General features: G+C 46.6%; 1 protein-coding gene across 4 annotated transcripts; it reads left to right on the top strand.

Moving 5' to 3' along the window:
• Nucleotides 1–12,666: 12,666 nt before the first annotated feature.
• TMEM260 (transmembrane protein 260) lies at nucleotides 12,667–41,863 on the top strand. Of its 4 annotated transcripts, XM_084521077.1 has the most exons (17): nucleotides 12,708–12,815; nucleotides 16,522–16,553; nucleotides 17,305–17,456; nucleotides 28,020–28,089; nucleotides 28,284–28,461; nucleotides 30,410–30,523; nucleotides 32,725–32,904; nucleotides 34,951–34,991; nucleotides 35,356–35,439; nucleotides 35,818–35,935; nucleotides 36,308–36,480; nucleotides 37,472–37,643; nucleotides 37,807–37,955; nucleotides 38,902–39,078; nucleotides 39,640–39,693; nucleotides 40,099–40,189; nucleotides 41,256–41,863. In XM_084521077.1, exons 2-17 carry the CDS (start codon nucleotides 16,543–16,545, stop codon nucleotides 41,526–41,528), a joined length of 2,037 nt encoding a protein of 678 aa, XP_084377203.1. In that variant the 5' UTR covers nucleotides 12,708–12,815; nucleotides 16,522–16,542; the 3' UTR covers nucleotides 41,529–41,863. The 4 variants fall into 4 exon arrangements, 3 of the variants coding, with proteins under 3 accessions (XP_084377202.1, XP_084377203.1, XP_084377204.1); XR_014693591.1 differs by lacking the exon at nucleotides 28,020–28,089 and having other exon boundaries at nucleotides 12,667–12,815; nucleotides 37,807–37,944; nucleotides 38,925–39,078; XM_084521076.1 differs by lacking the exon at nucleotides 28,020–28,089 and having other exon boundaries at nucleotides 12,667–12,815.
• Nucleotides 41,864–70,309: the final 28,446 nt, after the last annotated feature.

Below are 70,309 nucleotides of genomic sequence, written 5' to 3'. Positions count from 1 at the left end.
ATAAAAATTCAACACAAATAGTGCAGACTTGGTGACCAAAATGTTGTGGTGGGTCAGGTTTTGACTTTCTGTGCATGGGCTGAGAAGACTTAACTTTGAAAAAGGTGGGCAGTCTTGAGGGTCTTCTTTGCCACTCCAGCCTCCTTCAGGACAGACGGCTACGTCTGCCCCTCTCTCTGCCCATCCCGTAGAGAGGCTGGCATTTTACAAGGTTACTGGGGAAAGATTAGACTGATCTCAGGAGTTTAAACCTCAGCACAGAGGTTTGTGGTACTGACTTTATCCTTGTGACTACAAGCACCCTACTTCTGGAAACAGGCAGCAATACTTGCTTCCAATTCTTGGAGAATAAGTCTACCAGCAAAATCATTTTCTAGAATAAGATAAAGGCAAAACTGAGTTTTCTAAAGAAACCTGCCACGAGCACTGAGACACCAGGTCTCTATCATTACTTTAAAGATGATATAGGTAGATACAGAAGTATTCCTGAGTGGTCTTGCATTTGGTACGAGCTGAGCACCTTACAGAAAGCAACGCGTGTCTGTTGTAGTTCCCTGCCACAAGACACTTGATAAGATCTTAGGCGCTGTCAGTGTTATCTCAGTGGAAGGAACTTTTCATTGAGGATTTTGCTTCTTTCCTCGTGAGGAGTCACCAGGAACAGGCAGGGGAAGCCTGTAGAGCTGGAGGGATCCAAGCTTTATTGTGCCCATCCTTAATAACCAGCACGTTCTCCGGTGACAACCACAAAGCCTTGCCCCAAACTGGGTTTGCTACAGCGTGCTGGCTTATAAAACAAACCCAAAATGTCCAAAACCCTTTCCCAGGGAAGCACCTGTATTGTACAATAGGTTTCTTTCTCTGGTATAGGTATATTTAGGAATAACTAAGTCTGTGTAAGACTGCCTTGAGCTGTTCTTTAAGTTAATTATCACTTCTTTGGGTACTATGAATGGCTGTTCAATGACACTGTCAGCGAGTGGAATGAACCAAATTACTTTAATTATGGAGTAATTGCACAGAGTGATGGTAATTAAATCTTGATCAGTTTAAGTGAGTGAATTAATTGCTCCAACTTGGAATGCACACCGCAGCAAGAGGAGTTGTTTTGTAGTTTAATTAACACCAGCCACTAAATTCTTATCATATCTAAAATGCAGACAATTAATGAGTTTGATTCTGCTCTCACCTTAATGGGAACTAGGACAGAATGCATGCTGAGAAAGGTAGCCGTGGTAGCAAAATGACAGAAAACTTAATATTCCTGTCAGTTCTAGAGATGTATTAGTTGCACTCTCCTCTTTGCCTTCCAGTGAAATGTGCAAATGGAAATATTTCCATATAATTAGCTTCTGGCCCCATTTTGTTTCGATACTCACTGATCTGCTAAACAGGAGCCATTTCCAAATTTGTTAATGTTTGCAACTTCAGCTGCCTGTGCTTCCAGGTGATTTTCAGCCTCTTCCCCTCGTCTGGTCCAGCTTGCTGCTCCTGGTGGGACCCGTGCTTGGTGCACCAGCCCATGGCCACCTCCTTCCCTATGCCATGTGCCAACGAGCTGCAACCATTTTGTTGTGTGACGGGCACACAGGCTGCAAATTAATGACATGCCCACCTTCTGCCCCATCTGGCAGCTTCAGAAATTTCCTTATCTCATAGGTAATGTGGTCGCTTTGCTTCTTTTCTCTCCTACCGTGGTAGGGGTGGATGCAGAAGACCTTCCCAATGGGAAGCTGAGTTGGAGGAGGATCTGGGTGCCTCTTCCCTGGTGAGACAGGCAGGAGCAGGAGGACACCACGGTCACAGAAGGAGAGTGCCATGGTGGGGACACTTCTGGACCAGCCTCGGCCTTGTCAGCAGGTTCTTGTGGAGGGCGTTCAGCTCTCAGTCATGGTTTCCATCAGGTGACTCCAATTAAAGCTTTACCCAACGCTGTACAGGATTATATGTGTTCATTCATGTCACAGCCAGGAAGCCAAACCAAACCATGAGGAAGGCGAAACACAAGGCAGGTAAATGAGGAATTCAAGAGCTTGTCATTGAGCGTGAGGCTAATATTTCAGCACTCTTACCTACGTTGCACTGAAAACATATTTTAATCAGGCCATCTCTATGGCCTGTAAATTAAAATGCATGGTAATTTGATTGCATGGTTTCGTCTGACATTATTTAACCACCTGCTTTCCTTTCAGGTGGGCATCTTGGTTGCCTTGGGGCACCTCGCCACCAGCCTAGCCCCACTCTGCCTGCCTAGGGACGGGACATTGCACTGAGATGGAGAAGTCCTTCCACGACACCGCTTCATATGTCCACTGTGAGGCTCTTGATGAAATAAAAATGAGACTTGTTCGGACCTTGGTTGCATTCCCCACCCTTCCACCTCCCTGCTCAGCAGCATGCCTCGGAGACGGGCACAGCTACAAGAGCTAATTCCCTGCTGAGTGATGCCTCCCCTGATTTGAATTGCCATCAGCTCGTGGCAGGACATGGCCTGCTGGAAACAAACGAAAGGACCTGCCGAATTCGATGTATTTCTCCCTCCATTTGTAAGATTTCATGGAGTTAATTCAAATTCATGGCTCCTGTGGCTGCCGTGACAAAATCAGAGCCTTATAGATGGCCAGCGAATTCCCATTTGTAGGGATTTTTGGTCCCCCGAGGCATGATCAGCTTCTGCTAAGGACAGAAGCCACAGAAGGGGTTTAGATAGCAGCTCCTTCTTGCTCTGCACCACCACCAGATGCACGATCCAATCTCATTTATTTCGATCTGATGTCCTATTGTTTCCCCGAAATAACATGGCCAGGCTACGGGGGCTTAATATCTAGCACCAAAGCTTTTTATTCTACCTTTTTTCTTCCTTCTTCAGTGACTTTGTTCATGTGCTGTGGGGTCTCCTTGGCGCATGGTATTTGACCAGGTTAAATGTGTTGGGAAGTAGTTGCATCCTGAGGATATTTCAAGGGGAAAGGAACTCGCTGGGTTCTGTCGGAAACATTTCTTGTTTGCCCTGGGCTGAAAGGTGCCACGGTTTGATTTTGGTTGTCCTTGACTGGTTGCCAAAGGACTTGTGGCAGCCTTGGGGTGCAAGCAGCACTGGCCACTGATTTCCATACTGTCAGGTGTTGCTTGTTGTGTGGGAAATGCCAAATTACTTTGGTCCCCATTTCCCCAGAGCTGGATAAACCCCCAAATTCTGATTCTCATCTATTTGTCCATATCTCCCGAGCCCCAGCACAGCTTGCAGCCACACCAGCAAACACCGGGCAGCCAGACAAGGAGGAGAATTGCTTGTCTCTGTTACAGGGAGGGTCTGGGACTTATAGGACCCGATTTTCCTCCACATCCCCAGCGTTTTCCACTTGCCATCGAGATTAGCATGGCCCAAATGGTGTGAACATGACAGTGCCCAGCGATGCAGCCCTCCTCCAGGGGGGACTACAAGGAATTGTATGGGAATGGCGCTAATCCCATGCAGCCACGGAGAGCTTTTCCTTCATTTGCTGAATGTATGAAATCCATATGTCATCAATCCCTTTCTGGTGGCTGTAGCCTGTTTCCGAAGCTTAAATCCCTGGCATGTGGCTGGGAGCACAAGGGCCAAGCCCCGGAGCTTGCCAGCGCACGCTTCCACCTCCTGCTTCGCCCGCTGCAGTTGGGTCACCGCCTGGCCTCCGCCACCGTCAGGGAGCTGAGGCTGCTTAAAAATGGTGTTTCTGCCAAATTTCTGGGTCCTGGGCAACATCAGCTCTTTATGGAGAGCGCTTCTGTGTCAGCACCCAGTTTGGGGTTTCCAAATCACCCCGCAGATGTTGGGGAAAAGAAATGGGGAAATGGGGCTGGTTTTGGAAGCAACTCAGCCCGCTGCATTGGGAATGAGAAAAAAATAAAAAAATGGGGCCAAAGAAGGGAATGAAAGCCAGAAAGGGTTTGTGGTCATGGTCAGGGGAGAACTCCCCCAGGGTCAGAGCCCTTCTCCCTTTAGCTTTGGGAGATTTGGGTAGCTTTATTTTAGTCCCTTACGACACATTTGCATAAAGCTGCTTTCAGCTGAGTGCTTCTTAGCGCTGGTCCCTGCTCTATTTAAACATAAATGTTTTAAAGTGCACAGACAGGTCTTTAGCAGGAAAAAAAAAAACTGCCTGTGAATTACATTTATTTCTTGTTTACCCACACAGCTCCAGCCGACACTTATCAACAGATTAACTTTCACTAAAGTTTCTGTGTAATATGTTTTAAAAAACCCCTCGAAGTGCAGATTCTATTAGTGCCTGACCTTCTGTTTTAAGAGGGAGAAAGTGGCTTTACGCTCCATGAAATGTGTTAATGCATGGATGGAAGCCCTCTTATCCTCCTGCTTACATTAGGTCCAATCAGGGGAATGGATTACGTTTTTTTAATAATCTGACATTAGTATTAAAAAGTAATATTTAAGGCATTAGGCTCCATAACGAGCGCGGCGCGCTCAAAGCTTCCCCTTTGTGTGGGTGCGCGCGCGGGTGCGTTAAAACATATGTTTGTGGGACACTGCATTAGCCCAAACTGCCGAAACACGCGGGGATAAATTGGGGCAGCAGATTACTGCTGACATCACTTTTTCATTTAAAGGCGGGGGGAAGATTTGATGGCCCTTTTAAAACTGCTTACGGAGGGCAGGGATTAGGGGCTGTTAGGAAGGCGAGGCCTCGCTCTCCTCCCGGAGCTCCACGGAGTTGAGGAGGGGTGGAATAAGGCCAAGGCCAACGTGTGGTGGTGCTGGGCATACGTCCAGGTCATCTGTTGTTTGTGGGGCTGGGAGGTTTTCCCTGTCCTAGTCCCTCAGAAACATTGCTGTGGGACAGGAGAAGAAATGGGGAGTCTCCAACCCTAAAACCAAACGCTTTTAGGGAAGCCAAGTGGCTCCTGCTGGTCCTGGAATGGAGGGATCGTGGTGCTGATCCCCGCTGGCCTGGCCCTTCTATTTGTCATCTCAAGCCCTGCATCCCCTGGAAATGGCAAAAAGGAGCTAGAAGAGAAATAAGGGATGCCAGGAGGAGAAAAAGATGCGTGAGGCGTGAGCTGGGAGCTGCCACCCCAGGCAAATTCCTCCAGCGTTTCGCCACCTTTGAGCAGGACCCGCTCACCTTTCTTCCAGGTGTAGTGCATCTAATTGCAGCTTTTAGCACTTCGGGCTCACCTCGCCTTTGTCTGCTCAATTAATCACCGCTCCGCCGTTAGAAATCTTCTCCTCATGTGGTACTTACCGACCACGGTCAACTCACCGCCTACCCTTCTCTCTGCTAAGCCGCAGATTGCTAAATGTAATGGCAAAGGGGGGTGTTTTTTGCACCCCTACTGCTGCTTGCAGCAATTTTTAGACCTCTCCTGTGCTGTAACAAGTCCCCCTGGGAAGCCTGCCCTGCTCCTGGTTCTCCAGCAGTGCTCGGCACAAGGATGTGGCTCCGCACCCGATATACCCAGGGGGAGATGCACGCACTGGGTGCAGGCAGCTGAAGCCAAAATTCTTCATCTTCCATCCCTCGGAGCATCCTCTGCTCCCACACACCTCCTGCTCCTGAACCTCCCCAACAGCAATTCTCCAAACCGCAGCAAGCCCCTGCCTTTCGCTCTGCCATCGGCAAATAATGCTCCCGGTGCAACATATGTGCAGGAACCGGTGTTTGGTGGCAGAAGGGGAATCCACAAGCTATCCAGCCGCTGCACCTGCCCGCTTGGACCCAATTCCCCGAATCCTGTTTGCTTTCTGGCCTTCCACAGGTCCCGGGCTGGGAAACCAGCTGGGAAATCCACTCCTTGCAGGCTCCAGCATGGGAGCGAGGGGTGGAGATGGGCAGCGGCTTCTGTTTGACCGCAACCGGCGGGAATTTGGCTCTTGGTTTTAATTCCAGCCGGCCCGTGATGGGAGAAACTCAAGCGAGCCAAAGGAGGTGGGAGACAGGATATCGCCCACCAAGCTGGGCTTGTGGCACATCTTGTCTGGAGCACAGGGAGAAATGTGTCGGCTCGAGGCAGCCACCCTGTTGTCTGCAGGCTGCCTGCCTTCCCCCTGCCCTGCCGTGGTGTTAAAAACACGCCGGGGCTGTCTGATCGGCGTCTCCTTGTCCCCAGCCTCCAGGCAGGATGGATGTTTTTAGGGAGGGGTTTTAACTGGCAGAATCTCAGCGGTGGGATTTTGGCCAGGACAAGGGAAGAAACTGCCAGGTTATGCAAGGCTTGGGGTGTTTAGCGGGGAGCTGCCTTCCCCTAAAGTGCTGCGGAGCTGGAGGATGGAAGATGTGACCCGTAGGATGCCTCCATCCTGCCTGTGGTGCCATTGTCTTATACTTACAAGCGAAAAAAATCCACAAGGTTCCTAAAAATCAGAAGAAAAGTGATTAATTATCCCTTATATTGCAGAAGAATTGCCTGCGCTCATTAAGCTGTTGCTCATTAGCTCGTAATGATTATCAAGGCACCAACAATTGACGCCTTTGCCCCCGGCAGTAATGGCAGTGCAGGCTGTTTGGAGCATCTTGGATCATAATGCACCTATTTTGCACTTTTTCCTGCTAATATCATGCCCAAATATCTGCACAGCTGCCCCCGTTGGAGAGTCCCCTGTTCCCTGCAAGATCCTCCAGCTCCTTCCACAGCGCAGGTTGAGGCAGATTTGTGGAAGGCAGGAGATTTTGTTTGTGGCTAAATCTTTTGTAGGATTTTCTTTAAAGGCCTTAATGCCATCAGAAAACAGCGAGAGCCAAATTCCGCTTTCTGTCAGAGCGAATCTGGAGGAAATCAGCCGAAGGCAGTGAGGGGTTGCTGGATTTCTCCCCGTGTAAGCAGAAGCAGAGTTCAGTCCCCAGCACTTGGCTATTTTCTGCACCAGCAGTTCTGGCCTTGGAAAAAAAACGAGATGCGTTTTTCTCATTTTGGCTTGTGAGGAGCTTGAAAATACCGGGCCACAGAAAGAGGAAGAGAAGTCTGAGGCTTGTAAATTATAAACGGTGGCAACATCGGGTGTGTTCATGTAAAAACAGACGTTGTGGTGGCTGCTGACCTCGAGACGCTGCAGTCACCCTCTACTGGGCTCTTCGATGCAGGAGAGGAGGAGGAGGAGGCTGTAGAAATTGTTCCCTCACTTAATTTAACAAGGGTTCAAGGGTTTTGAAGGTCTCAGGAAACACCCTGCCTAGATATTGTTTCTTTTTATCCACCCCTGAAATAACAGTTCTGGGAGATATCAGTATATTCTGCTTCAGCCTCTTGTTTTATGTTAAATGTAGTTTTGATGTGATTGTCAACACCTGCCTGGTGTTAAAAGGGTGCTCAGGGTAAGATCATTTTACCTGAAACCCAGGATTAGGCAATGCTAAACTGGAAGTTTTTGGTCTCAATGGGACCAGTTCAAATTTCCCAGTTCCATTCCTAGAAAGCCACATCCATGGGAGAACTTACTGGGGCTCTGCCTTTGGTTTCCCTTTCATTTGCACAGTCTGCAGCCCCTCATCTCCGCCACCTGCGAGCCTCCAGCATGCTCATCAGCTCCTTCTGATTATGAAAACGTTTGGGGCTTCAAGGAGAGGAGACCTGGGTTCAGGCTGTGCTTTAACACATGCTCAGCGGTGGCTTTAGTTCTGATGTAGGCAGCTTGTGCAGAGTGTTCCTCCTCTGCTCTTCTGCTCTGTGGGCCGTGGATCCTCATGGTGATGTCCCACAGCCACAGTTCAGCAGATAAATTGAATCTGGGGTCCTTTCCACAGCGTCTTCCACAAGGCAGCTAGCTTGAGCACAAACTGCTCATGCAAAGCTTTGGCCACATGGACGTTGAGTAACTGGCGCCATGAATGGGCAAATCGGGTCTGGGTTCATGCCAGGATTTAGTCTGGATTTAAGGTAATCCATTTAATCTGTTTCCTAGCCTGGCCTTCTGCAGGAAATGGAGACAGAGCCAAAATATCTCGATTCTTTTTTTTTTTTTGTTGTTCTTCCTGACCTCGAAGGAGAACAACCACGGGACCCGTGCAGACCCGGGAATGAGTGGTCGGAGCATGTCCAGGAGCTCTGCTTGGAAAAACATCCACGGAGTGCATGAGAGATCTGCCTGAGCTGTGGGGATGCTGCCAGACTGAGAGCACAGGTGACAAAATGAGAGTTGGAAGCACTGGAGATCCGAAGCATCATCAGCTACTGCAGGTCTTTCTTCAGATACGTGCCATGCTTGGGGATTTCTCAGGCCAGGGTGCTGAGTTTGGCCGCCGAGGCACAAGACGACAGTTTATCCCTGGTACATGTAATGAAAAAGAAGGATGAGAACCATTTAAATGTGTTTTGTGGCGGTAAAAGGTGTTCCCAACACTGTGCCCTTTTTACAAACCTAATCACAGAGTAATCCAGGGGTTTGGGGATGAAGGGAACGGGGCCCTCATGTGGTGCACCAGGCGCAGCGGTGAGGTCTGTGCCTCCGGTGTGGGTTCGCTGTGCACGTCAGGCACCAGACCCGAGCCTACCACTAAGGCACGGGGATAAATAAAGAAGTTTAAGGAAATCAGGTGTGAAAACATAGAGCTGATTGTCGGAGTTCTGGGAGAACCAGCCGAGACAAATGGGATCTGTGACTGCTCAGTGTGTCAGAAAATCAGCTGGAAGGCCGCTACGAACGGCAGCAAGCAGGCACCGGAGGTCTTCTGCAAGACGAGAAAGTTGCAAAATCCTGAAAAACAAGATCTGCATGGGGATACTGGTTCAGTCTAATTTTATTATTATTTAAGGAAGAAAATGAAACTGATTTTTGAAATAGCGAGCGAGCTGTCCTGCAAGCAATTAATATAATAATATAATAACATCATTTTTATTTATATATTTTTTTAGTCTAAATTGGATGTGGATTCAAAAGGCCATCAGTGCCACCAGGGTGACTACAGCGAGCCACCTGTGTGCTGTATCCAGGAACACAGATCCACAATTGCTTGGGTGAGCGCAGATGTCCCAGCTTCTCCTCGGTAGCTCTCAGTCTTCGTGGTCAACCCTGGGCCAAACCCACCGCCAGATGAGATGCAGCTGCTCCCTTCAGTAACTCCAAACATCTGCACTTGTGGGACAGACACGGTGACAGCCCCGTGACGGGGCTCAGGGGCTGCTTTCTGGAGCACACGTGCTGCTTTGTCCCGCAGGGAAGCCCTCTGCACCACGTCCAGCCATCCCAGCCCTGCCGTGGTTAAATGTGGGCACAAACCTGATCTTCCCAACCCCCTGAAAGCAAGAAGTCATAAAACGCAGCTTATTCGAGCCACTCAAGAACAAATAAAAGTATCATAATCTCCCCCTTCGTGCTTTGCAGGAAGTATACTGGCAGTGGAAACACTGCCAAACTTCTTGTTTAAATACTTACTGGTATGGCTAATGTTCCCCGCGAGGACGAGCTTTTCTTCCAGAAGGACACTGTTTACGATTGAGACAAGGGCTGGCTACTTTGCCATTAAAATTCTGTGCCAGTCCAGCGCTGACAATATTGAGGCTTTGCTAAATGTGTATACACGCAAGTTCATTAAATGGATGCTGACTGTTGTTACACAAGTACAGCAGTTGAGTGCTTTCTGTATTAACCTTATCACCTGATGGGCAAAAGAAAAGGTTTAACTAAAGCTTAGGACTAATTGAACAGTATTTCAGTATTTTCTTATGTAAAACTGGTTCTGGTCTATTGTTTTTATTTATTTGCAATAACTGTGCTCATTCAAGTTTGTAATGACACTGCCATGGGTGAAGAGAATTTGCTTTAAGTATTATTCTCCCTTTTCCTATCTCCTGCTTCCTCTAAACTGCGTCTCTCAGGGGGAAATCTGCAACAGAGCCCAATACAAAGACAACTCTCTAAGTACACAGCCACTTGCGGAGATATGTTCTCCAGCTCTGTTGTTAAATTACTTTAGAAGTTCCTGTTTATTCTCTCTGCCTGCCTTGGGTATTTCCTGTCAGGCTGAGCGGAGCACAAACCAGGAGGAGATAGCAGAGACTAAGCCTCCCCCTGAAAGGCAGCAGGCGTCTCACCAGCTACACCCAGCTCTCCAAACCACCAGCACTTTCTTTGCTTACTTACCACTAGAGTATGCTCTCGTGCTGCAAGTTCCAGGTGATGGCTGGTTTATTTATTTATTTATTTATTTATTTCCAATAAATCAAAAAGCTTTCAAAAATTCAAGAGCTTTTCGCTTCCTTTAGCGCTTTTCCCCCCAGGAATACTTTTTTTTTCTTTTATAATTTATTATTATTATCGTTATTGTTGTTGTTGTTGTTGTTGTTGTTATTATTATTATTATTATTATTATTGATATTTATCGTTTTATTAATAATATATTGTTATTATTTATTATTGTGTTTATTATTGTTATTAATGCCTTTGAGCCTACCCTCAAGGCTTTGAGGAAGCCCAGAGAGTTGTTGTGCATTGCTCTGTGGTGGGGTGACTCTGACTTGGGTTTGGGCAACTCTCAACTTTTAAAGCATGAATGAAAATGGTTTAAAATACCTGCCTGGCTCACTCTACCCCTAAGAAAAAAAAAACAGAAAGAAAAAAAAAAGAGGGTTTGCATGTCCCTCATGCCTTGGACAGCCCTCTGGGTTACACCTGGAGAAGACGAAGAAGTCAAATCTCACGAATTGATAGATTTCTGCTTACAGAAGAAAAATGTAAATGCACTCTTCAAAGTGTTGGTGCCAACACGAAGTGTGTCTGTAATCCTGCCCTTTGAAACGGCGGTAGTTAGTTATTCAATAAGATAAAGGCTGTTGTGAGCCTGCCCTACCATATTAGAGCAAAGTACTTTGTCACTGGCACCCTAAAAGTTCCAGTTTCTGCATGACAAAGATATAAAACAACTTGTAGGACAATTAAAGAATAGTTTGTCCTCACCATATTATTACCAGACATTGTTCCACGTTTCAATATTCACGTTTAAATTGCTACCTCCCCCCCTCAATATAATTGCAATCAGTCACGGTTAACATTGTCTTTGGACGCCTTTTCCAAGTCAAATACAAAGAAGGAAAAACGCCGCAAAGAAAAAAGCCGCGCTCTGGATAAAGAGCCTCGCCACCAGCCTGCAGACTGCGCACTTTGCTGCTAAAATTACATTTTAGCAGCCCCAACGGGTGCGGGAACAATGACCCCTCTCATTACCACAGTGACAATGGCTGGCTGAGGATCGCAACGTATCTTTTTCTTCTCCCCGATGAACCTCAGCCAAGGAGGCGAGGAACCTGCCAACGAGCCCAGTGCTTTGAGGCTCGCTCGGTGCCGAGCAGCTTCCCTCACAGCCCCATTTGTGCCCCAAATACCCCGTGCCACCAGCTCCTCCAGACAGCCCCGTTAGCTTCTGAGCGGTTTCTTTTGCTGTCTCTGTATGTGCCAGCTGCGGGGTGTAAAGAGGCCTTCTCTAAATTCCCCTAATACCTTTCTTGGTTTCAGTTCATGCCTTTTTTTCTTGTGTGTGCGTGTGCTGGTTATGTTTCAAAAGGGCCCTCCAGCACCAGCTTTTCCATTCCTCGAAATCTGATGTGCTGTTTTTTCAGTCGTGTCGACCTTTAATCCTGCCTTTTTTTTTTTTTTTTCAATAAATGCAAACCTCATTTTCTAACGTCCCCACTTAGATCTAATCCATAAGGCCGTTTATTATCCTCGTTACCCTCTTCTATACCTTTTTCATTTGTATTCAAAAGCCTCCCTTTAATCTGTCTCAATTCTCCAGGTATGGCCTCGCTGCTCTTTTGTACAATCCCATAATGATTTCTATGGATGCGTTTTAGCCTTCCATCGATAGGTCTCAGGAAGCTATTTACCTTCTTTAACTACTCCCACGGCGCGAGAGCAGTTTTAATTCCCTTTTTTTTTTTTTTTTTTAACATCCCACACAGTCCCCTTCAATCCTTTCCGTCACCAGCACCTTGCGTAACCCCACTCGGGGCGTAAAGCTTTATTTATTTATTTGTTTATTTATTTATGTATTTATGTATTTGTTTGTTTATTTGTTTATTATTTACACAATACACATCTGTACTTCGAGCACTACATGTGGAAGGATGATTTAGGATTTACATGTTGTGGGGAGCCGTCGGGCATTGCGTGTGCCACTTTTCGCAGAGCCCGGCTGCTTTCGCTCTGGATTTACATCAGTTGCAAGAGGAAGCCCTCACTGGGCGGCATGTGAGGAATTAATATTTAAAATTTAGTGCGTGGAGGGGCTGTTGGGGCAGGGCAGCGCCGGCTCCGCCTCAGGACAACCCCGAGCCCTGTGGCTGCCGTCGCCTGAGGCGATGGCGGCGCGGGGGCACGGCGCCTGAGGCGGCCCCGCCCTTCCCGCCCACAGGTGCTCCCCCCCCCGCGCCGCTCCGCCGTGGTTTCACCCCGCACCCCCCCAAAGCCGCGCGGTGGTCGCGCCCCGCCGCACGGCTCTCCCCGCCTTCCCGACCGTACCAAGCCTCCCCAGAGGGGGGGAAAGAGTGACAGAGCAAAGCCTACAGGAGTCCTCCAAGACTCTAACCGCCGCTTATTTCCCACCGCCTCTCTGTTAAAAAGATCTTTTGGAGGGCAGGCGGAGGGAGCGAGGAGGAAAAGAAGGCGAAGTGGCGACTCACCCCCCCCCACGAGGGGTGCGGAGTGGTGCGGCCCGCCCGGCGCGGCCGAAGCCGGAAGTGGCGGGCGCGGGGGCGCCGCATGGGCGCGGGTGGTGGGGCCGGGTGTGGGGTCGGGGCCGCCGCTGCCGCCGCCGGGGCCCTGGGCGCTGCTGTGGCGGCCGTGTATGGGGCCACGCTGCCGGCAGGGCTGCCCGGAGGGGACGCGGGTAACGTACCCAGCGCCGCCTGCCCGCCCGGGGGGGGTTTGGGTCGTTTTGGGGTCGTTTCGGGTCGTTTGGGGTCGTTTTGGGGTCGGGGCGGCCCCGCGGGGAGGTGGGGCTGAGGGTTTGGGGTCGGTCAGCGTGAGGGGAGGGAGGGCAGTGCTGTCAGCCCATAGGGGTGGTCGTCGTATAGGGGCTGGTGCCTTCCTGTCACCCTGTAAGGGGGGTCACCCTCTTATAGGGGCTGGTGCATTGCTGCCACCCCGTAAGGGTGGTCACCCTATAGGGGCTGGTGCCTTGCTGTCAGCCCATAGGGATGCTCACCCCATTATAGGGTCTGGTGCACTGCTGTCATCGTATAGGGGTACTCAGCCTATAGGGTCTGGTTCATTGCTGTCACCCCATAGGGATTCTCACCCCATTATAGGGTCTGGTTCGTTGCTGTCACCCCATAAGGGTGGTCACCCTCTTATAAGGTCTGGTGCATTGCTGCCACTCCATAGGGATGCTCGCCCTGTTATAGGGTCTGGTGCATTGCATTTGCCCTGTAAGGGTGGTCACCCCATTTTAGGGTCTGGTTCATTGCTGTCACCCCGTATTGATGGTCACCCTCTTACAGGGTCTGGTGCATTGCTATCATCCTGTAGGGATGCTCACCCCATTATAGGGTTTGGTGCCTTGCTGTCATTCCATAAGGGTGGTCATCCTATAGGGCCTGGTTCATTCCTGTCACCCCATAAGGGTGGTCACCCTCTTATAGGGTCTGGTGCTTTGCAGTCACCCTATAGGGTTGTCAGTCAGACATGGTCTGGTGCCTTTCTGTCACCCCGTAGGGGTGGTCATCCTATAGGGTCTGGTGCATTGCTGCCACTCCATAGGGATGCTCACCTCATTATAGGGTCTGGGAGGTTGCTGTCATCCCATAGGGGTGATCACCCCATTATAAGGTCTGGTTCATTGCTGTCACCCCATAGGGATGCTTGCCCTATTATGGGGTCTGGTGCACTGCTGTCACCCCATTGACACTCACCATATGGGTTTGGTGCATTGCTGTCACCCCATTGAGATGCTCACCCTGTTATAGGGTCTGGTGCATTGGTTTTGCCCTGTAAGGGTGGTCATCCTCTTATAGGGTCTGGTGCTTTGCAGTCACCTATAGGGGTGCTCATCAGATAGGGTCTGGTACCCAGGCCTACTGTCCCTCTTTCATATCATAAAGAGTTGAATGGGTCCCTTAAACCCCATCCCAGATCCCTTAAACCCCTTCTTGCATCTCTTAAACCCTCTCCCAGCTCTGTCCGTGTCTCATTTTGGATCCAAGCTGTTCATAAAATTCCTTATAAATAAATCAGTGGGATTTTAATGTTTTTTAAGGGCTGATTTTGCTCCCTCTGGTCCCACCAGTTAGTGCCTGACGATCAATACCTTCACAGTTCCTACCCTTTTCTCTGTCCGTGTGCTCCCTGACGGGTAGCACGATCCCATTAAAGCGCGTGGTGCCCCTGCCCGGAGCTGTCAGCCCTGTGCTGAGCCAGAAACCTGGTTTGAGTTTGGGATTTTCCTCCGGGATGCCAAAAACCACCTCAAATGGGACGGAGCAGGGCGCAGCCTGTCCCGTTCCCTATTTTTTTTGCGCTTTTTTCCAAGCCTGCTGCCTGAATTTCGTCCATTCACTGGAGCTGAACAGAGGTGGGCTCATCCCAGCTTGGGCTTAATACGGCTTTTGGGGTTATTTCCCTCATTTCTCATGGTCTGAGCAGCCCCTGTGCAACACGGGGGGGACCCAGCCCTGGAGGAGCTCTGCCCGTGGGCACGGCTCTCGTGCTGGTGCCACCGAAATCACCGAAGCTGCTTGTGTGGGTAAAGAGGTGCTTCAGGATTTGCTGTGTCTGCTTTCAGGCAGGGAGCTCGTTATTTATTATTATTTTTTTAAGCTATCTGTATGTTTTTAATTGTTCGCGGTAATCCTAAAATGTGAAAGGCAAAAATTTCCATTGGCAGCTTCCTCCCGTTACTTTTACAATAAAGGAATGAGAGCGAGTTTTTGAGCTCGTTTGGGAACATCCACAGATGTTAAAACAGCTTCAAAAGGGATCAAATAAACTCAAGTTCAAAAAAAAAAAAAAAAAAAAAAAAAGGGGAAGGGAAAAAAAAAAAACTCTGATGTTTCAGACATCAGCTCCCAACCTCGCTGGGGATAAATCAGTTTTTGGGTGTTTTGGGGCCTGTTTGCAGAACGCCTGTACTGGGGCCTCGAGATGGACAGACAGAAATGTCAGCACGTGTCGGCTCCTGGGAAGCCGAATTTGGGGTTTTCTTCCTTAGCTTGGCCTTTTGGTGCGGGTTTGGGTAGGAAAAATTACGGTGTACTGGAAAGAGGGATGGGGCATGGCATGTCCTGGAGCTACTCTCGGGGATGGTACCCCCAAATGTCTCCAATTGGGGTCTGCCACCACAAGCCATGTCAGAGCCAGCTGAGCTCGGGGTGGCTTTCCCATTGTGTCTGCTTTTTGGGGGACTTTAGCAATGGGTTGAAACTTTTCCCTCAAATAGAGGAGCTATAAAAGTAGCCGGTGTTTGCAAGCCGGGTAAAATCCACCCTGGAGAGGTGTTCAGGCAGGAAGCCCTGGTGCTCCTTGCACGTTTGGGATGATAACTATGATTTTATGGCAGTCAGGAGCAGCAGCTGGGGATTCACTGGTGTCTTCCTTTCAAAACGCATCATTTTTTGTAAGTCAAGACTGAAAATTAACGTAACATACAGGAACTAAAATGCTGCTCATTCAGCATCAAAACCACCAACTTCTTTTTGCAGCTCTACCATCCCGTGATGGGACGGAGCTGCCCCAAGCACCTGGGCTCTTATGGGCTTCAAATGAGGCTTCACAATGGCAGAAATGGGTCGTGCAAATTTAGGGCAGCAGCAGGTGAAGGGGGGACCTCTCCTCCTGGCGTTTCTGTTCTGCACCAGCCCTAATTCTTATTTTTTTTTTGCCCCTTTTGTCGTGCCCATCTTTGAACGTGTTTGTGCGTGTCGAATATATTTCCTACGGCACCGCTGCAAAATGCTTCAGCGTGGAGCTCTCCGAAAACTCCAAGCATTCCCAGCTGCTGTCAAATGAAATAAAATGCAAAATCTGAGCGGTTTTGTGCAGCGGGGACCCTGACAGGTACAGAACTGCTCACAGAGCAGCTGCTGCAGGGATTTCTGGAGCGCCAAGGAACAGCAGCAGCCCCATGTACACATTTGCAGGCACAGTGCTTCGTTTTGCCCCTTGTAAAAACACAAATCTGCATTTTTTTTAATTATTTTAACGAGAAACAAGCCTGTTGTTAAGGAACAATGCTGTATGAGCGCTGCAAACAGCAGCGCTGGAGTTGTTGAATCAATTGGTTTTAAATCAAAACCACGCACACACACCCAGACGTCGGCGATTTGGGGATCTCCGGCCGTTCGTGCACCAGACCTACCTGCGCTTTCGCTTATCAGTTGGTAAAAAGTCTCGCGAAAACACACAAAAGATATTTTGCGCAGTGACATCAGAGGGAGAAAATATTCTTAGAAAATTTCATGCTGTTAAATCTCTGCAGATTTACAGTTTTATCCAGTCAAATTAATGCAAAACCCCAATGCAAGCATTTGGATTTTGAAAACTTTGGAGGAGTGTCATTTCCTAATAGTAATTATTGGTTTTACATTATTTTTTCACAGGGGAGCTGATCACAGCCGCATATGAGCTTGGAGTAAGTATTAGTTTTATTGTTTAATCAATGCTCTCATTAACAGTTTTAGGAATTAAGGAAGTTTAATTAAGCATGGAGTAAAGTAGATTAATTTATTTTCAAACCACAGTTTTTACTAACTTATAAGTACAGCACGCGACAATTTACTTCAAGTTTTAAATCCAATTAAACTAAATTATAAAGCAAAGGCTTTACTGTATATACAGTAGCTGGCTTATTATCAACCCAAATTTTGTATAAGCTGGGGAGAATAAAATAAATCGGGTTAACAATTTTAATAAGTTTTATTATTTAATAAACTTTATTATGGTGCATGATCCCTTTAGGCAAGACCTTAGGACTGTCAGCGTGGTGGTAATCCGATAGCAGTGTGGTCTTTCAACTTGCTAACCAATAAAATAGTTCCGAATCTGCCTTTTTTTTTTTTTTTTCCTTTCCCAAACAGCCTTTTGAATGACCCTAATATCCCGCGAACCCAAACAAGGAGCGGTTCGAGGCGCGGTAACGCGACGTGGCACCTCCTTTCTGCTCAGCCGCTCATTGTGGCGGAGCCAGCCAGGGAAGAAATATTTGCGGGGTGAAAATTGGCACGAAACCCCTTGATTGTTTTTCTTTTGGGGAGAAAAAAAAAAAAAAAACAGAACCCCGCTGTTGGTGGTGGGTCGATCGAGCTCGGTGGGGTGGCCGGTGCCGGGATGCCGCTGTCCCTGCGCCGTGCCGCGCTCAGCCCCGTGTCCCTCTGTGCCCGCAGGTCGCCCACCCTCCTGGCTACCCCCTGTTCACGCTGCTGGCCCGGCTGGCCCTTGGGCTGCTGCCCGGTGGGACCCCCGCATCCCGCATCAACCTCCTCGGCAGCGTGCTGGGAGCGGCGGCCGCCTCCCTGCTCTTTTACACGGCGCTCAGGTACGGTCCCCGGGGTGCCCCCGGGTGGTCCCCTCCGTCCGGGTGCTGCCCCCGCTGGAGCTGCTTCCTCCGCAGCGGTTTAATCTGGCTTTGACCTTCTTTCCATCACAAAAGCTTCCTCCTTTTTCTTTTTTTTTTTTTTTTTAATAGTAATAGCGATAATAAAAAGTGCTCCCTTCCCCTTACAAAGACGTGACAGGTTGCTCGGGCTCGTTATCGCGCGGCGGCCGTCGGGCTAACTAAGCAGAACTAATGAAGTTTGTCGTTCTCCGAAGATGCAGATGGTCCGTTTGAATTAACAAGATGAGCTTCACCTACGGCTAAACCGGGAACTCCAGTTAATTGCAGCTCCTGGCCGAGGCAGGACCCTACCCGCAGCACCCCCGGACCCGGCCGTCTCTGCACCCCTGCCCCTGGGAGGCGCGCGCGGTCCTGGCCCGGGGTTTCGGTGACCCCCCGGGGGCTGCTTTGATGCTCGAGTCCTCGCCGCTCTTAACCTCCTCCTGACCCAGATCGGAGAGGATTATCGCAACCCGCACAAACAATTTCTGATGTTCTCTGACGCAGGGAGGAGGGGGGGGACATAGGGCGCCTTTCCAGGCTGTTAGTGAAATGCGGAATTGTGTCGGGGGGCTGGGGATGCGGTCCTCAAGGACAATGTGGGGCGCTCTGCTGGCTCGGGGAAAAGCCCTTTTCATCCTCCCAGCCAGCAGAGCCCCCTCAGGGAAGCCCCTCCAGGCGGTGGGTGCAGCTAGAAATAAAATCAGGACTCAAGGGGGGGCAGATCCTGTGCAGCCTGAGGGCCTCGAGCCCCCTTAAACCCTCTGTGGGGTCTGTCCGTGTGCATCTTCCCCAGCTAAACGGGAGTTGCTCTTTGGGTCCCGTTGAGCACGCAGCAGCAGGTCTCGTGGACTGCTGCCTTGGAAGGGAACGACTTTACTTTTAGGGTCTGTGTGTAATTAAAGCAGCATCTTTTAATTCAACACCCCGTATTGCAAAGCGTATTTGGTGAGCTGGGCATCGTGGTGTGGTGCCGAGCCCAGTATCAGAGCACAGTCTGGTTATATTCCAAACTCCTGCACGGAGCTGCTAAATCTCTTGAATATTTTGAATTACTGGGTGGTGATTTTTTTTATTTTTCAATTACAGTTGTTCCCACTATGACAGTCACCGTGCCCTGCTTTTTAGGTTCGAGTCGCACACGACAGTTCCCTACGTGCCCCTTTTGTGCTGGGCAAGGATGTGATCCTTGCGTTAGAGGAACGGGAGCGCACTGGGGGAACGGCAAGCCAAGTTTGAGACTTTTCTTTACGCTTCTAGAGGTTTTAATTTTATTTATTTATTGTTTTTTAATTGGATTTGGAAGGTGTTCCTTCTGTCAAATATAAAACTTGCGTGGAAGACCAGCAATCCTGGGACTGGGAGGTGACAGAAGCTGTCAGGACTTGCAGAAAATTATTTGTAGGTGTAAGGCAGAGACTGGCAATCAATTATTCAGCCTCGCACCGATTGATTTTTGAAATAAATTGTAAGGTGTTGCAGGTCACTTTTATCTACAAATTACAACGTTATGGTTCTCCTGTTAAACACCTTAAAATTGATTAATGTAAGACACTCATTTGGCAAAAAAAAAAAGTTTCTTCTCTCTTGCCACTTGAAAAAAAATCTTCCTGAAAGCCGTTTGCTGGCACTGCCTGCTTGGAAGCCTTAAATATCTGAAGGCAGCCCGTTTTGTTTTTAACCAGGATTGCACGAACCCACAAAGGCTCTAAACCAGGCTATCAAATCCTGCCGCATTTGGGTGTTTTAATTAAAATTTAGCTGCCGGGGTGACCCCTGAAAGCCCTTCAGTAGCAGAGGAAAAAAAAAAAAAAAACGAGCGGCCGCTCCTTCTGCCGCGCGAGCGCTGGGGACGTTAATATGAAAATATGTAGATGTTAGGAGCACAAATAATTGATGAAGTACACATCCTTTGGGAGCAACACGGTTCAAGTGGCAAATCTCTCTCGTCAAACAATAGACACCCTTCAGAAGGGAGGAAGCCATCTCTATGGTAATGGGGCTCACAGTGCCCTATTGATTGAGTGGAAGAAGACATTATACAATGTCACTTGGGCTGTTACAATTTCATTTGTCGTCTGACCTGAACTTAACCTCTAAAACCTTTCTTTTCTGCCTGCAAACCCACCAGCCGGGCACGGGTGCTGTTTACCAGCGCGGTGGGGCGGGGAGGGGGATTTCTCCGCGTTTCCCAGCCTCTGCGTACAGTAAATCTCTTCCTTTTAGCCCCTTTATTTTTTGTGCCCGGCGTTTAAGTGCCGTTTCCCGACTTTAGTCGCCGGTGGGTCAGGACAGTTTATTTTCCCTCTTAGTTATTGCAATTTAGGGCAAGGCTGCGCGTGCGGGATTAGGACCGAACGGCGCTCGGCGCGTTTATCCCTTAACCAGCTCTCTCCTCGCCCAGGTACTCGGTGCTGGGATGCTCCGCGGGGTCGATAAGTAGCAGCCCTGGCTCCTGCTCCATTCGTTTTTAAGCACGGCTCGTGCTTCTCAAAGCAAAGTTGCATTGGACCGCCAAAAAAAAAAAAAAAAAAAGCCCCTTTTGTCAGTAATCCAGACTATCCCCGAACGAGCGCGTTGCTCCTTTTGAATTAGTTATCAAATATGGTTTTCCCCTCCGCGCGGTCTTAAGAAATCGCTTGTAATTATCGTAAAATGGCATTTACAAAGAGTTTGCTCAGGCTGCTTGTAACTGATGCAAATAATTCGTCTCCGCTTTGAAAGACGGGCGGGCGGCATTATGTTTGTAGGGCGCAGCGAGTGCGACTATATGATTGTTTCCTTAAACAAATATTTATTTGTTTTACTGTGGGAGGCAAAGCATAGCAAGTTTACAAAGTAAACCAATTATGTTCTTATAATATGATTGCCAAAGTGTAATTTTCTGCACAGATGATGCGTTCTTTGCATTCTCCGTTGCGGAGAGAAATAGTTTGCTTTTCCCTGCTTTACGTGCAGCTTTTCCACCTTCCACAGCTTGGCTGGTTTGCTCCACAGAACCATACGAAGCTAAATTATTGCAGGTGCAGTGATAGAGTAGGAGGTGGCATTTCCGAAGGACTTGTTGTAATTTTTTCCAGCTTTATTCTGAGTTGCATTTGGGATTTGAAAAGGAGAAAAATGCTGCGTGGAACGGAGCACCTCGCTTCTCTTCTCTTGCTGTCCTGGGTATCGTGTTAAATTTGGGACCTTTATTGCGTTAAATTTGGGACCTTTACGATACATATACAAAATAGAATATATCTAGCATATCACTGCCCCCCAAACCAGTCTGTAAGCAACAAGCTGGGGCTGTGGATGAGCCGTAGCCTGCTCTTCTCCCCCCCTAACACAGAGGAGCGGTGGGGATGTGTTTGGTGGAATGACAGCGGTGTTTTGGAAGCGGCACCTCGCCGTCCTGAGCCTCCTTGCTCTGGCATTGCTATTCCTGGAGCTCCCACGGGAAGGACTGGGTGTTTAGGAGGACGGAGCTCTTCCCAGAGGGAGCTCGTGGCTGAACGGAGGAAAAACCCCGCGTGGAAGTCACCAGCCACCCCGCAGCCAGCATTGTGCTCCCCTAAAACTGGTGCTGGAAAAAGTTTCCTGCTGCCCGGGGGGAACTCCTCGGCATCCTTGGGATCCACCGGGGTGCTGCACGGGTTGTCACCGGCGGCTCGACTCGCTCTCTGGGCAGGCTTTGGGGGATTGCAGGGGTGTCGGTGCCATTCCTCGGGCAGAGCGACCCCAGAGCATCCTCTGCAGGGACCCGGGCAGCTCGAAACGCCGCGGGAAGGGGATTACAGAGCAGGGCTGTGGGTGTTCATCGAGGGGGGAAAGCCTCGAGCGCGCTCCACTGCCCCCTTGGCCGTCGGCGAAGCGTGGGGAAATGGGAACTCAGGGCTTTGGGGAGCGAGGAATCTTCTTAAGGGGTGTATTTGGATTTTCCCGATTCCAGATTATTTTAGATTATTGCCATTGTAGCAAAACGCAGTTTTGAAAGGAGCTCTGCGCGCGTAACAAGTAGTTACCAAGTTTTAGGAGGGAGAGAAGAATGGAAGGTACCGCGGCGTTAATTTGCTTTTAGACCAATATCTAGCGTGACCCCTGGCTAATTGATCGTATGTTTTTCTCCTCTCGTAGCCCTAAGAAAACGGCGTGGAGTTCAGCCTGTTCGAAGCCATTAGCAAATCTGTTCATTTGCATTTTGCTCTAAAGTACGCACATTCGGCTGAAATAACCGCTTCGTTTTGAAGAGGGGGGGGGAGAAAAAGCAGGGCAAAAACTCTTTTTTTTTTTTTTTTTTTTTTTTTAAAGACTGAAGAGTCTTTTCTGACAGCTAGTCAGCGTTAGAATTAGTTCAAGGAAATGTTAATAATGCACTGCCTGGCTTAATCCCTTTGATATCACCAGGTATCCTCCTGTTCATGGGTTAATTGCTTTAAAAGCGGAGGCAATATTCCGAGCGGTGGGCCGCTTCACCTTTTCACAGCTGTTACCATTGAGTGACAACTAAATCCCATGTGTAAGATGAGGAAGAGCTCAATCTCCAATTGGGAGAAAATTTATGTAAACCGCAATCCCTTCAGAATGTGCGGAAGTCACAGACTTTCTTGATTTACTCTGCTTTTCCCAGAAAGCTCTATTGTTCACTTCCCTAAGTCCCATCAACCCTTTGTAGCGGAATATCACAGCGGCAGCAGATAGCTTGAAATATATAAATGCTATCATAGCTCTGATTAATAGCGGCGCTTATGAGTCAAGTCTGATAACAGAGCAGCTCTCCACTCAATTTCAGATACCGCTAATGGAATCTGTCTCCTGCAATTGTAATGTGAGAAGGCCTAATTTGCCATGGAGCTTGGAGCTGTCACCAGCCGGGGATTGCGGGGTCAGATGGGAGCTGCCAGGTTTGTGCCCCGCAGCTTGTATCTCGCGCTTTGAATAGCGCAGCCCCCTGCCTGCCAGGGAGCTGATAGCCCGCCGGGGGGTTTATGCCACCCCGCACAATAGCGGAGGGCTGCATGGGCTGACTTGGTAATTGTGAAGCCAGCTCCATTTTTTTTTTTTTTCTATTTTTTTCTTTTTTTTTTTTTTTTAATTTTTTTTTTTTTTTTTTTGCCGCAGCTACCGCGGCTGCATAATTTCTAATAAGGGGTTTTAACAAATGTCAGATTAGGAAAAGTTTCTGCAATTACAAAAAAAAACTTATAAAACATTTAAATTGCTAAAGCCGGTTCCTACTGAGAGGGTTTTTTTTTTCTTTTTCTTTTTTTATTCTTTTTGGCTGCTGGAAGCAGGCACCGTTTATTATGAGCACCCAGGATCAAGCCTACCTATTTTCTAAGGATTTCTGAGTTTGTGAGTCGAGCCTAACTCAAGTACCCTTTCTGGTAAAAAAAGAGATGGGGAGAGAAGTTTCCTCCTGGATTTGGTGGCTGGAAGCATGGTTGTTTGCAGCTTGCCTTGCTAGGAAGTGCTGAGCACTCAGCGGGGCATTTCCTAAATGCATTTATCTCGGTGTTTCCCTACAGAGCCACGGTGCTGGTGTCCTTGCCTCAAGCCCCCACTCCAGGAGGCCCTGTGCAATGGGGTGCCAGGAGGGACTGGGTCCCCATAGCCAAAATCCCCGCTGGATCAATGCTCCTTAGCCAATTCTGTTCGTCCCCTTTTTTTAATTTGTGGCTTTCTTGCCTGTTTGGGTGTTAATATCTTCTGACGGCCACAAAGACTCAAGCAGGATGGGCGAGCCACGCTGAGCTCCTCACAGCCTCCTCCTCCTCCAGTGCTGGGGATGAAGGCTGCAGGCATGGTTTAAGTGCTCGTGGAGCTCCCCAAGGTGCCCGAGGCAGCAGGAAAGCTGGGTCACTGCTCCCTGCTGTCTCCCACTGGCTCTTCGGTGCTGGGAGCAGGAGGAACCAGCTTTGGGCAATGAGTGCTTGTGGCTAAGAGGCAGTGAACCCATAGGGAATGGGGCTTGGGGGGTAATTATCATCTCTTTGGTCCTCAACTTGTGTTTGGTCTTGGTTTTCTTTTTAAAAAGTAGTTCTATTTCAGCACCAATGCACAGACACACTCAGGAGAAGTCAGGTGAAAGGTCTTCGAAGTCCCTTCTTTAATCTGCATCAAAAAAGTATTTTTTTTTTAATAAACCAAACAAGTGAAACCACTTAAAAAAAAATGAAATATTAAACCTGTAATGGTCTGGTCTATTATACCATGAAATAAACATATTCAAATGATATACCTTTGCTACAGCAGTGCAGAGGCAGAAGTTGCTGGTGATGCACCTGCAGCCTGTGCAAGTGCCACAGGAACACTAACAGTAAGGTCATCCACTGCAGGCACAGGGGGAAATGAAATGGAAAAAAAAATTAATTCATTGGAGCAGGTGTTTAAAAGCAGGAGAGTTGTTTCTTGAGTCACTAAATTTTTTATTTAAAAAAAAAAAAAAGATTTTGCTACCTCTAAAGTTTCAGAGGAAAAAGAAGGAAGAAATAATCAGCTTATTTTACTAGGTACAGATAGGTGTTTCCAGTGTTTAATGCATTAGCTTCAAAGATACAACAAGCTTTGGTTAGCTGGCTTTTCTTCTGTATGAACCCAGTACACTGAAGATTGCATTTTACTAAAACATTTCAGTTAGGCTTCAGTTCTCATCCTTCTATAGCTTTATCCAAATCATTTAATAACTTCCTGCAAATTATGAAATACAAAATGTCAGCTTTTATTTTCTAAATTAAAAAATAAAAATGCCGATCAAGTTGATCAGGTTGGTTAAATGCAGATGGATGTAACCCATGCTCTTGGCTAACAAAAAGTTTTATCAAAATTAGTACAGAGGCTAAATTTCGGATTGCATGTTGACATGTTTTAGTGTTTAGACACAAATCGGAAGCAAAAAAAAAATATTTAAATACCTTATTTGATTTTTCCTTGTTGATTTAACTCTTAACAACAAGCTGCAGCCTAAATACTGCCAACTACAGCAAGTTTGTGCTGCCCGTGCCCTTGGAGTTGAGGCCTGGGCACACGTTCTTTCACTCTGGTGCCTGAACAGGAAAACAAAATAATTTTTCTCGTCTTTTCCTTTTATGTTTAGGGATGTCATGGGAAAATACTTCCCACAAAGGGCTGTGTGACCTCTTCTTGGCTGACTGTTCTTGTCCCTCGTGAGTGCATTATAAGATGATGGGAGTTTCTGCCCATGTTCACAGGATTATAGTTAGTTGACTGATAGGAAGGGACCTTCCTCCTGCTTGTATAATTTTATTTTATTTTATTTTTTTGTTTTTTTTTGAAGTGCTTCATGTGCTTCGTGCATGCCTTGCCCCAAACTGATCAGAAATGCAAGTCCCTTGGCTTCTCCTCCAAGTAAGATGAAGGAGGCCAGAAGGCAGGTTGTGTTAAAGCTCTCTGCTTCACTTCTTATCAAAGCGGGCCTGACGATGTTAGCTGTAACATCCTTAGGAGAAATGATGGAGGCTTTCCCCCTGTTGCGTTGGCTGCAAACCTTTTCTTTCATGATCCAGTTTCCGTGTGCTGAGGCTGTTCTGAAGGCAGGGTGGTGCTGCCTCAGTGCTTTCCTCTTGGGGACCCAGCCTTCTTCTGCCTAGCCCAAGTGCAGCCTCCTTCCAGCTGGATAGAGCCTTAGAATGGGGTTGTGCCCATGTTTTTCTCCTGTTCCTTGTTCCACAACCTACTCTCTTAACCAGTAAAATGTGCCTGTCTCCAAAGGAGTCATTGCCTGCTGGCTCCCTGATGTCCTTGATCCCTCTGTTTTTACCAACACTGTCACCAACAGCTTCTTCCGTGGCAGATTGCAGGGAAGCCTTCTGCTTTGCAAACACTTTCATCCTCTCAGTTTCATGCTTCTCGACTTATGGTCCAGTCCCTGCCCCTTTTCTTTCAGTTCTTCCCTTCTCTATTACATTCCCATCTTTGGGCCTCTTCCATTCCATTTCGTGTCTTTCTGCCTTACATGACTTAGCATCCACCAGTGTCTCCTCCACTCTGGAGATGTTTTTTGCTCTGCAGTGGGCCTGTGTTGTCTCTGTCTGAGCTGATTGTCACCTCCTTGGACAACTTTTTGAGGGCTCTCTTGGCTCTACAACAAGAGAGGGGCAGCACAGTGCCACACCGTGCTGGAGGAATCCAAGGGGCTACCAGGAGGTGGTTGTAATGGTGTGGGGAGGTCCAATTTTGGTCACGTTAGCCCAGCCTCAAGGCAGACCTGACTTAATTCAGACCCAGCATCGTGTATCAGAGTTGTGTGGGATTCATTTCTGCCGGTGCTGCTGCGTACTGTGAGCTGCTGCTTTGAGTAGACCTGTATGAGGTGTTATTTTCTGCTGGTCGGGCCTTCATCCTTGTCTGGGGTTACCTGGTCTTATCAATCCCATTTCTCTGAATCAGCAGAGTTGTAAGTGCGTCATTGCCATCTGGAAAAAACTTTAGTTCTCCAGCCTGCGTTTGCCAAACTGCATTTCTGAGCTGCTGTTGTGATGATCTCAAAGAATTCAGCCTGTTCCTATTATTATTTTTTTTAAAGCACCTGCTATACTCGTAGGAGCTCAGTGCTCCATGCACACAACATGCTTTCACACGGGAGGCTTAGCAGGCTGGCTTTCCCGAGGGTTTCCCAGGCAGTGCCAGCTCTTTTTAAGAAAAGACCTGTGGATGTGTCCAGTGCTGGATCCCGACCCTGTGCAGCTCGGCGGCTGGACGGGGAGCAGAGCTGCCCCCTGCCCACACAGCCGGGATAAGTCTTTAAGTTTGGGGTTGAGTAGCTTTTGCTTAATCCTCATTTCCTAAAACTTGAAGCGCAGGTTTGAGACTTTTTATCGAGAGGGCAGGCGCTCCTTAAGCTCATTTGAACTCTGGTAAGGCGCTCGAGTCTTTTCTGGGAAAGACAAGAAGACTTGGTAAACGATCAGGAGTTGTGCCTAGTAAGCTGCTTTTCATCCCAAGGAGTTTGGGGAAGTTGTTTTACCTTTTCTGCTTTATTTCGCTGCAAGAATTTCAGAGGGATTTACAAATTTTATTTCTTTCTGAGTAAAACTCAGTGCTGTTTAAAGGAGAAGGAAGACCTGTTGTGTTTCCCACCTCTCCTGGAGGAGATGGAGATGCTGAGCTGGCTTGGTAACAAAGCCAACGGAGCAGCATCGGTGCTCGTGAACACCTTCTCTATGAGGTTGTGTGACTTTGGGATACTGCTGGTAGAAAACCTGTAATAATTAACACCTTTAATCACCTGCGAGTTTGCTGAAGATTTTAAGCAATGCCAAAAACACTTTTATAGGGATTTCTGTATCACAGTACGTGGCTTTTATTTTGCTGAGTGCCTCGTGTAGTGAGCGACAGGTCTTCTCTTGGAGATTTTTGTGCTCAATGCCTAGACCTCTGTTGACGAAGCTCAAGCACTGGAAGAGTCCACCATGGTGGTGAGGCATTAGGGAGCACCCGGGAGATGTGGTGGGGCATGGGGTTCATCAGTAGTCACTTTAATTTGCAATTAATTCTGCAGTTAATGGAGCAGCAGGGTGGCTTTCCCCAGGCCACTTGGGGTGTCCGATGTCAGGAGGAGGAATGGAGATCTGGTCATCCCACGCCATTATTTCCGTCCAGTCCTTCCCATCAACTCTGCCTCCCACTTTTAATGGGTTAAAATGTCCAATTCTAGCTGCACAGGTCCTCCTGTGACATCTACAGAAATGTGCTGGCTTTTCAGTGTACTGAGAGAGCTTAGGTTGTTTCAGGAAAGCGGGAAGAAAAGTGTAACCAAGGAGAGGAGCCCTTGCTCAAGAGTGCTGTGCCAGCACCTCCCTCATCTGTGTGACGTGGCTGTAGGTGTTGTTGACTTGTTCTCCATTTATCTCAGTTGTGTCCCATGAGGAACCCCATAAACAAGTCCTGTGTGGGCACCCAAGTGACTGGTTGTGGTGCCCTGCGTGGTGTTCTTCAGGGCGACATCCCACGGGGGAGACCTCCCAAACTACCACGCTTCAAAAAAAAAAAAAAAAAAAAAACAAACAAAAGCAGAGCCAGAGCTGCCCTTAACACATCCAGAAGGGCAGAGCTATTATGGCAGAGCAGGTGCAATGGGTTTCCTGGGCTAAATCCCACCTTGTGGGCTCCCTGCCGATTTGGGAAGGTGGCTGCGTTGGGTGCCGTAGCCCATCCAGCTGGGGACAGCCCTCGTTTTCCCCTCTCCCGGGCTCTGGTGGGCATCTCTCCATCCCGGGGCTGGGGGCACTGCAATCCTCACCCACCCCTGAGACACTCAAACGTTCCCCCCAGGAAAGCTCTGCTAATGCTGTCCGTCGTGAATAGCTCTAATCCACTCTTTATGCAGGGGCTCGATGAATTTAAGGCTGCACCGCTGCTCGCGTGTCCTCCAGCGGAGAGCATCCCGTTAGAGGCATGACTCTCTGGCTCGGCGTACTGTGACCCGCTGTGTCATTGCTCATCAAGGTTTCTGAACCGAATTGAATACTCTTTAAGTTTTTTTTTTTTGTGGTGTTTCAGGAGAAAAAGGCAGCCTGGCTCGCCAGCCGGTTGGTATTCAGCGCCTTGCGAATACACGGGACGGCTTGAGGTGCGCCCTCCCTAATTGCAATTCTCTGCAAGGAAATTATTAGGAGGATATTAACCATATAATGTTTTGGGAGGATGCTGGGTAGCAGTCAAAATTTCTGCTGCTACAGTATGTTTAAAAAAAAAAAAAAAAAAAGGACAATAAAGTAGGCTTTTTTGTTGGAAAAGAAGATTTCATGTTATCTGTGTTTGCAGGCTTTCTGGCTCATATGCTGGAGGAATCCTTGCTGCGGGGGTGTTTTCATTTTCTCGTCTAACATGGCAGTGGTCCATCACGGCGGAGGTTTTTAGCTTAAACAATCTGTTTGTGGGGCTGCTTATGGCTCTTACCGTGCATTTTGAGGAGGCATCCACTGCAAAAGAGAGATCAAAGGTAAAACATCTCAAGGAAAGTGAATAGTTCTTTTTTTTTTTTTTTTCAATTAGTCATCACGTGTCTGTTTAATTTCCTGTTCATTTAGTATTGATTTAGTTTCCTTTACGTAGGAAAGGCCAGATTTGGGGACTGGGTTCAGCACCTGTGCTTGGTGGTGTTGATCCCTGACCTGCCTGGACTCAGAAGTGCCAAAATTTAAGGATCTGTGTGCGTTCCTTAAGGGTTGAGGTGGGATGTGCTGGATCTGCTTTGGCTTTTTGTTGTTTTACAAACACGGGATAGAAGAGGAAAAAGCAAAATCATTCTCATCTAAACGTTTCAGTGCAAAGTTTAATTTTCTGCATCAAAGACTCAAACCAGGCTGTGGGTGTTCGAGGGTTTGTTGTCAGAACTGTGATGTTCCCAAGGGCAAATAGATGCATCATACAGCAAAATTCATCAACTCAGAAACCCAGGTTTCTAATGAAACATGGAAACGACCAAATTTTCAATCAGTTCTGTGCAGCTCAATGTATATTCTCCTGAAATTAAATGTGTCCCTAAAATAATGCCACTATTAAATACAGAGACATTGAATTTCATGCCGTGTTCTCTACTTTGTAAACGGACTCGGCAGTCAAAAGGTGTTCTTGCTCACCGGCCTTGTTCTTTCTACTTTTATTTGCCTGAACACCTGATCTCCTCTCTTCTTACAGACTTGCCTGCTGTGACTCCTCTACGTTGTGTGAATAAAAGGATTTTTGTCAGGCTAGCCTGGAATTTCAGGAGCACACAGTGGTAGTTTACTCAGCTTGGCAAATTCTCAAATAACATGTTTTATCACTGGCTTATGGAGGCCTTGTTTCATCATCGGGCTTTTGTATTTTCTGGTCACTTCTGCCCCAAGACACTGGGCTCCACAAAGATGGAGTTGGGGCATTTTCCGACCGGCTCCTGTGGTTGCTGTGCTCAATTTCCATTTGGATTTTCAGGTGAGGTTTTCAGGAGCAGTCAGTGAGCTTGCTTCCATGCTCTGGGTGGCCAGCATCACACGCCTCAAAGAGGCCAGACTACAAACAGCGAGTTGGCGACACTTTTTGTAAGTCTGACTTTGTCTTTCAGACATTTTCAGGAGCTTGCTTGGTTCACCAATGTACTTGAAAAATTATTCAGGTGGTCCTGAGTCCTGCAGGGCAGCTCTGAAGCCCACAAAGTTTTTCTGAAGTTCTGGCAGGTGTTCCTGGGACAAAGCAGCATCCAGTGTTGAACGCGGATTAAAAACTACATTATGATCCCATTGCCATGCCAAGGCAAGTGTTTGCACCTCACACACTTCATTGTCACCAGTGACTGAAATTAGCAGGGGCAATGCTCTGGTGACTGATGGGCGGTTAGCTCCTGTCCAACGATATCTGTGGGACCCTGGTGGCTTTTTGCCCGTTGAGGAGTGTGGACAGAGTGTGGCCCTAGGGTGTGACATGGACCAAGTGGCTAGTGATGGAGAAAGAGGAGAAAGATTGAGCATGAAAAATGCCCTGCACTATGCTGCAGAGTCTGGATATGTTACCTTTTTTTTATCAGAAAACTCTTTCAGAGATGCTCAGAAAGGATCTCAGACCACTGAGTGATGCTGCATTCAATTCCCTTGGCTTAGCAAGTTTGTGTAGCTCTGACTTTAGCCCACTGTGCCTGCAAGAGAGTCAAAAATCATTCCTGATTAATTATTCCAAATATTCCAAATATTCCAAAAATAATGTCTCTGTACATAAAAGTGGCATTATTTTTTTTTGTGGCATAAAAATAATCTGAAGTAACCTGTGTTGTCTGTGTTACAATCGACCAGTGCTCACTGATGTGCTTTGCCTTCTCTAAGCGTGCTGTGGGCTGCGCTGAAGCTGCTTTGGCATCTGGGTGTTTTTGCAGGTGATAAAGAGTAACTGTGAGGTTTTGTTTTTCTCCCTTTCAGATCTCTAGACTCGGTGCCTTTTGCTGCGGGCTCAGCCTGTGCAACCAGCACACGATAGTGCTCTATGTGGCTTGTATCGTGCCCTGGGTTCTCTCCCGGCTGCTCAGGAAGACGGTACGTATTTTGCTGACCCATGCCTCTGTTTTAGCTTGTTTTAAGGCCGTTAATAATTCTTCTTTTCCAACCATTTGTTTATATGTTGATGTACGAACCGTGTTAGTAGGAATTCTGTCCAAACTCATCAGTCAACCACCTGAATTTACAGCCCATCGCAGTGTAGGGGCTTTGATCACACCAGCGACCTGCCCGTGGCTCCTGGCACAGGAGCTCAGCGCCCCGGCTGCTTGTAAGTGCCCAGTACACAGCCACAAGGCCAATACTCTGAGCTAAAACTCCTCGGTGTGCAGGAGCTAAGTGTGTTCAGTGCAGGTACCTACCTGTTGGTGGGACGCCACGGGCGTGAGCAGCCTCTCCTGGCTGATGGCACTGCCTTTTGCATGGCTGGGGATGAGTTTTCGTGTGTTGATTCCCTGGTGGGACCACAAAACCCACTTCTGCTTGTTGCACATCATCTCATGATTGGTGTCAATAGTTGAAGACGTAGCCACAGTAGGTAGCATGGCAGGAAGGGTGCTGCAGGTGCTGATCTCTAGGAGGACTCCCCTTCAGCACCTCCCTGGGACTTACAAGGCTTGTTGGCCTCCAGCTCTAATGCTGCCAGGACTTGTGAGTCCTACAAGAGGTCATCTTTTGGGGAGAGCACCTGGCTTCTGCCAGCTGGAACAAAGACCAAAGCAAGGCTGACCTTCAGCGAAACTACAAGCACCGGAGCTGGTCGAATATCACAATCACAGAATGGTTGAGGTTGGAAGGGAGAGCTGGAGGTCATCTGATCCAATCTTCCACCTAGAAATATGTCCCTTTCATCTAGTAGAGATCCCTTCTCAGGGTGTCCCTCACTTTACACCTCCTTATTAAGCTTGTTAATTGTATAAGAAGGTGAGAAGATGTCTTGGCACATCTGGCTCAGGAAGGTGATGTGCATTCATCTGGATGAAGCTCCCGGTGATGTCCAGGTGCCCTGCAATGCTTTTGTCACCTGTAGGTGGTCTTCTGCAAGTGGCTGTGTTGGGCTGGATGCTGACGTGTTGCAGAAACCCTGCTTTGCTCTGAAAAGGGCTGCACATCTTGGATGGGATGCACAGCTCAGAGCTGAGCCCAGAGTGAAACCCATCAGCTGCAATAGGGGCAGCTCAGACAAGCTTGGTCCAAGAGGTCAGCATCTCCAGCAAAAGCCTTCCTGACCTCATATTTCCCTTAACAAAATGATGGAAGTGCATTTGTGATCTTTAAACAGAGCTTTTTTCACAACCAGGGAGGCCTGGAGAGACATCTGTGATTTCCAGCAGGGAGAATGCTGTGCCAATATGGCATCACTGGGAAACACCTTACCTAGACACCAGCCCAGTAGACCCTGCTGCAGACCACCACCTAAAAAGAGGTTAATCGATCAAAAATGGTGGCTTTCAGTGAAACCAACAAAAAAGAGCCAGGCTTCTAAAGGAATTTTTGACCGGCGACATTACCGAGCTACTTTCTCTGCTCTGTAGGTCGTCGCTCTGAATGGGCTCTCTTCCACATCACCCCAAATTCTGAAGGGAGTGCTTTGATTGGCAGGATGGTGCCTGATGAGAAAGCAAGCGTGCAATATTCCGGGGTGGGATTTTCCAAAGCACTTAAAGGAGTTAGGCACACAAGTCCCTTTGAAAGTCTTGTCTTCCTGACCCCTTAGGCAGTCTTGAAAATCCCACCCCAAAAGTTGGCCTATCCAATTTAGCCAGCGTAATCACGATAAACTAAATGGCAAAACCGACTCCTGATGATGGTGGTGATGCGTGTAGTTGTACTAGAGCAGCATTTTTTTTATTTTTTTTTTTGCCAGATGGAATACCAGCCAACTCTTAATCGCTGCAAAGTGGGTTATCTCAGCCTTGCAGTGCTTCAGCCATCTATGCATGTCATGCCATGATTTAAATGTGAAAGATGCAATGAGTATGATACTCATGAGTCCTAGCTAATATTATTTGCTTCACTTAAATTTCACCCTGCCATGCAAAGGAGATCAGTTTGATGCAGTTTCCTAGTAATCCACAAAATCGTAAGGTTTAACATAGCATTTTGTAGGGACTTACTATAAATTGAGAGATCAGCTCTGTGTAAATATATTTGATGTTTTTTCTTTATCTGTTCTTGAAGTTCCAGCACGATTAAACTAAAATAAACATTGTTATGCAATATGACATATTTTGGTGCAGGAATTGTCCCTAGGCCATTTGCTGAAGTTGGGTTTATGCTTCTTGGCTGGTTTGCTGCCTTATCTCTATCTGCCGGCTTCGTCCTACCTCAATCGAGCCCGTTGGACATGGGGAGACCAGACGACTTTTCAAGGATTTTTGACCCACTTTCTCAGGGAGGAATATGGGACGTTCAGTCTGGTAAATACGGGTCATTTTCTAAATGTCTTTCTTTTGAGATACGCAGTAGCAGGAGCTTTCTGTTCATGACATTAAATAGTTTGGCTAAGAAATGGAAAGTGATTTATTTTTTAAATGTTTATTTCTGATTTTGACCTTTTGATCTGTCAGTTTCTGGGCATGGATCAGATGGCTGATGTCTTAGTGGTGTGAGCTGTATTATTTACTGGACGCTGTACAGATGTCTTGTATTTTAAAAATCCCAAAGAGAAAGCCTTGCTAGAGGGAAATGGTGACATCAGTTTTGTGTTTTCCTTGTTGTAAGACAAATAATTGTCTTCTGTTGATTATTTTATTTTAAATAGCTATTTAAAGACAATGCAAGCAGTTTTCATTGCTTCACCTTTAAAAGAGATTCCTCTAACTTACTTCCTAGTAATATTTTATCGAAATATTTTATTGACATTGAATATTTTATCAAAATGAGTGGTAGGTTTGGGGGATCTCAGAACCCTCTGCTCCGGATTATTCTGCCTGCTTTGTGCTCTTGCAAAGGGAGGGAGGTGTGATGTGATTCTGTAGGGTGTAGGGTTTGCATCTCTCTCCTCCAGCCCTAAATTAGATGTTTGGCTCTAGCCACCCAAAGAAAGCAATGCCCAGCACCCCTTCTTTCCATCCTGCTTCAGAGATTTCGGTGCGGAGGGCTGGGAGAAGAGAAAGAGGTCTGATTTATGTATCTTGTCACTCCTTGGGGTCCTCAGCATCCTCAGAAATGAAGTCCTGTGCCTGCAGCAGCTGCCTCCAGCTGGTGACACACCATGAGCACCCCATTGCCATTCCAAGGAACGCTCCTACAGCCATCCCTGAGAGCCGTGTGGCTGTAGCATGCGAGGCAAAAGATTTGATAAATCCAAATCAAATCCTTCCAAAACTCCTCCAAAGGTAACATCCACCCTCTGAAGGGCTTCGGAGACTTCCCCTGTTGTCCTGTTCCCAGCTGTCTCCCGAGAATTAGGTTCTGCTGGGCATGCAAATCCCTTAACTCCTGTCTCCATCAGATGTGATGAATTCAAGTTGATGTTCAGGCGGCTTAGGGCTGGACCGCGTGTAATCCTGCCCCGTAAATCACATTTACGATGAACTGGTCTGAAGCTGGAGCAGTAAATGCAGCAAAATCCAAGCGTTTGGTCCCGATGCCAGCTGGGCTAATGCCAGAGCCCTGCCTGGATGGACAGACAGGTCCTAGGGAGGGGCCTTGCTTTGTTTTAGGGGCACGCAGGGTCAAAAAAAAACAGGGTGGCTGTGCTGGGGAGAGAGCATTTCCCTGCAGAGATCACAGCAGCAGGTGTGATGCCTGCTGGGGGTAGTGGGCTTGCACCCTGCTGGGGTTTTTGGGGCCAAACCACAGAAACCTCCCCCTCTAAGCTGAGGATCAGAAATGTCATCTCTGGCAAGGAAACCATCGTGGCTGCCATCAGCATCCAGCAAGGTGAGGCTTTGCAGGAGACAGAAAGCCAGGACATGGGAAGCAGGAGGTGGTTGGTGGTGCACCACAGCCTGGGAGCTGGCTCTCCATCTTCTGACACTTCAATTAAAAAATAAATAAATAAATTCATGTGACTATTCAATTTTTATTGAGATTAAATATTCCTTCCAGACCTGCTGGATCCACTTTCCCTTATATCTGGTAGTCACCACTTCTCCAGCAAGCACCTAGGAAGGAGTTCCTCATCTCCACCACGCACCACTTGTTTCCCAGGCTTGTGCCATGGAGTGCAGGTCTCTGCAATGAAAAAAAAAATCTCATATATCTCTACAGATCTGTGAGTGCAGAGGAGCCATGAGCAAGGCTGGTAAGCAAGCAGGAATTGAGGCCCATGTGCTTTTCTCTTAGTTTAAGCAATTCCTGTTCCCTGTGCCCACTCTGTGGCACCACCTGAAGGGGTTTTGGAGGAGCCCTGTATGCTGGAGGCTCTGCAAACTGAAAATGAAAAGCCTTTTCCTTGCCCCAGTGACACATTAGTCAGCGTGTGGGCTTCTCATGGGTTCTCTTTCTTTTTAATCCAGGCCAAGTCGGAGACTGGATCCAGTATGAGAGAGATGCTGGTGTGAGTAAAACCCCGAGTGTGCCTTGCAGTGGGGAGAAACCTGTCACCACCGCTGTGCTCTCAGCCCAGGTGGCTCCTCTCCTGCCTGTCCTCTCCTTCCAAAGCTGGGGCTGTGCATGTCCAGCACCAGGACAGTGCATGTCTGTCTGTCCTCCTATTGAGGGAACAGTGCTCGATCCCCTCCCCAGCAATTTTTTTCATCCAAAATCCTGGCGTATAAACCCAGCTTGTTCCCATTCCTGGTAGATTTAATCCCAGCAGCACAGGGATGCGTTACGCTGTCCTTCTGCCCTGCTCCTTGCTACTCTCAGAGTGTTGGCAGCGATTTCGGGGTGATGCAGACGTGCACTTCATTTCTCCACAGCTCCCAGCTGGTGCAGATGAGGTCGGAGCTCTCCCTCCCTGTCCTCGCCCTGGCACTCGTGGCCTGTCTCAGCGCAGCGCTGCCGTAAGTTGGAGGGGACTCTTTGCTCTGAGCCACTTTTCTTACTGGCTGGGTGTGAGCTTTGGCTGCTTTCTCTGCCTTGTGGCGTGTGGAGCTTCCCAGTGCAGAAATTCCAGCAGTTGTCCTGTTCTGGTTATTGATAAAGAGCAAAATAGCCCTGCACCTGGTTACGCTGAGACTTTGTAGACCACAGGCTTAAAAAGCTTGCAACCCAGATGGTTGTGTGCTTTGGAAAGGTTTCATAAATTGCAAAGGTAAAGACCCAGCAGCTGCTTGAATTAAATTCATTTAAGCATGCAGAGAGACAGTTACCTTCAAGTGCCTACAACTTTTTTCCTACTTTTTGATCACGCCACTAGAGCACTGTATTATTTTTCATAGGAGAAGGCAACAGAAGTCCTCCGTGATCTGGCTCTTCGCTGGAATGCTGTGTGTTTATTCTCTCTTCTTTGCCTGGAGAGCAAATTTGGATGTTACAAAGCCTCTGTTTCTGGGCGTGGTAAGTTTCACTCTGAAAATCGCTCTGGGGTGTTAAATTTTGGAAGAAGCCTCCTTCAGGCTTTGTCGGCTGCTGTTGCATCCCCGGCTAATCAGTAACAGGTGGTTGTCTTGGAGCTGCACAGGGTGCGAGCATGCAGCTACATTTTCTGTTTCCTTATAGCTGAGGAAACAGAGATGTGGTCTCTGGGAATTTAGAGGGATGATTTGTATGTAAAAGGAAGGAAAGAAATAAAACAACAACAAAAAAAAAACTCTGTGTATCTCTGTCTGCTCTTAAACTGTGAGCTTCTCAGCCCAAAGACCATCCTACCCTGAAAACCTGGACCTGCATCCCGTGGCAGGAGGTACATGCCCTGCGTTTGTGCCCTAGGTGGAGCGTTTCTGGATGCAGAGCAATGCTGTCGTAGCTGTGCTGGCGGGGCTGGGGCTGCCCGTCCTCGTGTCCCTCGCCGGTGCCGTGCTGGAGGGTGGCCGGGCGCTGCCGTGGCTGGAGTGGCTTTCTGCTGTGGCTCTCGTTGGTGCTCAAATTTGGGCAAATTACAGGTAAGGAGTCCCCAGGGCTGTGGGATGCTGTGTGGTTGGGTGCTGCTGGAACCTGCACGAGTCCAGGTGCCCATCAAAGCAGGTCATGGACTTGGGGCGTGGAGTCTGCCCCAGTCCCTTGTCTGAACACCCTCAGAACCACCAAGCACCAACCTCAGGCTGTAAGTCAGGGCTGAAGGAAGAAAATGATGTAGATACCTAAGCTTGGTATGGAAGAAACCCCTGAATCTCTGCCTTATTGCCCAATGCTTACAGAGTTGATTTACCCCGTGCAGTCACCTTCTCATTCCCTTGCAGATTTCCTTCTACCCAGAACTTTTTTTTACTTTTTTTTTCCTCTTTGAGTTAGATCTGTATTGTAGGGCTTCCTAATTCCATAACCACACTGAAGGCTCTGCTGTGGTCTGGGTACAAACCAGAATAGTAGTAGGGGTGCTCAGGTAGAGGCTGATGAGCTGGTGAAGAGTACAGTGCACGGGCAGGAGAGCGTCCTGCTCTTGAGTGTACATGCTGGTGTGCATGCACATGATGGAGTACCAAAAAGGATCTCATCTCAAGTAATGTAAATCTCCTTCTACCTGGTGCTACAAGAACATGGCTACTTATTGCTTAATTAACAGCAATAAAAGGGTGAGGAGGATTTCTAATATTTAGAGCCATTGTTGTAGTGGCAATTCTAGCTCCAACTAGTAAGTCTTTAGGTTTAGCCCAGGAAAAAGTCAGAATGAAGGTGAATGCATGCAATGATAGTGTATTTTGGCAAAAATGTCATGACATGCCTCTGGTGATGGTGTCTGAGGCACTGTAGTCTTAAATGCTTCATTTTTATATCTTTATTTTTTTCTGTAAATGGAGATGATGATGTTCAGCAGGATCTGACCACATGAAGGGCTTCACCTGTGGATGCCAAATGCATAAAGTTATTCTGAAGATGGGCAAAGCCAAGCAGATGCCTAGTTCTAACATGCTCTTTCTCATCTGTTCTCTTAAGCACCTGTGATCAGAGCACCAATTATATTGTTGACAAGTTTGCGAGAAACCTGCTGTCCTCTATGCCGATGGGTGCAGTGGTCTTGCTCAGAGGAGATTTACCCGGGAATGCCCTTCGTTACCTTCATTATTGCGAAGGAGTGAGGCCAGATGTCACCTTAGTGGACCAGGAGGTACGTTCAGAAACTGATATTGAAAGCCATTGCTGAAATGGGAGGTGACCCTTACTATATAAATAGAGTTATTGCTCATGCAGAAACCATTTCTACAGCTGCTGGGTGTAAAATGGATGAAAACTGCTTCTTGTTCTAACTGTGGTAATGTTTTTGGTGATAGATGATGACTTATGAATGGTATTTACCCAAGCTGGCAAAGCATTTACCCGGTGTCTCTTTTCCTGGGAACCGGTGGAATCCTGTGGAAGGAGTGTTACCCGATGGGACACGAACTTTTAATCTCCATCGTTTCCTCAAAGTAAATAAACAGTAAGCATTTCTTTCGTATGTAACAGCTTTCCTAAAATCTTCAACCCTTTTTTCTTGAAATTGTTTATGGAACAGCCTGGTACTGCATCCTAAAGACCAATTTTCTCTGCTGACTTCCTCCCTGGTGGTGAGATTATTTTTACAATTAAAGCAAGTATCTCTGCAGAAGTAACTCCATCCAGATATAACATTCAATATTGTTGAACAATACTATATCTTGTTGAGCAAGATAAAATATTCTTGTTGTATTGAGGTAGGTTTAGATTTTAGGAAGGAAAAATAAGGTGATTGGCAGAGAATATTTACAATGTTTGTTTTGATTTCACTGACAATTTATCACAAAAAAAAAAAAAGAAGCATTCCTATATACTCAAAATGATGATAGTTGGAGAGCAAATGACTGCAGCTTCTCCTTGGTGAGCGTTGTGGCCAAGTGATTAGCATAGAATGAATGTATTCCACGAATAATCATCGTATAAAAATAGCTTAGTAAGAGTGGAGAAAGGATTAGATACTCACATGAATAAGAATAGCATCTGCATTTAGACTAGCTGGGTTGAGCCTTGCGAGTGTGGGTAGGCAGAAGAGCACGGGCAAGTGCCATCAGGAAGAAATGGGCTTCTCCTCCTGCTTCTGGCACGTGTGTGAGGTCCAGCAGAGGGGAGAGAGGACATCTCCCTTGGGGTATGTCCTGTGCTGGCTGCACAGATGTGCAATACTGGATGGGGTCCTTATTTGCAGCGTGGGATCTGTTTTGCAGCTGGACCTGGAGACGTGCACCTTCTGACGTGAGATGGTTTGGGTGGGTGTCTGTGCCCCAGAAAATGTGTGGCTTAAGTCCTGCCCGTTGCACTGATGTGGGGTGGGTGGCTTGCTTGAGCATGCGGGGTTGCCCAAGGTCTGTGGCGTGGCTTCACAATTCCCCTCTGTGTGTTTTTTTTGGCAGTAAGGAAGTGTTTGTCTGCATAGGTCTTCATGAAGGGGACTCCACCTGGAGAAGGAGTTACTCTCTTTGGCCGTGGGGTACTTGTGAAAAGTTGGTTCCTTCTGATGCTGTCTTTGACCCAGGAGAGTGGATTCGTCTCACAAGGAATCTCTATAACTGGACTGAAGACTATGGGAGGTAAGAGGCAGAGGACCCTGTACCTTCCTGCTCGTTATTCTTCTGCCAGCAGTGTAACCACATCAGTGTTAGAGAAACTAAACATGAACCGTAATCATAATGTTTTGTGTTTTGGAACATAAAATAAATCTGCTTGTGATATTTTTGCTAGAGTTAGAATAAAGAGGACATTTCTAGTGAATTATAAGGTCCAATCCTTATTTAAAGCTCAATTGGGAGCCAAAAAACATTGAGAACGTGGGACATCTAAAGCTTTAAATGTCATGGACTGAGCTGTGATGGATGGTAAAAACCATCTCTCACTTCGTGCCTAGCTGGGATGCTGTCAAACAACCAATGTAAGCACCAGAGGCTCTCCCGGTGCAGAGAGAGGAATAAAGTTTTATGAATGACTGAGGATCAGCTCAGTTCTCTGCTGTCACAGAGCCATAGACTTCACGAGAAGTTTTCTTCTGCCTGGGAGGTCTGTAGCTGCTTGGGTTGTAAGGACTGATTGTGTGATGGGCTAAACACAGTGACGTGGATCTGATGGCTGGATTTTATTTTAATTTTCAATTTTAGTTTCAAGCCCTCTTCCTGGGAAGCTGTCGCCAACGAGGAGATGTGGCAAGCCAGGTGATGCTCCTTTGCTCCCCTCCAACAGCCTGTGGGCAATGCCAGCTCCTTGGCGTGGAAACACACCAAAGTGGGCAGCTTGATGGTGCATGGCCTTACATGGATCTAAACGAGCAAAGCTTCAGGAGGAAAAGATGGGCCAAATGAGATGAAGGGTGTATTGCCTCTGGCAAGCAATGGTTTTGTTCACCTGAAGGCTCTGCTCAAAGTATCTTGGAGGAACAGAGGTAGTTCACACACACCGTGGAAAGAAATTGCAGTGGTGTTACTGATTTGAAAAAAGCTTGTGTGCTGTCCCGTACAATTAAAGGGCTTTATGGACGCATTGAAGATGTGTGTAATCATGAGATGTGAGCTGGTTATGTTAAGCAGTTTGTATAATGGACCTTTTTCTTGTTCTCCTAGGATGAAAACAGCTTTCTTTATATTTGACCTTGCAGAAACTGCCAGTGTGACTGCAGAAATGAAATCACAGCTTTACACGTTGGCATACACTGTAAGTCATGTATTTTGCTACGAATGCTTCCTGCAGTCTTCATCCTTTTTTATTGTTTTTAATTTCTTGACTACATGGGAATATCATGGTGTATCTGTAGAGGTGGGTTGTCCTGTAATCTGCATTCTCTCTCATCCATCCAAACCAGGAGCGTAGCAGATTCAAAGAGATTTGTTCAGGGATATTATCCGTTCCTGCTTGCCCTCTCGGTCAGGGAAGATGCCAAAAGCTAACCAGTTGACACCCTCCTTTTGCTATAATTATGTTGTCTGTGCTGGGCTCCAAACCCATGCCAAGAGATTGCCTGTCCTGAAGTCCCCTCTATGCACTTGTCCTCTCTGTCATTACACAGTCATGCATCTGAGCCAGCAAGTGTAAAATCCGACAGTCTTCTCACTGCAAATTAATTCTGCTGCATTTCACAGCAAAGAATGGCATACGTAAGCTGGTGGAGGTATCTCTATAAATATTGTACTGCCAGAGATGCCAGCAGATGCACAAAACAATCAGTGTGTGTCAGCAGAGAGGAGGAGTGTTTTATACCCCAGCAAACAGCCTACAAATAGTTTCCTTTAAACGTTTGCCTCTTATGTTGTGATTTTTGCTGTTCTGTTCTGCAGTGTTGTCAGCATTGTGCCTGATGTTGAGCTTGTGAATATTGCCACTCAAAAGACTGCTCAAGTCCCGTTGAAGATGTCCTTATTTCTTGAAATATTGAGTAAATGTTTTTTTCCAGAGGCAGCAGTGAAATCTTTTTCCCCAGCCCAGTGTAACCCTTCTCCTGGGGAAGGGCATAATGTGCCCGGGGGTTATTTCGGTCATCTGTAATGTTTCTAAACATACAGCTGCTCCACAAAAGGAACTGATTCAGCTCCCAGTTGGATTTTGGATTCATTCTGTCACACATCACACAGCAAACACAGAGTGAGGTTTCAGAAATCCTCTGACTCTGGGCGTAGACATCTAAATAGCATCTGTTCCTTTATGGACAGTTTTGAAGCACTGTTAAAAGCTGTTGGTCCCCTTTGTTTGATTAATTTGCCCTTTTTTTTCCTCCCTGTAACAGTCATACAAAGAAATTGTCAACTCTCATCCAAATCATCCGGTGAACTGGCACAAAAACTACGCGATAGCCTGCGAGAGGATGTTGCGTCTCCACCAGGTGGACGTGGATCCCGAGGTGCTGCTCTCTGAAACTGTTAAACATTTCCTCCTGTACACCGAGAGAGCAGAAGATGATCCCCAGCGGCAGGATATCCTGCAGGCTGTGAAACACCTGAAGAAGGAGCTGCAGGGGCTGAGGAAAATGAAAGCTGATCTGAAGAGGCGAGCTGGATAGCGCCTCCTCCCCCCCTCCTTGCGCCTTCTGAAGCACCGAGATGTTTGAAGTTAGGAGCAAAAATTTGAGTTGGGCATCGACAACTTATAAAAGGCAGCAGAAAGAGCGGTAAAGAGGACATCAAGCAGGCTTGCCACCGCAGGAACGTACTGTTATTTGTTCTTTGATGGCCGTTGCCAAATGAACAGTTTGTATTGTTTTCTATGGGGAAGAAAGCTCATCACTAAATAAAATGCTGGCTTTCAAAGGAGAGTTTCCTTCTAAAGGAAACCCCTACTACTATGGAGAGCTTTTAATTTTGTTTATGAATACAGCATCCTTTATAGATGCAAGAAGTGTTTTTAGCTTTTTAATGTTTCTTCAATCATTGAGCAAAGAGGCTTGTACAGACATTTTTCTTTAGTCTGTGCATTTTTATGGTCATGAGGCAGTGCAGTTAGGTAGGTTTCCATCAGGAGAAGTGTGTGGCCTTTGTGGGGGTGTGACCAGGTGCTGTTTCAGATATGCTCCATGCCCTGGCTGTGCCTCTACCATGGGGTGCTGCAGACATGACCCACTGGGGACACACACAGCAGCTGGCATGGGATGGTGAGTGAAACAAATCCAGTTCTTCCTGCCTGGCTTTGCAGGGAGGGTTATTTTCATTACATTGGGGTTTTATGCTGTGTTAGACTTCATTGCACAAGTTTTCCTATAGCAGGTGATCTGTGTTTTCCTTTACAGACCACTGTGACTGTAGGCAGCACCATGGCATCTCCTAAAGACACCTTGGTGTTGACATCCCTCCTGCTTTTCAACATACCCCAAATGCCAAATAACCGAGATACCAAGAGCTCAGCTACTTATTTACCCCAAAATGACATAAAATAGTTTGTCTTTCAAAATGGAGATGATTCTTTAAAAGGCTTAAAAAAGACACCAAGCTCTGGTGGAAATGGGCGTTTGTCAAAATTTTTGTACTTTGCTTTGCCATTGTCTGAAATCTCAGTGCAGTGGTGTTAGGGGAGAGCAATTGCTGACAGTCCAGGACTGCATTTGGGTTAGGAAACTTTTCGGAGAAGGAGGGACTTCCATAAGGATCACGTCATCAAGCAGGATGTGCAAGCAAGATGTGTGTGGGAGCGAGAGGTGCTGCACGGGGATGCTCTGTTGCAGGACTCAGTTTCTACTTTTGAGTGCTGTGTTTGTGCTCTCTGCCGTGCGTGCGTGTAGGTGCAGATTTAGGCTCATGCGGTTACTAATCCTAATAGATCCCTTTAAGAGTAGATGACTTTTTTTGTTGTCCCTCTACCTCATTGTAGGAAAACTTGAGCACTTTTCATTGAGTGCTGTATGTATAAAAAACAAGCTGCTGTCTAGGATTCTTGTATTTTTCTTCATTTTTCTCCCTTTCATTCTGATTTATTTTCACAGGGTGATTTCCATAGCAGTTCTCCCCTGTTCTCCTATAAACAATTCCTGTCCAAACAGTGGATGAGAAATGAGCAATAAAAAAAAAAAATAAAACTCTGGGTTGCAAAGCCACAAAGCAGAGGGGAGAGTGAAGAAGAGCGGCGCAGGGCTGTCATTTTAACTCTTTGTGTTGCAATTGACTACATTTCAGGTCGACTGTGCCTCACTTAAATCTCTTCCTTTTTGTCAATTCCTGCAGAAGTGTTTGTACAGAGGGAGAGAACATCATACATTCCTCCATGCAGCTTTCTCAGGGCTGGCTTTCTTCTCACTTCTCAAAATCAGCCCTTCAGTCTAGCAGAAAAGCATTAGGAATCCAATTTTTGAATGCTTTTGTTACCTGCATTATTGAAAATCCTTTCAAGCAAATATATTGAGCCAAGGGTTTTCTTTATCTTGATTAGATGCCCCTCCTCAGCTGCATAGTCTTGAAATAATTGGAAGCTTTTGTGGATTCCACTATCTGCTCGGGAGAAAAGAGGGGCTCTACAAAGGTATCTAAGCCTGCAGTCTGCTTCAAGTAACGTATCGTGGCACATTGTAATAAGCAGCGACGCAAACTGCGAGCAGAACTTTCCCACTAGCAAATGCCTTCCCAGGTATGAACAGCAGTAGGAACAGGATGTTTTTTTAAGGAACAAGACCAGAAACGCTTGCGACTGTGCCATTCATCAGCACTGTGTCTGTATGAGTTGTGTGCACATGCAACACGGGTGTCTGTGCTGGGTGTTCAGCTCGGAGGTATCACCGATGGTCGACTGCAAAGGTGAAAATGTTTGACAGAAGTTAGAAAATTCCTCCTGTGAATCTGTTTAGGTTAGATTTGCCTGTGCTCTTAGATGAACCAATTGCATGCATGTTTTTAAGCCTATTCGCTACAAGGCAGTGCTGAGGGATGCTGGCAGAAGTTTAATTTTTATCAGCTCCTCTTAGGTGGCACCCCTAAGTTTATCAAACAAGCAAAGCTGATTTGCTCTTCGTTAGTCTCAGTTGCATGAATTGGTTGCCAAGTAAACAGGATTTTGCATTTTCCTAATTACTTTCATATTTGTGTTTTACCTCTATTTGTTCTCTCGCAGAACTGGTCCTAATAATTAGTCAGACTCCTGCTGCCTAGACCTTAAAAAAAAAAATAAAGGGGGGGGGGAGGAGGGAGACTTCAGAGGTTTTTTCCTCCCTTATAAATTCATTTTTGTTACAAGCATCTTTTATACATATTACTAAAGGGAGTGCACTAAGAAATGCAAATAATAGTTCTTTATTTTATTATGACAGTTAATTAATAGCAACCTGTTTTAATGAATAAAGTCACTCAGAGTCCTTCAGCACTTCCTAAGTAGAGGCCAGAATCTGTAGGGATTCTTTTTTCCCCCCCATTGTATAGCTCCTAGACTCGGCGCACTATATAGGGCCTGTATAGAAATGCTCGCTAATGAAGAGGGAGGGCGAGGAACTTGTCTGCATTCAAAGATCACTGGTGAGTCATTCAGCGAGAAAAGGCCCCTTGCTAGGAATAGTCACAGTTCCGCGGCATTGTGCTAGCAAAAGGGTTTGATCAAAGGTCTCCTGCGGAGCTTGCATGGTTTCCTTTCATACGACGACCATAATTAAAACCACTAATTCTCTTTTAAAATGCTGCAGGATGCCATGTAGGCATCTGTCTGGAGTGTCCTTTGTGCTGTCGGGAGCTGTTAAGGACCAGCGCCGAGGGCTTTTCAGCGACATGCCAGTCAGGAAGGTGATTCGACATAAGGGTGCCTCTGAAGGCTTGACAGGGCCTTGACTACACAATCCGAGCTGAATTTGCCCCTTGTCAGCTGCCAGTAAATAAATCTCAAAGGGGGAAAAGCTGAAGTTTCATTACCTGATCCCCGGGGCTTTGTTGGTTTTGGCATCGCCCAGGGGGAAGCCCTCGCCCCGTGGGGCTGGGGGGCTGGAGGTGGCCATTGGCCGCGTTGGGCGCGGGGCCGTTTGAAGACCATCAATACTTGTAACAGTTCAGCTGTTGGGAAGACAAATAAATGGAAGAGCCCATTAATCCCCTTTGGGTACTCGGTGCCTTTTGCCCTTTTATCGCAGCCTTATTAGGTTCCTACTCATCTTGAACCAGGAGGAATGAATTGAGGTTGTTGAGCGCTAATTGGCAAAGACTTTTCATCGTGGGCCAAGAACTTTCCCTGACTTGAAAGTAACTTCGCCACGGGGAGGATCAGCGAATTCTTGCCTTGCCATTAAAACAAAACCCCCAAATCCCATCGGGATTCAGCGCGGTCTTTAAAAAGAAATAAAGAGAGGCAACTGCTAAATTGTTGGGCTTGGCCTTCGTCAAGATGTTGGTAACTTACATTTGCTGTTTAAGAGGGAGTTGAGGAACCAGATGCCGAGCAGGGCGATCTGTCCTGAAATGCAGCTGAAATGTGTCTGTCCTACATGTGTACACATGCGTTACCAAACTACTTGCAGGCCAGGCTTCCCAAAAGCAGCCTGGAGATGATCTGTAAGGTGGCACAGGCATTCCTGTTGGCTTGCAGCCACTTGGGTGTCAAGCAGAGCTCTGTTAGGGTTACCATATGCCCAGGGCCAATGCTGGCTGCCCTTGATTCATCCCTAGGTTTGGTAAGAAATGATTCATAAGCAGGAAATACGTCAGCATGGAGTCACTTGCACATTCTTGTTATTTTTTAATGTCGAGTTTGGTAAATGGTGTGTTAATTTAAGTGTACTTATTGCCCTTTCTCCCCATCTCTCTCATTGCACATCTGAAATGAAGAGCAAAACTCGGGAGGTCATGAACGCATTTTATCCATTGAGTGTGACACCTCAGTGTTGTGACCACCTCAGCCTGGAGGACATCAGGCAGAGGTTTTAGAGCAGAAATCCCTATTGCTGTGTTCCCCAGCCTCCACACTGGGGGAACACATGAAAGAAGGCACTCATATTACAGGTGGCATCTCCAGGGGGTGCCGATGACTGCACCCTGGTGAAGCCACCCCAGTGCGGCCCACCCCAGGGGCCTGCAGGGTCGAGAGCTTGGCACAGCACTATGTGAGCAAACAGTGGCTAAAGCTCCTGCTCCGCTCATGGCACCGAATGAAGACATCATTGTCAGCACCCTGGGAAAGGCTGTTTGGTTTGGATCTGCCCGGCAAAGCCGGAGCGAGCGCTCGCGGCGTTGCCCCTGCCAGGTTGCCACATGGAGCAGCCATGTTCATGGCCACCACAGGCCGTGCAGGGAGGACAGAGAGCTTTGTGGTGGCACCGTGTCCTCCACACGTTGTCCCTTCTCCAAGAGCACTTCAATGCATTGCTGCAGGTCAGCTACAGCAGCAACTTTATGAATTTTTGGGGAAAAAAATGCATAGAAAGGGAAGAGGACCATGACTTATTTTGGGATGTTTTTGGGGTCTTTTGTTTATTGCTCTTCTTTGTCTTGGCCTTTGATTTAGCAGCAAAGCCTCTTAAATAGTGTAGAGTGTAAAAAGGACATCTGAAGAACTGCTGAACCTCTTCAGGGAGTACCTGCTGCCTGTTTCAGACCAGAGGAAGGACTTGTGTGCCCAAATTTTTTCAATTTTTTCCTAAAGTTTGTTATTTCTCCCTTGCTGCCTCTTGGCACTCCTGTTGTATTCAAACCTGACATTTCAGTAATGGCCTGTTCAAAATGGAGTGAAAACAAAGAATGAGGATAAATTGGAATAATTTGCTTCAGATGAGTGGTGTTGGGGGAATTTGTGCTGGTAGCAGGCAGGTTGGAGGTAGTGCACTCCATCCAGCAAGACTTCTCAGCCTGTTCCTAATGAATCTGAGAATTTGCCTTCTGTTGGGCTCAATAAACTTGATGCAAACTTATTGAATATCGGTGAATTTGTGTTTGTAAATCCATGTTGTTCAAAGTATGGCACAAGTGGATTTTTTTGGTGAGTGGGGAAGAGACACAAGGGCCTCAAGGAAGATGAAGAGCAGCCTGGGTGCTTGGTGCACACAAGTGTTGTCATTGCTGGCTAAAAAATGAGGGGATGAGGTACTTCTCAAGAGAGGTTCTCCATATGAGATTACCTCTTGTCAACACTTGGGAAAGAAAAATTAAGAGATTGATTTCAAGCTGTGAATTTGGAATTGGAAAAAAATAAAAAAAAAAAAAAAAAAAAAAAGGACTTTTTGTTGTTTGTTTTTGCTTTTAAAGAAAAAAAGTCTTAATTTTGATCCTTAAAATTAATTGAGTTAATTCAAATAGGCCATGCTATTCTTGGATTTGAGTGAGTGTTGCAGATTGGTTTTGCTAGGGGAAAAAAAAAAAAAAAGTCTATTTTTACAGGTAAGAGTGAACCATGAGTAATTCTGACTACAAGAATCCTCTTTTGGGGAGCCCAGGTGGGAGATCAGAGTCACCTTTGGCACCATGTATCTGCCTTGAGGTACTAAGGTATTCTTCTCACAACTTAGCTGAATTTGTTCGATGTACCCACTTATCCATGACATCAACTCTTCTCCAAACCTACCTAGTCCTGTTTTGCATCATGTAAAAATCAGAGTCAATAACATGACGTGAGGAAGGTCCAGCTTCTTCACTTGCTTAATTTAGGACCATTCGGACAACTGTAGCCCTCAAATAACCTTAATTACAGAAAATGCAGGAAACACAAGAAACATGGGCAATTTGGCCAGGCATTTTGTCCTGTATTTCTGAAGGCAGTGTCGTATTGAGGTGCCCAATTGTATAGGTGACCTCGAATATAATTGAAAATATTAGATCTTACTGCGTTTTTAAATTCAGCAACAACATTTATATCATTCTAATTTTTCTTGTTGTCCCTGGCATTAAAAGTGTCTAGTTTTAAGGAACCCCAGTGACCCCTAAATACCCTTTTTTTCTCCCAACTGGGATCTAGCTTTTTACCATTTCCTTAATGTTTGCAGCTAGAAATGCAGCTTAAGTGGCATTATGCTAAGTAATTATTCTTACAGGATGTGAAATGAAACAAATTTTGCACAGCATGAAATTATTCCTGCCACGTATGGCGTTCGGTGGCAGATTTTCGAGTTTGGACCGTAAACAAGGCTCGGCGGCAAGGAAAAAGCACGGAGGGGAGGGGGCGGGGAGGAAAACACCACCAAAGGTAAGTCCTTGTAGCAAAAATATTTTTGGCTGGATCAAATATTAAACCTGCTACTACAAATTTCACGCTTTGCATTCCTAAAGCAGATGCCAAGTGATGATGCCAAAAATTAATTGGAAATAATATTGCTTGCATTGTGTGCCGTATCCAGCAGAGGGCACAACGGATAAGAAATGCGCCCGGTGCCGAATTCGCCCGCCGCTGATAAGGCTGTTTGTAATTGCTTCGGTAAAAATATGTAGCAACATGCTTGTGTGCTTATTTACATCTGGGGATGTGCTCTGGAATGGAGGGTTTAGATTTACAACCATCCCCCCCATGCCCCATCAATACATAGGAGACTTTCGTGTTTTGCCCGCTTTCTGTTTTCGAGGGGAAAGTGATAAATTGCTGGGTTTGCTGGTTGAAGTACTGTGAACTGTTTTGGTGTTTGGAGGTTATCTCGAATTAAAAATTCAAGCCTTGACTACTAATAGGGAGGTGATGCATCGTGCAGTGCAGTGTTCTGCTGGCAGTAATTTTCATGGGTACATAAAAGGTCGTTACAGAGTGAAAAAAAATGGATATAAAGCTAAGAAAATGAAGGTTATCCCTTTGATTCATTGAGAAATGTGAGTTGCTTGTTTATATATTACCAAATGTTAATTGGGAAGAAAAAGCTTCCCATTACTTTAATGTAATATAGACTAAAGAATCTATGATTACGTTAGGCAGGAGAGAAATGAGAAAAAGACATAAAAGCAGTCTAAAACAAGAAAAATTTAAAAATCCACTATTTGTATTCAGTGAATTTTGCAATTAGCATAACGGACTAGGAAGTTGGTGCACAGCATTGCTTTCACTAGAGCAAGATTTGCAGTTGTTCTCCTTAAGTGCAGCCCTTTGTATTCAGCAAACACATCAATCAGTAGCAAATACAGCTTAAATCATCTGTCTAATTAGGGAAGGATTTTTTTTCATAAATGATACAGATCAGAAAAAAACGTCAGCATATACTTCCTATCCAAACCTCGTTTGGACAGCCCAATACTTTAAATTACCACCACAATTTCCAGCCCCCTTTGTATAAGCACAGATGTGGATGTGGGCAGGACAGAGAGGAAAACGGGTGCTAAAACAAATGTAGCGGTGCAGTCTTTCTCCAACGACTGGAAATTATCATTTCATGCTGTTTCCTACCAGTTCCACACTATATAAATAGATGCTGCCTTGGAACAAGTCAACATTTGATGCAAACAACCTCACAGCTCAATCTGTACAAGGGGAAAAAAAAAAAAAAAAAAAGTCTGTTTTCATGTTCTAGTCTCTCCCTATCTTCTTTCAGGGTTATTGTTTAAATCAACACTTTCCAACTGTGTAGATTTTAGCTGGAGGTTTTTTTGCTTGCTTGTTTGTTTTGGAGGGGAGGGGGTTGTAATTTCCCAACGTATGGGAGATAAATGAGATGTTTAAAGCGCCTCAGTGGAGTGGCATAAAAGCTGGGAAATCAGAGAGATTGTAAATCTATGTTTGTTTTAGAAATAAAATAAAATAAATCAAGGAAGAGCAGGTTAGAGCTGCTAAAACCGAGCTGATTAAGAGCAGCAGTTACATAAAAAGCATCTAGAGTCCATATTGTAAGTATTATTGCAGCCATGAGAAATACAGCTCCAAAGCTTTTAAGGGTTGGTGTGGCTTGGTGTGGCTTTTTTTTTTTTTTTTTTTTTTTTAGTGAATTAAGTACTGATGAAAGGTATGGGATTGACAGCTTTGCAAACTCAGTGCTGCTGTTTAATCACATAACCCGTGGTAGTGCCTACAAGACCCACAGGAGCAAGTTGTCCTGGCCTTCTGCTGCCTCTGTTTTTAGGATCGGGGGTGATCCCTGAGTTATCCAACTTGGGCTGCTGTGCTCTGAGACCTACTTGGAGATGTCTGCTGCAAGGAGCAAGCAGCCGAGAACTCTTGCAACCCCATATCACTGTGCAATAACCATTGGGTTGGCGAGGTTGTCCCCCAGCCCACAAATGCCTTCCACACCTTCTGCTGAGCTTGAGAGTGGCGAGAATTGGAAAGCCACAGCTCTGATGAGGCAGAGGGGAGGCAAGCAGGGAAGCAGTGGGGGCTGCTGTTTTGGTGTGACTGGGCTGGGACCCCCAGAATTGGAGGTGCAGGGTCCGAGGAGGAGGCAAAACTGCTCTTGCTTTTTCCTTTGGTGGAGTTTTAACTGATATACTGGGACTTTGCAGCATGCAAGCTTCCCTGTTAGCTGGCTGGCAGGTGTCTCTTTGCCTTTTTCTAAAGGAAGAAAAACCTTTAGTCTGTCTGCTTCCTCCACAGGGGACCTTCCCTCTCTGCAGCTCTTCTTCTACCACCCATAACCCAGGTGAGTATCCCAGCACCTGGGGTGTCCATCTCCCTCCAAGCATCCAGGCTGGTGCAATGGCAGTGGGCACTGCTGTCACTCACACCACAGTGACAAAGAGGGATTCCCACAGGGAATTCTGGAAATTGCTGGTTTTGGAAGGAAGTCTGAGGTCACTTAGACTTTGTCATCCTTTCTGCTCTTGAAACATTTCCTTGTGATGCTCCATTCAGCCAGCAGTGGAAGAGTTTGCATCCTTTGGAGCACTGTTTCAGCATTTGGTTTCACAAGCTTCATCCTTCTAGGTCTGTTTTAAAATATTTTGTCCTTCTCCAAAATGAGAAGTCATACGTTTTGATAAGAATAAAAAATAAATAAATAAAAATACAGACCTTAATTCTAAAATACACATTCATGGTATTTAAGTGCTTGCTCTTAAGTGCTTTTTTTTTTTTTTTTTTTTTTTTTTGCTTTTTTTTTTTTTTTTTTTTTTGTCATTCCTGCTTCATTTATTGTGGCTGAAATGTCCTGAAATCTACCTGAATACAGCAGTGGTTTTGGTGTCTTAGGATTACTTTTGATTCAGCCAGTGGCTATTCAACAATGCCTCATGTACTTTTACCCACCACTTCAAACATGATTTGAGGTCCGTGCTGGGGCAGACAGATGTATTTCCCAGTCCTTTATTAATAGAGCAGAGAAATACAAAAAATGTAAGAAGATTAAGAAAAGGAGTTTATTTGCCTCATGGGCTTCTCCAGGACCATGAGCACCATGCTGGGAGTGATGGAGAGGGGCATCTACAGTGTAGGAAATCCCACACGAGGTGGCGAACCCTTCTGCAGCTGCGATTTGCATTTCCTGACCACTAGCAAATAATGCTGTTAGCTCCCTCGGCGTCCAAGGTTGTGAAATACCAGGCCTTCTCCAGCATCTGTATAGCTAAATACTGAAACGTGAGTGAAACAGCATTTTAGAGCTCAGGCCTGCTAGTATTTTCCACTCAAAACCAACATGCAGCATCAGCTGGCAGCTGCCTAGAAGAAAAGATATGAACAGAGACAGCAGGAATAAGTTGCAGCAGACCAATCAGGCTGTCTGCAAGCTAAGAAAATAAGCACAATTACCGATTTCTTTGGCCTTATTCTCAACCGCTGTGTGCCACGACAAACCTTGTAGTAACTTGGTGTGGGCTTGGCAGCTCTGTGAGGCACAAAAAGCCTCCCCCCTCTCTGCTGTTTTGGTGTGGTGGCCTCAAGAAGCCACCTCTGCCATGTGTGGGGCTGCCCACGTCTCAGTGCCACTGAGACCTCGAGAGGAAACATCTCAGCTAACGTGTGAGGAAGGTATAATCACCATCAGCAATGAGGTGAGGGTGATTTTTGTGAGCCTCTGAGCAAACCCCAAGGGTGTCAGAGGGGACACGGAGCCAAAGCATGGAGGGGATGGTTGATGGTTGGTCTTGATGGTCTTAGGGATCTTCACCAACCTAAATGGTTCTGTGCTGGGCTTAAACACAAAAAAGCCTGGCTGGGGTGTGCTTAGAGCATGAAGTGCTGGGTGCTGAGGGGCCTGGCTGGGGCAGGCCGCTCCGTGCTCCTTCCCTCGCCTCGATTCTGAAGATGGAGGGTGCTGGAGGAGGGACAACGTGCAGGATGGACTCGTCTTGGCTCAGGGCTCAGTGGTTCCCCTGGTGCCCACATGTCCTTTCCATTTGTCCTGTGGCAGGGGAGGAATCCCCACCTTCCCCTGGGCACACAGGGACAGCGAGGCCTTGCCTACCACGAGGGCCAGCCGCCGTGTCCCCCTTACCCTTCGGTTTCAAATGGGTCTGGAGCAGGTTCAAGAGCCATCCAGGTCTCCCAAACCTTTTTGGGGCCAACTTGGCCACATGTGCTGGAAACCTTGGAGCGTGGGACGGCCGGTTATCCCGATTTTGGCATGACTGTGGGAAAAGAGGGAGGGCTGTAAGCAGGCAGAAGGCATGCACCAGCGCTGCTTGCCGTTCGGCCCCTGCTTTTAAGTCCCTGACACATAATCTTGGTCCTGATTTGGTCTCCACCTCATCTGGCTTGTGTAAGCTGCTTCCCGTGACCTTTCCTCGGCGAAGGGAAGGAGGGGGAGCGATGGGGGCATGTGAATAGAGCCAGACCCTCCTGCCAGCGGGCAGAGGGTGCTCTTGCCTAGCATATCCCGCTCCCTCCGGATAGCTGGGGCCGTTCCCCTATAAACCATCCCCTTCCCACCCGCTCGGGCCCAGGGATGCCCGAGCATCCCCAGCGTGCTGGCGATGGATCTGCTTCATTAATATTCCTGCTCGGGCGGGTGGGTGGAGGGAGCACCGCATCTAACCTACTTTATTCAAATAGAAAATGTGTGTGGCGGAGTGAGAGGGAGATACAGGCTCTGCCATAATTCCAGATTTAATTGGAAATTTAGTAAATCTGCTAAAATATTTAGTGGTTTCAATTTTTTCCCCTTCTTCTGTAAGAAACAAAGGATCCCGGTTTATCATGTGTCTTTCAACAACTTTAATTTCATTTGTAGATTAAGGATGGAAGTAGCATTTCCACTCGATTGCATACTGGGCATTAAGAAGACAAAAACGTTCATTGTTTGCCCGAACTCGGAGGCTTTTTTTTTTTTTTTTTTTTTTTTTTTCAGACATTAAGCTGTAGGTGGCATTCTTTATACCTGACATCAGGATGCTCTTGTCAGCTGTTCGGTTGACAGGATTTGCTGCCGACCTGTCGGAGGTGCGTGAAGCAGTGCAAACAAGGGAGGGCTTCTGCCAGGTGATAGGGACGGGTGCCGGCAGGAGTGGGACAGCCTCGTCCCAGCCCACCAGGACGTGGCTGATGGCCAGATTGGTAAATTGTAGGTTTTTTGAGCAAGCATCTTGAGGGAATTAAAGAGGGAAGGTTTGGTGGCCTTTCCCATAAGATATTCAAAAGTAAGGAAGTGGTCGGTGGGACAGGTTTTTTCCCAAACCATGCATTTCTTATGACTTTTTGGGTGCCAAAGGGTTTCGTGGTCACTTTGGCCTCCTTTGGTGCAGAGGTGTAGTTGGACTTGGATCCTGGATGGGGCACCCATTTTTCCATGAGGATGTTTGGCACGTGTGCAGGATGGAGTGGCTATGCTGATAACTCCACATCCATCTATAATTAGACAAATGAGTTCCTGTTCTGGCCTTAAATGTCCACCTTGGCTTTAAACAGCCACCAAGTTTTGCTGGTTTTGTGGCTTTTTTTCCCCCAACATAAAGCAGCAGGAGCTGGACCTGTGTCTCGGGCCAGAGCAGGGCTGGACAGGGTGGTTTTACTGGTTTTATTATTTTATTTTTATTTTTTAAATGATCCTTTGTTTATATTTTCTCTTGAAAATAGCCCAGTCTCTTCTGAAGCCATCGTTTTGTAATTCTCTCAACTACTTAATGTAGTGCAAGCTCACCACAAAAGCTTCTCAACAAATCAAGGCTTTTGTGAACGCCAGGCGAAAGGAAGAAAATTGTCGCCTAACCTTTCAGCCATCCTCATTTTCAGAAGAGCAAAGGACATTCTCTGGAGACACAGAGTTTTTTTTTTATCCACGGCAGTTAAATCAGATTTATTAACATGCCATGTTATGAAGCTGGGAAGTAACATTTGTTTTCCTGATTTTTTAGGGAATTTATCCTGCAGTCATTAAAGTGGATTTTAAACCACCATTTAATGTTTTGTTATTTTTCTAGTTTTTTATTTTTTTTAGCGTCCAGTGTTAATCCTGCAATTGGAAACCACTGTGGATAAAAGTACTGTGTAACTTGCTTCCAGAACAAATAAGGTACAGCAGCTAATTTTAGTTTTAGGTTTCAAGGAGGGGGAGAGGAAGGGGGCAAGACAGCACCTTCTCTTTATGCCGTGAGACAGCCTTCAAGTGTGAAAGCAAAAATTCCCAAGCTGAGATCTAGTGAATGTAGAAAAGGTTCATTTTCAAAATTGCAACAGCCTGTACTTAGGTGATATTAGAAGACACCATGACAGTAAAGTAGTTTTATGCATAGCGGCTTAGCTAACATTTTGAGAACTAGTTTAGTGAAGCTATCAGGTTTAAAAATACCAAGCCACAAAGTTTTAATGAAACTATGCTTGGATCAAAGTACCATAAAGAGCATCCAAGAACTGCTTAAAAGATCCTTGAGTGGAAATTAGAATGGATCGTCAGGATTTATTCTGTAAAGCCTGTCTATTTTGACCTTTTTTCAGTCTCATATTAAGGCTGCTGAAAGTGTGTTTTGTTTGGCTAATGCTTGGGACTTGCTGTAGCTATTAGGTCTGTTAAACTGAGGCTGCCTCTAAAGTTTTAGTATGCATTAATTGACTGATAAGGACTTGGGAATCAAATGGCTGAAGGAAAGGGCTATCATAGATTTTTTTTTTCCTTTGCTTTATTTCTCTTTGCACTTCATTTACATCCCAAGCCCTATTGGTGATCCAGATTTGAATAAAGCCACAGCTTAAGCAGCGATTAGATCTCAATAGCTTGGATTTTCAATGAAATTGTGGCATCGTCTTTTACCATACGTATTTAGTAAGAGGTGTGAAAACTGACACCTGGTGCAACTTTATCTTTTAAAGCACTGTTTCGGTTTATGCATATACGTACGCACGCACACATAGCGTTTGCAGACACGCATAGATATATGTATATATAAAATCCTGCTGAAATTAGGGTATTAGTTGATAGGCCTTTGACTCTGTCAATGTCAGGGGTTAGTGGGAAACAAAGACGAGGCTAAGCAAAGCTTTGCAAGAATGGAAAGAGATAAGAAGACCTTCCCCCTTCTTCAGGTTGATTTTTTAAGCATGTCATCCAAATGTTCAAAGCAATGATCCTGTAAACGCTATTAGAAGAAGAAAGCCATCAAGAATATATAATGCAGTGAGGGTTATTTTTTTTTCATTCTGATGTTATTATCATTACTGTTATTATTATTATTTGGAAGCAATATGTTTAAAGTTCACCTGCTAATCCTTAAGCTGTTGATATGACGATGTCAAAAATGATGGGATTTGGTGATTCTCATTATTGTTATGTATTGTTCTTCACTAGCATTCCATATTAATATTTATAAATGCCAGGAAAAGTAGTCTTTTTATAGACATGAGAGCTCCCAAACTCCATTTTTATTTTCTTTTTAACAAATAAACGTTGCATCCAATATAGATGATTACTTTTTGGAACAAAAATGATTTTCCAAGCAATCCACTTGATGCTGATGGTGAGTTTTTTAAACTTAATTTTCTGTAAGCAAGATGATGACCTGTAGATGTGATCTTTCCTTACCAACATTCATAAGACTGCTCGTTCAAATTAGAATAAATACTGATTGCAGTGACTGTGATCAAACTGACAGGAATGTAGAAGTGGGCTTGAAATCCTTCCAAAAGGTACTTCAAGCAGCAGTGAACTAAAGCCAATGGCTAGAAAGGAATTCAGCGATGCTTGGTCACCTTCTTAATTTGAAGCCCTGCATTTCTAGGGGTCCTGTTGTTCTCCTGAGTGAATTGTCCCAGAGGTGAAGCCTGGAGGACCAGCCCCCTCCCCTGGGTGAGTTTCCCTTTGGGACTTTGTACCAAAAAAAGAAAAAATGTGTGCCCTGCAAGCAACCCAGACCCAGACTGCTTTTGAAAGTCATTTTTAAAACACTTGCAATGACAGCAGCAATCACCTAGCCCAGCTTAAGAGATTTTCCTGAAATCACCTGCGCTGTGTGAGGCAGAAATGTTCTGCAAATGATGAACATCTTCAAGGCTGTATTTGGCTGGTATAGCCACCCCAGCAGCTGGAGGGTTCACAAGCATCTCTCTGCCCTGACTTGATTTCTGCATTAAAAAGAGACAATCTCCTTTTTGCATCTCTCTGTTTTTTGACACGGATCTTTGCATGAGTTTCTTTGGTGCTCTTGCTGGGTTTGAGACTGGGGACGTCAGGAACAGGGGACGGCTTTGAACTTGAGGCAGAAATGAGGAGTGGAGATGGTCACAGGCAGCAGGATTTAACCTGGCATGATGCGGGCTGAAGGGGACGTGGCTGCTGGCTGTGCACATGCTGGTTGTGAGAGGGGTGAGACTGGTTAGCTTTGATGGACTGCGCTGCTGCAAATACAGAGAGACATGAGCTGATGAGGAATATATTCAGGCTGGATATCAGAAGAGAGTTTGAGACTCTCAGACAACTGAGATTTGGGAATGGCCTTGGGGCAAGCGCTCCAGTTCATTTGAAGTTGATGCTCGTTCAGCCTGTGAAATGGGATTGTACGCCTTGGTTGCCGGGGAAAGTGACGGGAAGGGCTTGGTGATTAAAGGGGGCTCTTCTTGTCCTCAGATGGGTTTTAGGATGTCTTAGTTTCCTTTTTGGTGCTGGAGGTGCTTCCCAGAAAGTCTTGGAGACGCTGTCGTGTTTTGAGCATCACAGCAATTTACGCTGTGTTTCAGCCTTTCTGCAAGCAATTCTAGCAACCATGCCTTTGAATCCCCTTCCTTGAACAGTGATCCCTAATGTAACATCGCAGATATTACGAAAGACCATTTTTATAATTTTATATTTTGTACTTGAAGTATATGGTCGAGTAGCTGCATATTCTACTTCATTTAAGACAAATTGACTCTTGGTTTGGGTAAGGGAGCGCACAACATGGCTGCAAACGGGGGTCTGGGTTTGATAGCCCAAAGGATCGGTTCCCACTTGATGCTTATTTTCTGCTGCAGGCTCACAGGAAGATGTTCTCTCCTTTTTCTTGTGCCTTTGAGCATCTCAGCTCCTCCTAAGCCACCCACATGTGGGAGTCCTGCAGATCTTTTGCTTCCTAAAGAGGCTGGGTTTTCACAGAGGCTTATATGCTACAGTGTGCTATACGCAGACACAGATACCCTGAGCCTGAAGGATTTCTTTCTTAACTGGGTTCCCTGTTATTTAGGTGTCTGTAACATCAGTGTGTTTTGCACACAACCATCAGTAGAAGAAATAAGGGATCTATCAATGCTGGGCACTTCTCATACCCGTTGGGATGTTTTGGACCAGTCTGTGTGGTGCAGGAGTTCAGTTTCCAGATGCTGCTTGGTTGTTGACAGGCTTTTTGTAGATGAGGACTGGAGAACTCCTCTGTACACAAGGATCACAAGGATTTGGTCTGAGCAGATCTCAATGTACCTGTAAAACCAGCAGATGCTCAGGTAGATGCAGTTGCAGCACACTGAGGAACTTGAACAAGGTGGAACAGACCTTTGCAGTGGTGCTGTTGTCTTTGTGCTTTGAAAGCTGGAGGTCAAATGCATCTCTGAAATGGAGAAACCCTCTCCAAGAACACACAGAAAGGTATTTTTCCTCCCTTTGCACTCTGGAGCTCTGTGTGTCTGTAGGACCGACCTTCCATATGTTGGTGGTGGTGGATGCAGCCATTCCTCACTGAAATCCAGCATTCGCAGCAGGTGGTTTGCTTCCCTAAGAGAGGACAGTGATGCATGGGATGCATTTTGCCATCTCACTTCTGCAAGGACAGTTGTTGGCTCCCTCCATCCCATGACGGAGCTTGCCCTCCAGCAGCTTTGTGGCAGATACTGCCCATACCCTTCTTCTTGTCCTTTTCTGCTGTTTTGAAAGGGTGTTTTTTTTAGCCCAGAAAAGACATGGTAACTCTCAGGCATTTCTCAGAGAAGAATCTGAGGATTTCCTGCAGGTGCTTTTCTCCCAGGGGACACCTTTGTCGCTGCTCTGCTAGCAGAGGAGCTTTGGAAGTCACCCAACCATCTTGTCGTTGCTCATGGCCTGACGGCGACTGTGTGTGCTGCAGGGTGACAGGGAGGACATGGGTGTAGCAGGAGGGGAAAGAAAGCTGACATGAAGTTTAACAAGGCCAAGTGCCGGGTCCTGCACCTGGGGCGCAATAACCCCAAGCAGAGCTACAGGCTGGGAGAGGAATGGTTGGAAAGCTGCCAGGCAGAGAAGGACCTGGGAGTGATGGTGGACAGTCGGCTGAATATGAGCCAGCAGTGTGCTCAGGTGGCCAAGAAGGCCAACGGCATCCTGGCTTGTATTAGGAACAGCGTGACCAGCAGGGCTAGGGAGGTGATCGTCCCCCTGTACTCAGCTCTGGTGAGGCCGCACCTCGAGTACTGTGTTCAGTTTTGGGCCCCTCGCTACAAGAAGGACATCGAGGTGCTTGAGCGGGTGCAGAGAAGGGCGACGAAGCTGGTGAGGGGCCTGGAGAACAAGTCCTACGAGGAGCGGCTGAGGGAGCTGGGCTTGTTCAGCCTGGAGAAGAGGAGGCTCAGGGGCGACCTTATTGCTCTTTACAGATACCTTAAAGGAGGCTGTAGAGAGGTGGGGGTTGGCCTGTTCTCCCACGTGCCTGGTGACAGGACAAGGGGGAATGGGCTTAAGTTGAGCCAGGGGAGTTTTAGGTTAGATGTTAGGAAGAACTTCTTTACAGAAAGGGTTGTGAGGCATTGGAACAGGCTGCCCAGGGAAGTGGTGGAGTCACCATCCCTGGAAGTCTTCAAAAGACGCTTAGATGTAGAGCTTAGGGATATGGTTTAGTGGAGGGCTGTTAGCGTTAGGTTGGAGGTTGGACTCGATGACCTTGAGGTCTCTTCCAACCTAGAAAATTCTGTGATTCTGTGATTCTATGAGTTGGGGGACGGAGGGAGCCGATGGCCACATTGCTCAGCAGAAGGCTCGTTCCCATCCCAACAGGGCCAAAGAGAAGGGGAGCGCTTGGGAAGCCTTTCCCTGGGGAAAAACAGTGCCCTGCTTGGGCAACTTTTCCTCTTGCTTTCTGTGCTTATCGCTTGTTCCGCCTGTTCACAGGAGAGACTCAAGCAAAACAGAGGGCTTTGTGCTCCTCCCGGCCCGCCCTAACGAGAGGGGAGTTTCGGGGCTGGCAGTGGGGAGGGTGCGCTCACACACCATGGCAAGGGGACGTGCACCACCAGGCTGCAGCCGCACGGCCCGGCTGGGAAACAGAGGGCAAAAACAAAAAGGGAATTCTGTGTTTCCTCCTAAATGAGAGCTTCTCAAAGAGGACACCAGGAAATACTTTTTGTCTGTGGGGGTGTTGAAACCCTAAACTGGCTCCAAAGGATGCTGGATTCCCTCTTCAGCAGAGGTTCTGTGCAGCATCTCCCAGGGATGCTCTAGAAATGTTTCTGCCTCGCAGGCATCAGTCCCCTTCAATCCTACTTGTTTTATGGTTGGGATCCCCAAAACCTCAATGCACAGATTGCTGAAGCCTGGAGGGGAAGCACAATTACATACTTACTCTCTTCTTATTCTCAGTAGTTGCCCAAGTCAGCGATCTTGTTGATCCAAGCCAGTGTCCATCATCTGATCCGGAATGATTATTATTAACTAGATAAGGCCATCAATTCTGGCAAATAAAGTCATATTTGAAATCAGAACCACTTCAGGTGCAGGTGAAGCTGACAGTTCAGTCCATAGCAAGGCATCTTGAATTGGTCCTACAAAAAGACCAATGTCATTTCTCTGCTAGCGGTTCGAACTTGAGTGGGTTGGATGGTTGCCTCAAACACATTTTACTCTCGCTGTTGACAATAGACATTTCAAAGGAAACAATGAGTATTTCTTGGAAGAAAATTTGCTTGAAAAAAAAAAAAAAAAAAAAAATCTCAGAGCCGTTTGCTGAGCTTTCATCATCACACTTGGGAGAAGAAAGGAAATTGGCCGTACGCTGCCTGTGAACAAAGTGCTTTTCACGCCCTTGTTGAAATCCACCCATGTTTGGCCAAGTTATCAGCCTTGTGCATGTTCTTTAGAGGTTTGCTGAAATTTGGCTGCCTCATTTCTCTGAAGGCATGGTCTGCACAACACCCGCTCTGGCCCAAGGCTCTTGAATGGGAGAGGGACTTTTTTTTTTCATTTCCCCAGAAGGTGCCCTACTTAACTCCCTTGCATTGATTGAGCACATCCAAGGTTAGCCAGGGAGCGAATTACCAAAGGGCCTAACCACTTTGTTCCATGTGAGCAAACTGCTCTCGTTTTCCTTCTCAAGTTTATTTGCGTGTGTGTGCAATACACGGGAAAATAGTATCTTGGATAAAATCCCGCTGATTACAAATCTAGGTTACGAATGAACTTTAAATGAGCGTTGAAGTTGCAATATTGAGCACTCAGTGTCTGAGGAGCTCTCAGATGCACGCTGCCTTTGCAGGCTTAATTTGCCTTCCTACTGCCTATGGCTTATGATAATTTTTAATTACCCAATCACACGATATCTTTTCCCACAGGATCCTTGCTCCTTTGCCACACAGGTTGGACAAAGATCTTTTAACAGGTACCCAGTTAGTTTTTCTTTTCATGCTTAGCCATCACATTGTCCAAAGCCAGGAATAAATACAGGTCTACTAATTAAAAGCTGGCTTTTAAACAGCAAAATCATTTCATTTCTGATTTATGCTGTAGCATAAGTAGGGCCCACCATGGGAGCAGGGAAGAGAGAAGGCAGCCGTAAAATCTGACTTTGACCAGGTTCTTAGCAACCATTTGTGCTGTAGATGGCCTCGACACTGTTTGCCTTTAATCGTTTAACTTTTTATGAGACTGGAATAACAATATACCGCTATCTGTCGGGAAAAAGTCAACCTCTTTCTTGCTTGAGAAGTGTTGCGATACAACGGTGATGTGGTCCTGTATAAACTGAGATAGGCAGCACAACTCTGTATTTAATACATGCCCGGCACACAAATAAAATGTGAAAAATGTTTCATTTTGGTCTTTAAGTAACAGGGAGAGGGGAGGAGGAGGAAGCGGGAAGCTTAGAATTGGAAAGCGATAGCTTTAGCAATGCGGCGCAATGATTGAAAACGGCATCTTCCACACACCCAATTAAAATTCATACCTTTTAACCTTCGCTGCCATCTGAGATCTGTATCATTAAGACTGATTCAACAAGATGCCTTGATATTCTAAATTATTTGTATGCCTGGTATTCCAAATAAACATTTGTGAAATTCATTTCAAAAGATGTTAACACTCATGAAACCCATGTGCCCCAGAGGGATTATATAAATTTCCATGTCAAATATTTGAAGCAAAGCACTTGTACAGAAACAGTGTTTTTTGTGTTTTGATGCCTTTCATTTCCATAAACTAGATTACTTTCTGAAATTACTTTCACACAGAGAACAGTTTCTATTGAATTCCAGTCAGTGAGCTCCTTGGAGTGTGATGTGAATAAAATATTACTGGGTTATGTAGCTTCCAGGATGCATATGCATCCGTGCTGTAGGAGCAGGGCAAACCAAGTTTGGATTTTATCTTGAAGTGGGTCCGCACACAGCGATTTACTGTCTTAGCCTAATTGCTCAACAACTATTTCATTTAGAGCCTAACGAGGAAGCTCTCTAGATTTCTGTCTCCAGCCCCTCTACCTGGCTAACAATGACATGATCTCCCTCGGTAAGCAGAGATTTGCTGGCAGGCAGCAGTTCCTGGCTGTCGGTGCTTCTTGAACAGGAAAGTTTTATCTGCTTCTTGCAAACACCGGTTCTGCCAAAAATTCACGCGCGTGCATACACACAAAAATAGATCTGAGCAAACATTGCCTCCATTGTGCTGGTTTTGCCAGCCCGGCGAAATGATCAAATACCAGGTATTTAAGTGGGAGATGGAAGGAAAATTTTGCCGAGGGTGTAGGGGAGGGAAGCAGCTGTGAGATTAAGTGTTTTTACATAAAGGACGTGTACAATCTCCATTGTTGTATAATATCCCTCATGCGGGTGTCTTAGGTTAGCTTCTGGACGTAGTTCTAGAAAAAACGGTGAAATGCTAACTTTGGGGAAATATTTGGGGTTCAGCTGTGGCTTCTGCAGCAAACCCTGTGAGTGCACCTTGGTAAGAGCCCAGCTCAAGGCGAGTGGCCTCTGAGCAGCCAGGAGAAACATCTCACTGCTCTGATTCATACAGTGTTTTGTAGCTTTTCTGTGTATGGGGCTGCCTTGTTTAGCTTAGTAGAAATTTCACATGTGGAAATTCAGGAGTCGAGTCGTTGCAGCCAAGGCTGAACGCTGGGACCGAGCTGTTCTCTCCTGCTGTGGCAGCTGTCCCTCTGCCCAAAAAGCAGATGCACTCCCTGGCTTGTGGTATGTAAAGATTCATTTGCAAACCAGTTAGCATTCGGTTTGCTTGCCTCGTGGCAGTCCTGGGGTCCTGTCCTCTCACCAGCAGCGAGCAACAGATTCCCTTACTCGAGACTGGAAGCGCAGAATTGTTGTGGGTGGCTGTTATGGGTGCAGAAGAACAGGTAGCTTGTGTGTGCCGGGCTGGGTTTTGCAAATACCATGGCCAAAATAAGCGTGCTGCACTGAGCTCAGATGCAAGAGCCCTCCTGAGAAAGGAAATTTGCCTTCAGCTTGTGAGAGGTGGGTGAGGGAGGAGTGAGCTACAGGACAGGCAGAGCAGAAGCCTGTTCTGTTACAAATTGGTGTCCTTTGCAAAACCAAAATTACAGAGATCTTTTTCTGCCCTTTGATGACATATCCTTCTCTCTGTTGCCTCAGTGCTCAGAGACATGGACTCCAGACCACCACAGGCTCAGGACAGCAGCATTTTATTTCCCTATTCATCACCTCCCATTTTCTGTTCCCCTCTTGGCTGTGCTCAGACAGATGCTTCATAAAGAGATCGGAGGTGAGCAGATGCTGGTGCATCCCACAGCTGAGACCAGCCGAATACAACACACCCACTTTTACGATGTTTTAAACCTTTGGGTAGGTATGGCTGTCGTGTAGAAAAAAATTCAATTAAAAAAAAAAAAAAAATCAGATGTGCTCAAAGAAGCAGGCTGAGAGCAGTGGTGCTGAAAAGCAGAGCCTCCATAGAAACATCCCAGAAAACATCAGGCTTGATTTCCCTCTGAAGTGCCTGTGTATAGGTCTAAATCAATGCTGGGAATGTGCAAGGTTTGCTCTGCACACAAGCCAAGTGGGTGGTTGCCTCCACAGAGGGGAACAAGATGTTCGTGGCCCTGCTGTCTGCTTGGCTTGGGCAGAGGCTGCTGAGGGAGGAGGGCGAGAAAGAGAACAGGAGCAGGAAATCCAGCTCTCAGGTGTCTCCTGGCTCTGCTCCTCCTTCTGCTCCTCCCTGTGGCTGCAGTCATTTGGCTCTGGAAGCAAAACCTGCTTTGCCTGAGCAGCAGTGAGGCCCGTATTGCTCAGAAGAAACATCAGCCAGGATGCGGCTGCCGGCTCCCCTGTGTGTAACTTGGCGAGAGAAGGTGGAGGGATGCAGCACGTTTCCCTTCCGGAGAGCAGGAGGAAGGCTCCCATTTTACCTGTAGCACCCAGGGCATTTTGCAACCACCTGGGTTTGTCCCTTTTTGGGCTGGAAGACTTTTTTTACCTCCTCATCCTTATCCAACAAGGACATCTGACTCGGTCAGGACAAGACTCAGCTTTGCTCTTGCTCAGGCATTGGTCCACAAACTCCCAGCAAATCATTCCTCCTTACACAGGGGTGGCAATGCAGGGAGCAGTGGGAAAGAATATAGGGACGAGAGTTTTGGTGAGGGAATACCTTAAATACAGCCTCCCTAGCCTTTCAGTTGCTCACCTGAAGCAGCTGCAGAGAGAGGATTTTTTCACTGGTTAGTGAAAGATAAAAAGCTGATTCCCAGCAATTGCCAAAGAACATCAGACTAAGAACTAAATAGGGTAAAAAGAAATGGGCTGCAATATATGCTCAGTCTTTGGTGCATTTCTTTAATGCCAGTCTTTAGGGGCAGACTTTGCAAAAATCCCCAATTATTTTAGCTGGTTAATCTGGTCCAAAGTAGGCTGTTGGCCAGCCTGTATGCTCTACGTATGATCTGGCTTAGCTAATCTGATCAATTCCAGTTTATTCTCTGGGTAGGTCCTGCAAATCCAGGACTATTTTAATTAGAGAAGCTGGGCAGCGACAGTTTATTGGGCAGCGGAGGTAAATTCGCAAGTCCTTGGGTCAGCGCTCACCAGAGATGCAGGTCATTTGGGTTAACGAGTTGCCACTGCCCTAAATGATGGCTTTTCCTTCATCTCACTGCTGTTAGGCTGTTTATAGCCTTTTTTTTTTCTTTTTTTTTTTTAATTTATTTATTTATTTATTTTTTATTTAACAGAAAAACAGACCTGAGAATATTACTGACTTCAATCTTGACCTGTCGTTCTACCACAAAGCACCCTTTGCTTAGTCCTTTCTGTTCCCCATCCCTGGTTATGCTGGCTCTAGCGCCTCTTTGAGCTTAAATACAAAATGAGCATTGATTTCCGAGAGAGAGGATTTGGATGCTTAGTTTTTCTCTTGTTATTTCTTTTGCAGCGGAGCCTGCCGAGATAAAGCTTCCAGCCTGTAGGTACTGTATCAGCCTTGCAGAGGAGAGCTTGGGCCATGAAGATCTGTGCTCGGGGGAGATAGGATGGATGGAAAAAACCCATGGGCCATGCTTGCTCGAGGGGGAAGGTGACTGCAGAACCACCAAGCGCTCAGCATGAGGCAGCAGAGCTGGGATGCTCTGCCTTCAGCCACCCCCTCTTCCTCATCACAGAGCAGGCAGCTTTTGTTGCACACACTATAGTAAGGGCCAAGCATGCAAAATACGGCCTCTCCAATCCCATTTGTCATTCTTTCTATCTGATGAACTTCACGCCATTAAAATTGAGGACAAGGTGCACGGAACCTGCCAATTTCCATTGCAGATCGTTTGTCGGAAAGCAAAGGCTTCTGTTCTTTTTCTTCAAAAGGATAAGCGAAATGTGCCTACCTTGGGACAAGAGACCATAAATGAAGCTGAAATAATGGGAGATCACTCAAAAATTCTCCACGCTTTGGAAATATTTCTACTCACATTTGTAACGCTGACGAAAGGAGAGTTTTATGTAAGGAACAGGCTGCAGGATAAGGACATCGATGTCTTAGTCCTATCTCTGCTCTAAACATCTTGGGGGAAAAAAAAAAAGGTGAAAAAAATGTCCTTGCCGACCTCTGTTTCCTCTCCAGTGAGATGAAATTCCCTTTCTCCCACTCCAGCAGAGCCACTCGGAGGCAGCTCGTGAAAGGCATTTCAGTCGGTGTGTACGCGGTGCTGCTGCATGCACAGAAGAGTGGCCTGGTTTAGAAAGAAAAAGAGAAATATTAGAACAGGATTCCCAAAGAAAGGGAAGCAGAAATGCTGTGCAGAGCTCTGGGAGCTGCAATTCCCCAAGCACAGAGCTGATGTCCTTGCACGAAGGGTGTAGGGGAGCATCTCAGGCCCCATTGCTGCCCCCAAGGTGGGGTGTGGAGCCAGGTCTGCTCCCCAGCACACCTCCGACTGCATTTTAAGGACGGCCAAAAGTGAGCCCCGCCAGGGTTTGTTTTTCTCTCCTGACTTTGTCCCAGTGCTGGGGTATTTTGCTGATGTGGTGGAGGACACTAACACCTTGATGGGCCCCATCTGTTCCAGGGAGGAGAGTACAGCTGAATGCTTCGAGGGTGCCGGGGTGCAGCTTGGGAACGCTCCTTGCCTTATCCATGGTGAAGCAGTTGGCATCAGCCAAGCTCCCTGGCACCCGGAGGGGGGAAATCCTGAGGTAAATTCGAGTAGACGTGATGTTAGAAAAGAACTAACCGTTAGGGCAAGTCGGGGTCGCCAGGTCTCCCAGCAGGGACAGGTGCCTGCCACTCCGCGCATGGCCGGCAGCCAAGGACTTAGCGGTGGGACTCATGCCAGTCACGCATGAAGAGCAGACACAAGGCTGGGTCTGGAGACAATGAGTAGTTTCCTCCGCTTTCCCTGCCTCTCCCGTGCATGTTTATGTGTGAAAGTGGGGCAGCTGAGGCCCGGGGTGCTACGTGGCATCTCCAGGGCCAGCAGTGCTGGTGCTGAGGGTGCTGGAAGATGCTGTGAAGTCAGCGGTGACCCTATACAGCACTGCTGCAGCCCGGAGAATATTCTGCATGTCCCTGTCTGGATAAGGGGGTGGGGGCAGCAGGAGGAGGGCAAAGACAGGCCTCCAAAGCCAGGACTGATTCCTTGGGCTGCGTGCAGCTATCTGCACGGACAGACCGGTATTTGCATATGCAAGTATCCAGCTGTGCATTCAATCACTTGCTATGCCGAAGCAAACGCAGGCGTGTGCATGTTTTAATGGATCCTGCTCAGTGCCTGCTCGCTGGAATCATGGTTGCTGCATCCGATGAACTCTGAGTCCAAACATCGCGGAAAGTATCTGCAAATCTGGCTGGCACGTCATGTGGTAACTGGAAGCTTTTGGTCTAGCCTTGTATTTTTGAGGCTGTTTGCTTTCCATCCCCTGAGCTTTAGACTGTAATTTTAGCAGAAATTACTGATTTTTTTTTTTTTCTATTGCCATATAACACACAGCACCTGTGCGAGCTCTCTGCAAGTCATGCCCTACGTCCTTCAGAATGGTACAGGCCAAAAAAAAAAAAAAAAGGCAACTGTTCAAATCACAGTCAAAGAGAAAAAAATTTCTCTGATACCATCACTTTTCCCTCTTTATGCCTTCCTTTCTCTCATCTGCTAAATGAGATGTTTCCACAGTTTCATTCAACACAGGATGGCAGTGGTAGAGCTTGGCAGCCATGGGAGCAAATGACTTACAACCAAAGGACAGTTTGAAAGGCAAATATGCGAATTTCTGGCAATCCAGAGCCTGTCACTGGCCCTTTCCAACTTGTGACTAAGGAGCATTAGACAGTCCCCTAAATAAAATGCATTTTGCTTTAGCATAGCAGCTGACCATGCTGACTTCTGTCATCTCTTACATCTTCTCCTATTTTCTTTTGCATTTTCCATGTGTGTTGTTCTGCTGATCCCAGTTCTGAGGGGAAGCGTAGCGATACAGCTGCTGTGCATTTCTTTGTTATTTCCTTTCCTGCCTTGGCACCTGTAGCCACTGTAACTAAGCACTTTACAGTAATCTTAAAAGCCTTCCAAAAATACTGTGACTCATTAAAACTGACTCAATAATAAAATCAATGGCAGCCTTCTATCCCTTCTGGAAAACTCATCTGCCCTGCAGTTCCAGACAAAAATAAACTAGATAGTTTTAGGGTATTTTTTCCCCAAAGCTTGACTGAGGAAACAAATAAATGTCTTATGTGATGTCAGGGCCATCAGCCTTGAATTTTTAGGTGTTATCCCTGCGTACACATGTATGGTTTCTGTGCGTCTTCACTATTGTCAATCCTAAATCCAAAATTATGGAGTTTGAGAAAAACACTGAGCCAGTGCTGTAGCAAATATTTAATAAAAGGGAGTGATAGGGAACAGCTTTGTCACAGCAGCATTTACTAGACAAAGAGCTGCAGTCTCTGCGGGTGGAACGTGCATAACCACATGCGTCATCCGTAAGTGTGCTTGCTCCAGGCAAAGGCACAAGCCTTGAAAGCATGAGGACAACTGGATGGTGCTTTTTGCTCTACTTCTACTCTATCCTATGACCTGTGGGGTGAGCATAAGCCAGCTGCTAGTAATGTGCCTACACAGCATGGTGAGGATGAGTAACAAGAGTAATCACTATATTTTGTGACCTACACACGCCTCTGTCCATGTTGCCAAGCAGTCGGTGAGGCACAAAGCATCTGCAGCACACTAAGAAAGAGCTGGTCTTATGGTGTCTGCTGATGGACTTAGACGTGGCAAGCTTAGCTCTGCCGGGATCCAGCTGGTCTGCCCACACAGATGCACGGCGTTCCCCATCTGCAAGAAGGGGTGGGCACAGCCTGGATCTGCCTCTGAGCAGAAAAAGCAGCCCCCACTTGTGCTTACCTGGTGGTGTAGCCACTACTCAGATCTGCACACCTGCGTTCCTCAGCAAAACAGGATCTCACTGCTGACCTCCTTAGCAAAGATCTCTGAGATCAACAGAGAAAATGTTCTGTTTAAGAGCTAGAGATTATCTGGTTTAGAGTGTCTCTTTCTGCAGTCCAGAGGGGATGGAGCTATTTTATTTTATTTTATTTTTTTTGTGCAAGGAAGAAACCAGAAGATTATTTTTTTCTTCGGTGTCCTAAAACTCCTCAGGGCTGCTTATCTCCAATTGTGCTTGTCAAATATGCCCTTCCGCTATGCACTCTTCAGGGGAATGCATTTAAGAGCTTAGAAGATCCAGCCAGGAGAGGGGAGCAGTGCCCATATGACTTACGTAACAAACGCACGCACCGTGAGACGATACAGTGAGACAATGGTAGGCTGAGAAAGACTACCCTTACTACTCATAAAACCAAAATATAAGGCTTAAAAGCCTCTTAGAAAGCTCTTCAGTCCATCTCTCTGTTCCAGTATCCAATAAAACCTAAATCACTTCTGCTAGCTATTTCTATAACCCATTCTTAAAGATCTCCACTTTAAAAGAACCCGTAGCACCATTATTCTAGTTCACTGCTTTGCAATTCTCACTCTGCAAAGGTTTTCCTACTAGTTCAGCTTTTCCTTTGCATCTTAAACCTGTTGCTCCTTGTTCTACCCTCCTTGTAAAAGGACAGCAAATTGGTCCCTCCTACAGACTGCACAAAAATGCCTTGCATAGCACTGAGATAATATCAGTCACAAAGCTGAATTCCAAAAGATTTGTAAATTAGCACTTAAACACAGAGATCTTGTCCTGTAAGAAAAAGAGTTTGTTTTGTCCTCTTTAAATTTGTAGCTACTGCTAAACATGGGCTTTAACTTCCTTCCCATCTCCCCAAACACTAGATGATTTGCTGTGTCAGCCAGCAGGCACATCCTCTGCTGGTCTAAGTCTACCATCCTTGACTTCAGTGCAGCTGATGAAGGCAAGATCCAGGCTGGCTTCTGGAGCTGCAAAATCCTCCTGAAAACTTGAGCACAGAGCGATGTCTTGATCCAACAGTAAACTCAGGTGCTGAGGCTGCCAATGGTTTCCATTACTGCTGCAGGCTGTAAGCAATTAGAAAATGCCTACCACCAAAATGAGCATTTTCAGTAGTAAACTTTGTGACATGAAGACAAATGCAGAAATCACAAGACCTAATTACATCTAATTGCCAATCCATGGGAAACGCTCCAGTAAACTGGCACTCTGCAAAGGGAGGAGACAAGCGGCATTGTTTTAAAACACAAATTTACCAAACGTATAATTAGCTAAATACCCACACACTCTTCTAGCTGCTTGTTTTATTCTGAATCAGAGCTCCTCTGAGCGCTGAACATCGAGAAGGCATCCTCAAATGGCAAGCCTTTCTTCGTTAGAAGGGCTTTAAAGGAGCACAATTTGCAGGTAGAGATCAAATCTTCACAAACAGAGAAGGACTGGTGGAGGACGTGATCGTCGGGAGCTGTCTAGGGCAGAGTGACCACGCAATGGTGGAGTTCACTATTCTTGGCGAGGCCAGGAAGGGGACCAGTAAAACCGCTGTATTGGACTTTCGGAGGGCTGACTTTGAGCTGCTCAGGACATTGGTTGGTGGAGTCCCTTGGGAGGCAGTTCTGAAGGGCAGAGGGGTCCAGGAAGGCTGGGCGCTCTTCAAGAGGGAAGTCTTAATGGCGCAGGAACGGTCTGTTCCCACGTGCCCAAAGACGAGCTGGCGGGGAAGAAGACCGGCCTGGCTCAACAGAGAATTGTGGCTTGATCTTAGGAGGAAAAAGAGGGTTTATAAGCTTTGGAAAAGTGGGCAGGCCACTAAGGAGGACTTTAAAGAAGTAGCGAGGCTGTGCAGGGACAAAATTAGGAAGGCCAAAGCTCATCTGGAGCTCAATCTGGCTACTGCCGTTAAAGATAACAAAAAACGTTTCTATAAATACATCAACACAAAAAGGAGGACTAAGGAGAATCTCCATCCTTTACTGGATGCGGGGGGAAACTTAGTTA

The sequence above is a fragment of the Aythya ferina genome, assembly GCF_964211825.1.
Source record: "Aythya ferina genome assembly, chromosome: 5".
Lineage (NCBI taxonomy): Eukaryota > Metazoa > Chordata > Aves > Anseriformes > Anatidae > Aythya > Aythya ferina.
Note: the sequence above shows the minus strand (reverse complement) of the source record. Positions and strands in the feature narration are given on the sequence as shown.

What these genes read in the sequence shown, in the direction of transcription:
- TMEM260 (XM_084521076.1), top strand. Translation starts at nt 12,689, where the DNA reads ATGGGCGCGGGTGGTGGGGCCGGGTGTGGGGTCGGGGCCGCCGCTGCC. An exon ending in GCTGCCCGGAGGGGACGCGG is followed by an intron (nt 12,816 to 16,521) that starts GTAACGTACCCA and finishes ATTTTTTCACAG; the next exon opens with GGGAGCTGATCACAGCCGCA. An exon ending in AGCCTCTGTTTCTGGGCGTG is followed by an intron (nt 35,936 to 36,307) that starts GTAAGTTTCACT and finishes TTTGTGCCCTAG; the next exon opens with GTGGAGCGTTTCTGGATGCA.